This window comes from Apaloderma vittatum, unplaced genomic scaffold (genome assembly GCF_000703405.1).
Source record: "Apaloderma vittatum isolate BGI_N311 unplaced genomic scaffold, ASM70340v1 scaffold4941, whole genome shotgun sequence".
Lineage (NCBI taxonomy): Eukaryota > Metazoa > Chordata > Aves > Trogoniformes > Trogonidae > Apaloderma > Apaloderma vittatum.
Genome location: NW_009698349.1, coordinates 1 through 50,845, shown reverse-complemented (window position 1 = coordinate 50,845; position 50,845 = coordinate 1). Strand labels below are relative to the sequence as shown.

At 41.2% G+C, this 50,845-nt stretch overlaps 2 protein-coding genes across 2 annotated transcripts; one reads left to right on the top strand and one right to left on the bottom strand.

The window, feature by feature from the left end:
* Positions 1-7,588: 7,588 nt before the first annotated feature.
* Positions 7,589-33,052, top strand: PLG (plasminogen). Its single transcript, XM_009877968.1, has 19 exons — positions 7,589-7,687; positions 11,445-11,580; positions 13,819-13,925; positions 18,457-18,571; positions 19,389-19,528; positions 20,105-20,225; positions 20,333-20,451; positions 21,802-21,964; positions 22,545-22,675; positions 23,710-23,875; positions 24,584-24,750; positions 25,773-25,921; positions 27,386-27,479; positions 28,921-29,041; positions 29,717-29,791; positions 30,145-30,285; positions 31,502-31,608; positions 32,475-32,620; positions 32,774-33,052. Exons 1-19 carry the CDS (start codon positions 7,639-7,641, stop codon positions 32,933-32,935), a joined length of 2,409 nt encoding a protein of 802 aa, XP_009876270.1. The 5' UTR covers positions 7,589-7,638; the 3' UTR covers positions 32,936-33,052.
* A 4,776-nt stretch (positions 33,053-37,828) lies between these two features.
* On the bottom strand, positions 37,829-49,659 carry LOC104280348 (solute carrier family 22 member 3-like; the record flags this gene model as incomplete). The annotated part of the gene is made up of 7 exons (XM_009877969.1): positions 37,829-37,886; positions 38,644-38,743; positions 39,981-40,093; positions 40,336-40,444; positions 44,379-44,593; positions 44,730-44,827; positions 49,542-49,659. Coding segments are annotated over 7 exons (811 nt in total), but the record flags the coding sequence as incomplete, so codon positions are not given.
* Between the last annotated feature and the right edge of the window lie 1,186 nt (positions 49,660-50,845).

Sequence of the window (50,845 nt, the reverse complement as noted above, 5' to 3'; positions counted from 1 at the left end):
GCCTTGGCTGTGGTTCCCTGATAGTCTGGGGTGACTGTGAGCTCCTTGCTGCCCCTGAGACAGCGCGTGGAAAACGGGGCAGAGCTGCAGCCCTTGGATGGAGCTGCCCGAGGAGACGTGCTCCCCTCCTTGAGTTCCAGCAGCTCCCAACGCCCTTTGTGCGTCTCTTCCTGGTTATGCTGCGGTAATACAGCTCCACAGGGTTTTCTTTAATTGTATGCTCAGGAAACTTGGATACTTTCAGAACCTGCTGAGTGTTACAGTTCCTGGAGAACATGAAAGGCTTGCTGCCGTCTGGCACTTGTTTTCTATTCCCCATGTACTGCTGTTTTTAGAGGTTCTGCTAGTAGTGCTGTTCCCTCAAAAAACATTGGCACAAATTCTTTGTAATAACTGGACAGAAATTGTTCCTGTTTCTCTTGGTGCCTGTGAGCCATTCTTTGGTTCCTATAGGAATTGCCTAATGGAAATTTCAGGTATTTGATACCCTCGTTTGCTAGCAGATGGTGAACTATGCCTGCTGGGCATCTGATGACCTAGGCAATACCACTGTCTGCAGAGGTTTTGTCCAGTCTGCCTCTAGTTCACAGATCGCAGTAGCACAGACATCTGCAGCTGAGTCTCCCTCATGGACCCCGACAGCCCTTGCACATCTGTCACTGAAACGCTGCTGCTGCTGTTTAACGTAAACCAAGCGCTACTGTACTTGATTTCAAGGTTTGAAAAAGGCCCTTCTCCCCAGATGTTCTCGTCAGAGTCCCTCCCAAAACTATTCAGTTATATTTGGAGTGACTATCAGTGTAGCTCTCCCTGAACACTTTAATAAATATGAAGAATTTCATGTCACTGGGTATTGCATTTGGAAATCAGGTTTCTTTCCCAGAAATCCATGTAATTCATTAGCAGTCCATTCTCTTGCTACACGATGTTTTCAGAGGGTGAAGAGTCTCTTTGGCCCTCACTCTGCAGTACTCTTCTAAGTCTTCTTTGACTTGGTTCTGCAGTTCAGCCTTTTCTCGGTATTATTGTATGACTCAGTGTTGTTTTTTTTAACTTTTGTGAGAATATAGTCTGGAAATCATTTTCTCCAGCTTAGAAAATCACTGTGGTTTTAGCTGTTCTCTTATAGCACGGGAATTCTTGATTTACTATCAGTCAGCTGTCCTGGTTTTGGCACATAATGATACAATGCTTCTGGCAACATTTCCTGCATTTTCCAGTCTTCTGTGTGTCTAAATAATAAATCTATTTTTAGATTCACAGTGCAGCTCATTACTACTAGGGTTGTGTCAATACATTGGCATAGAAGTTAGGAACTTGGACCCTAATTCTGGTAATAACACCGACACTTTGATATCCAGATGACACCCTATATCCATGGCACACAGGTACCATCCTCTTTGTTTCATCCGTGCCTCTTGGGTCTGCTTTGGTGCACTGTATGTTCTTACTCTGTCACACTTGCAAAAGTATGACTGGATTTTTTTGTCTTCCTGTACCTTAATCCTGTGGACAACTGCAGCACTTCAAATCCTTCTGAGTGCTGAAGTGCATTTTCTGCAAGAAGCTCTCTTACACAAGAGGTTAAAGACTAATGGGCAGTTTATAACTAGCGCAGGTGTTGCAGACTTTGAAAATAAGTTTGGAAAAATATTTACGAAGATAACTCCAGTTGCTCACAGCATCTGTGAGCATGTTTATGTTTTCACTTTCACCTGCCTTCCACCTCAATTTTTCTGATGGATCTTGGATTTATGGACTTTCTTTGGCAAAAACAGAACACAATATGCTACGGTCTTTTAGATACGTGGCGCATCTTTCAGAAATTTACTTTGAATTAAAATATAATACCAGCAAACGATAAAGGTCACCAGTAAATTTTCCATGAGTTCTAATGTAATTTTTCCTGATCTTAGCTCAGGAGTTTACATGAGAGTCAGAGGAAAACAAAAACACAAACAAAACCAAACCAAACAACAAACAAAACCAAACCAAGCAACTTTTCCAATGCTGCTTCCAGCAAAAGCAAGCTGTGGAATCTGATGGTGAGGTCATTTTGCAGAGGGACATAAAAATAATTAAAGAATAAAAGATTTTTATACAACATCCATTAAACTGGAACCATCATAAACACTTTTATAAACTGCTTGTGAACAGAGAAGATGCTATTGTATGTTATACTCACACACATAAACTTGCAAATTCACACACACATGTAATCTGCCAAAATATTAAACTAAATCTGAAGGGGATATTCTCACCTTGTTGACATATGGTTGCAAATCTCACTGACTCAAGTGGCTTGAACTGATCCCTTTCCACACACCCTTGAATGGAATATAACAATGTCATCTGCTGCTTTGCCCTTTCAGCATTTAATTTCAACAAGATTAAACAAGCTAGAACATCCTTCCTTTATTTAAGCTAACAAGTCAGGAATCATGGAAATAAACCCGTGAGCAAGTGACAAGTAGGAACTACACTGACAATTTCAATACGTACATTGTGTGGAAAACGAAGGTTACTTGTCCCTTTTTTCTGAAACTGTCACAGAAGCAAGGAGATATAAACATTCACCTGATTTCAATGACATTTCCAGACATCCCGAAGTGGATCCATCACTAGCTGGAACTATCAGTAAACAATACACTGCTGCAGGGATCATTGCATGTAATTCTATAAGTGTCTAGAAACATACCAGAAGAGCAACTTAAAAATAGCAGGAATTTGCTGGGGTCTTTGGAGGCATTTGGGCAATTGTTGGGTACAATGCAAAAATCTCTCCATATATCCTCTCCTCTGCTTTTCTAACCAGAAGGGGCATAGTGGTTATGCTTCTTTTCTTCATTTCATCTTCCACATTCTGCTGCCAGCTAGTCCTCACCCTCATCCAAGTAACTCCAAACATTTTGAACAGTGGCCAAAGGGTTACGCTGCACCATTATATGTGAGAGGAAGGACTGACCAGAGTTCAACAACCCCTCTCTGCATGGCCTCCTGACTGCAGTTACAGCCGAGTCCTGTGATTTGTAACAGCAGAGACAGGACCTACTTGCCTGCAAAATCCAGAAAAGTGTAGCCATGACCTGCCGGGCAGCAGTCTTTGAGAAGCCTGAGCGCAAACAGATACTCACTTTCTTACAGACTCTTCCACAAAGAAAACAGAGTTAAAAAGAAAAATAGACATACAGGTTGAATTTCAGGCCCTATTATATACTGCTCCTCTGTTTCTGTTGTGCAGCCCCAAACATCCACAGTGGTGGAGCTGGCATTGCCAGATTACTAGTTGGACTCAATGATCTTAAGGTCTTTTCCAACATAAACGATTCTATGATACCATGTAAAGAGTGACTAGCACTCACAGGCAGGGTGTTCATTGCAGCACACGGGAGAATAACAAAATCAAGAACAAACAAGGTTGCAAACAGGACATGCTCCCACTAACAGAAACGTGGAGTAGGCTACAGAAGATCACCGCAGTGGTTTTGCTGAACCATTTCCCACAGCAGTGCTAGTGCCAGACATTACATGCTGGGACACTCAAGCAGGACTCAAAGCTGCCCACCAGGTTGCTCTGCTGTACACAATCCTTTAGCTTAGCTATGGCTTCTCCAAAGCTTAGCTATGGTCTCTGTCTATGAAATGGAGAATGCTTTTGCCCTGCTGCCTAGCAATGACATGGTGAAGTTGTCCCTCATGTACAAAGTGTTCTAGCACACGGCATGCTAAATGCTATGGCTGCTGAACTGGGCAATATTTCTAAGTATTTAGAGCTGAATTTACCCTTCAGGTGTGGAAAGGACTGCATTTTCTCTTAATCACCTCCAGTAAAGCCTGATTATACCATTGAATCTCTCCACAGCAATATTAAAGGCAACTGCAAGGTCTTTGTTTTTCCAGATATTCTTTTCAGCAACACAGAAACCCCAGTAGTTAATCTTTTTATCTTTTGCTATAAAGATGACACTCAGTTTTCTCATTTCCTAACCTTTCTGCTTCTCATATGTCTGTCTGACTTTATGCTACTGGTTTCTTGTTATTCGGCAGCAGCCAGAACAAATGAACACCTTCAAGACTAAAACTTCTACTACTGGAAAAGCATTCCTTCTGTCCTTACCATTCTTACTGGCACCATCACTTTCTTTTCCTTGGATGTGTTGTTGGCCAGAAATTGCAGAGATGAGATTTTCTGCCAGGTGTTCTGCTCTCTGTGTTTCTTTATGTGTAAAGCAATATCAGAATTTATTTTTAACTTGGCTACCTTTTTCCTTTCTGAACCCCTTCCCATCTTACCTGCAGCAGCTCCTGTCATTGGAAGCCATCCACGTTATCCCTCTGGTGTCACTGCCTGAAGCTTCCTCTGGCTGTGTGAATCAGGGCTACGTAAGTCTCACTTTTGTCATTTGTTCTGATTGTCTTTGGAAAGAAAGTAAAAATACTTCCCTTATTTCCCAGCTACCTATGGATCTATGCCATAGCAGTACCCTTTAGCAGTACCCATAGCAGTACCCTTTAGTACCTTTAGTACCCTTACACGAGCTCCTTCAGTTCACAATCACTCCAAATTTGCAGCTGTGCCCTTTCTTAGAGGAGGCTTCTGAGATTTTTCCCCTCCAGGAAACTAAATCTTGCCATTAGTCCTTTCTCCTCTTAGCAAATAACTGATATCTAAGTGGCTGTTTTCTGACTTTCTCTGATTCTGAAGTTTAGGGTAATTATATTTATCTGAATTTATTCAGTAAGATGTGACTTGTGCTCTGACATTGTTTACAATTTCTTTTGGAGGGGATTTTTCTGAGTTTACAGTAAACTCGATTTCAAGGGTCAACTTCTATTTAAAAAGCCTCCTACTGTTGTTTATATTTTAACCACTATGCTAACTAACATACCCTGACTCTGAAATAAGATCTGATAAACTTCCACCTACGATAGGCCTCACAGTGGTCAAATAAATGATAATAAACACCACAAGACCAAAATTGGGAAAAGATTTAGACACTTTGTGGATCTATATATGAAAAGAGGAAAGGAGAAAAGGCACAAAATGAGATCGATAAATCAAGAGTTTGCAAGAGATCCTTTCAAACATGATGTCTTGAGAACTCACATCTTCATCACAAGACAGCAGTGAAGAGTGCCAGTCTGGCAGGTGAAAGACACTTCTTCGATTTTGACATTTTCTTATGGAAAACTTACAGAATGAGCATTTCTGTACCAGAATCAGCTGCTGACAGTATTCCCAAGTCCAATTTTTTGGGAACAGATCTATTAAGACAGAGGTGAATAATATTTCTCCAAATCTGCATTTTCATCTTTGAAAGAAATGCCAATACAAGTTTTCTTTTCTGTACTGCAGAATAAATCAGGAGCATCCCTGGTGAACTAGGTGCATTTTAATCAGGTTCAAGACAATGGGATTGGGAGAAGAACCAAACTCAAGCCTCAAAGTGGCAACTGCTATAGACCTGTAGGAGTATGTATGGACCTTTAACATGAGGGAAGCTTGCAAAAGAGTGTTTGCTTACACGATGCAAGCAGATGTTCCTAAACTATCCTCGACATATGTTAACACACTTTTGTCTACCACAATTAACTCCTTTGACTTTCAAAACCGGTAGGAAAAGCTGATCTGACGAAAATCTATAAAACATTGTGTTTATCAAACAGTTTTACAAACTCAATTAAAATTCAAGGTTTTTCATTCCTTTCCCATGCAGGAGACACAATTGCATGTAACACACATACACAACTTTGTTCCTACTCTTTACCCACCAGATGCGTACCATAACGCAGTAACCCAGTAAATACTGTAGTGGAATTTGGGGATACGGAAAGATGGAGAAAGTGAGAGAGGTGCTGGGGAGGGCAGGGCTGCGTAGAAAACAAATTTTGCATTGGAGTAAGACATAAAACACTATCTTTAATATCTGATGGGAAGGAGTCATGGGAATTGGTGAGTAGATGCTGGCTGTGGCTGCAGACAAGGCAGTGGCCAGGGAGTCAGGCTTTGTGGAGCAGAACAGAGGGAATGAGCTCTGGAGTACGAACTAGAAATGAGGCTAGGATTGTTAAAAACATGTGGGGCTAAGCCAGACTTGAGTAACTCTCCAAAGCCTACTTGCTAGTGAAGCCTACTTTGTATTCTGCTCCTTTATTTTATCCTTCTTTCCCAATGAGTAATTGTTCCTGAAACTTGATAATCCCAACCCCACTTATAATTGCACAGTATCCAATGCCTTCTCTCTATCACCCTTCAAATGTTTCCCTGAGCTGAGTCCGGCTTCCATCAGCTTCTCTCTTGGGCCCATCTGCTTTGTTTCTCTGACCTAGCGTTTGTGGTCTCCCAAGCTTCTAGAGATATACCACACTTTGCTGTTGTTCACAAGTTGCATTAAAATAGCTTGAAGCATAGAAGACAACCAGAAAACATGGTATTACAGCACCCTCCAAGAGAAAAATAGCATGGGACTACAAGCAGCATCAGCTCTAGATTTTTCACATCATTTGTAAAATAACAGCTAATCTGGTTCCCATACTAGAATGCCTCTTTCATGTACTTACTCCTGCACCCCTAACTTTATCCCAAGCCATCAGCACCCCAAGTAAGCAAGATAACAGGGAAGCAGATAGGCTTAATAGTTTTCAGAAGGAACTCATGATCCTGTGAGCTTTTTGCCTCCAGTTGCAGAAGACTGAACCACATGACACAGCAGTGCCTGTTCAAGCTTGTTTTCCTCACCCAACATGCAGCCCCTCCCGCCCCTGGTGAGTCACTAGCACATCGGATTCAAGAAACTATTTTGAAGGAGCACAGGTGACGTAACAGGCAAGAGAGGCCATGAAACGGTGCTGCAGTGCAACTTTTCCAAGGCAAAGGCCACTTGAGAAATGCAGAGTGAGCTGATGTTGAAACTGGGATAATGCATGGATGAGCAAAGTCTGACACCCTTCACTGAGTGAGTTTATGCATGCAGTGTGAGGTTAAATGTCTGATAAGGAAGAACATTGAAAAGATGTCTGTGGGGCTTAAACTCAAAGTTAGGCTCTTGAACTAAAATGAACTTGAAGTCTTACTCCCAAATGAAGAAAAAAAAAAGAAAAATCTGGCTCAAGGAAACATAGGAAAGAAAACAATATTTAACAAAAATGTAAGATTAAATTATTTTACTGAGTTAATACTTTCTGTATCTGATAACTGTGCTTAAACTGAGATTAAACAGAAGCTGGTCCTTAAGAATAAATACAGTCATGCATGGCTGAAATTACCATTGGGGCTCTAGTGTCAGAAGAAATTCAATTCTATCTGGACACATGATTTCCCACGCTTTCCAGCAACATTATTCCTGTCTATTGTCTAGCAAAGAAAGACCTAACCACTAGAGAACAAAACAAGTCCCACAAAAAAGAGTGCCTTCGCATTTCCCAGCATCCAGTACAAATGACTGAGTCTGATTTGGCAATCCATCCAACTCAAGGTTGTTTGAATGGCCACACCACAGCAAAGGGGGGCACAGCATGGGAGAATCATTAACTCAACCTACCTGCCTTGTTTGTTTGATGCAGCCTCATTCCAGTGCGAGTCGATAAAACTTTGTGCACTGACAGAGACAGCTTCCAGCACCTGCCAGCTGGGCCAAAATGCGGATTAGCAAAGCTGCCTTTCTCTTTCTTTTCTTGCTCAGCTCAGGTAAGAATCCTTTGCCTTCTGCTTTGCCCAGGTGAGATTGGAGCCAAACACTCGCAAGCTCCATTTAGTGAAGGTAGGTCCCCAAATCTCTGTGTCATGACCTACCTAGATGAAAGTTGCTGCTGGAGAAAGCAAGAGCTGTGGTTGCTCCAGTGTTGTGTTTGTTAGAGACACCAGAAGAGCAACAGCCTTGGGGTCTGTGTGGGGAGCTGGTGGCTCCCTGCAAACATGCCTCATGGGCAGAAATGGGGGCACCCTTGGAAAGCAGCCTAGCGAAGGCTTGCTACAAAGACACCTCTGTCTATGGTTTCAGTAGCCTTTTATCCTATGACTGCTGTTTATTTTCTTCACTATTGTCTCAAATACTGCGATCCTTAATTTTATTGTTTTAAAATTTGTGAATACGTTGTGAAAAACAAAACAACAAAGAAAGGAAAGAATCATTCCATGCACTAGAGCTTCAGTCTTTTTCATAGCCACAATGCTAACAGCAAATTTTTCATTCCATGTGATCGATTTTTTCTGCAGAAATTGTGAGTAAATATTGTCTATCCTGAAAATTTTAAACTTTACAGATGAAGAGATTGACATGGCACATCTTCTTTCAGGCCTTCTGCATAGCTACATAGATGATTGTGATTGCATTTTGTGTGCCAACACACACAAACACACCCCCCCCCATAAAATACATAACTATTTTGTGTATGTGTTTTTAAAATATAAGAAAGGTTATAAAAACGTATGGGTACCTTTTAATAGAAATGTTAGAGACTTATCCCAGCATAAAAAATCTTAGTATTATTAAATGTTAAGAATGAGCATCTTAATTTAAATTCTAGTCTCTAACATTTGTTTTGTAGAACAGCTTCATTCAGATTAAATACACTTCTCAAATAAGTAAGAATTTTATAGGGGGGAGGAGAATATAGGATTTGGCCTTTTTTCTGCAATACTCTGCTTTTGTTTCCAAATCCTTTATCAAATGGCAGTAAATATTTGCATCTCTGAATAAGGTAGTAATACATCTTTCTAACACTGAAAATTCCATAGACAGAGAAAAAGATGGTAGCAAGAAAATTTACTGTGTTTTTATTCAGTTTGCATATATTTTCTTTTTTTTTTTTCTTAAAGTATTTTGTTCTGTCATGGAATTATACCAGAAAAGGGGGAAAATATTTTTATGACCCAAATAAATTATGAACCTGTCAATATTTTAAAATCAAATGCTGTAATTATAATGACAGTATTATTGCAGTGTGAAAATTGAGTAGAATGAAGGTTGCATAGGAGCTGTACCATAATAGGAATTCTTGACTTGTGTTTCTTGTCCTTGTAGATAGCAGGTTGCAGCATCCCTTTGATATAAATGTTAAGCTTTAACCTCACTTAATGTTTCTCTCAAAATTCATTTGTTCTTAATGACATTTTTGTTTTGAAATAACTAGTAGAATCATTGATTCCTGTGGCTGTCACATAAAATTTTATTATTTCCATTTTCACTATTTTTTTAACAGCTATCCTTTTCTTTCATGTATACTGTTAAACTGCCAAACCTCAGGGCCAAACTGTTTCCCAGTCTACATGCAGGGAAAAATCTCCAATAACTTCTCTGTATTTGCAGCAGTAGGAGAGGAAGCATAATTTGGCTTTTGTGACTATTGTAACAGTTCCGACCTGTCGGTGCAAAATGATCTTAAAGAACATATTCAAATGCAGGCTGAGCCAGCACTCAGGTGAAGGAATTTAACTGTACCAGGAGGCATGTGAGCCTGCTCCACACTACAAAAAACTGTTGCTCAGGAAAGGGAGGATCAATTGCCTTTCTCAGCCTGAAAGATATTTCACAGAACACCCTCGCAGAGCCCCCAGGCTGTGGGTCTGGGTGGGACAAGGCTGCTCTCTGTCCCTCCTGCTAGTATCAGGCTGGAGCCAAGAAACAAAATGGTCAGAAAGAGATGAAGAAAGAAGTCCCTCTCTTCAGCACGGCTGTCATGAGCAGGAGGCCAGGGTCTGGCTCATACCCCCTGTGCCTTTTATTTAGCAATTGTGTAAAGCCAGACACAAAAACAAGGAACAGAGCAGGGCTGAGATGTGTTGCGAAGACCATGGGCCAGCTGTCTATTTGGGGTTGAAACCACAGATAACTCCCAGAGCCTGACATTTGTCAATAGAGTCATACACCCATCTGATCCAGAAACTGTAAAAATCACAGGACCTGTGCAACACCATGACTCTGCGGCTGAAAGTCATGAAAGTTGCAAGGCTGTAAACTACAGCTAAGCTTTCAGAGATTGCATTGCAGTCACAGAAAATGAAAATATTAACTGGCAAAGTCCTTTACAAGAGGGATTGTACTTGAACATTTTAGGAGTTTACTACTAAACGTAGCTGTCCCATTTAGTATCCTATACATTTCACGTTCAGCTGTGGCCCAAAGGTTGTTGCTCAGTGAATTTATCTACCAACCAGTTGAATATCTTATGTTAATTCACCACAATGGAGGGCAACAGCTGCTACCTTGATTCAATACAGTTATTCAGTACAGAGTTATTACAAAAATTATAATCTGAACATGAGCACAGCGATAACTGCAGTGACTGAGGATGGCTTGTTTCTTGCAAGAGTAAGATCATTTGAAAAGAGGCAGCTATGAGGTAGCTGATAAAACTGAATTCATTCCACGTGCTTAGGTATCAGCACTGGACAATCACTGTTTCATATTATTCTTGAGTCCCACTTATCTTCTTTCTCCAGAGTACAGGGAACCAATATTTTCTTTCTGAAACACTTCAGAATCACAGAATGTTAGGTGTTGGAAGGGACATCGAGAGATTATCTAGTCCAACCTCATTGCCAGAGCAGGATCACCTACAGTAGGTCACACAGGAATGTGTCCAGATGGGTTTTGAATGTTTCCAGAAAAGGAGACTCCACAACTTCTCTGGGCAGCCTGTGCCAGTGCTCTGTCACCGTCAGAGTGAAAAGCACTCTCTATGCTCTAGCTTGCACCCGTTGCCCCTTGTCCTGTCATTGGACATCACTGTCCTCCTGACACTCCCCCTTGACATATTTATAAATATTAATGAGGTCACCCCTCAGCCTCCTCTTCTCCAAGCTCCTTCAGCCTTTCCTCATAAGGGAGATGTTCCACTCCCTTCATCATCTCTGTGGCTCTGCGCTGGACTCTCTCAAGCAGTTTCCTGTCTCTCTTGAACTGAGGGGCCCAGAACTGGACACAATATTCCAGATGTGGCCTCACCAGGGCAGAGTAGAGGGGCAGGAGGATCTCTCTCAACCTACTAGCTACTTCCCTTCTAATACACCCCAGGATGCCATTGGCCTTCTTGGCCACGAGGGCACATTGCTGGCTCATGGGCATCCTGCTGTCCGCCAGGACACCCAAGTCCCTTTCCCCTGCGCTGCTCTCCAACAGGTCAGTTCCCAACTTCACTTTCTTCCGGTCCTTGGGTCGTCTTCTCTATTCCCATCACTTTATACCCTAGATTTATGTTACTTGTTATGACTTTCAGAATGACACAAAGCTGTTTCTTTGTTCTGCCTTACAGGGGTTTTCAGTGATGCTACCCTTTATCATACTGAGAAGGCAGGATTTACTCAGATTTTGTCACCATTAACGCAATTATTCCAGCAATTAAATGATGATATTACTCAACTAGGTGACAAAGAATTTAACACGAAAGTTTGAAATAGGTCATCTCAGCATTCACATTTTTACCTCTTCTCTTTTTACTTTTAGTGCAAGGAACCATACTAGACAGCTATGTGAGAACAGAGGGAGCTTGGCTGCTCAACCCAAAGAAGCAAACTTATAAGACAAATAGTAAAGAAGAATGTGCAGAACGATGTGAAAATGAAAATACATTTATTTGCAGGTAATTTCCACTAGTTCCCATATATATTTCTTTCATTGCAGATGATGGAGAAGTCTGACATCATCGCTCTGAATATTTGAGGAATTTCTTAGGAGTATGTGTGTCTGAAGTTTGCTGGAAAAACAAAAGATGCATAGAAACAGAATTCTTGGGATGTATGCGTGAAGACAGTAGGAACAGAGAAATTAATAAAAGATATGTTGCATTTTTATTGGAAAACCTTATGATATCTTGATGCACACTTTGGCACACAAGTTGAACACCAACTTGACAGTTTTGTCAGAACTCTTGAACTCTTTTTGCAATAAAAAGTCATAACTAATTGCTTGGAAATTTAGGAGAGCAAAAATGGCATTGCTTATGTTCGGTTTATTACCTTTTATCTTGCAGATACATCTATTATTCTGAATTTTGCTAGAATTTGGACTTACATAACTTCTATTCACTTTGAGAAAGAGACAGTCATCTAAATCTTAACAATCCTAAACCCTTCTTCCAGCCAGCCCTCACTCCATACTTGCATTTAACCAGGCCCAAGGGGCTAGAAAGCACAAAAGATGTTGACCAGTCTGTACCTCTGCCCTTTGCTCAGGCTCCTGCCTTGGGGGAGCCAACTGCTTTGAGCTTAAGGCCTCTGAGCCCCCTGTGCCAAAGCCTCAGAGCCCAGTTTTTTTCAGGCAGCCGGAGGAATGAGGAGAGGTACCTTCTACTGTGGTGGGAGCCACTCCTCCCCTACGAGGCAGGGAGGTTTTCTCTTCATGAATTCTTGACCTGCCACTCCTGCAGCATGCCTTTCTCAACTCAGCAGCCTGACTTTCCAGTACTTCATTCCCCATCAGGCTTTCCTTCAGGGCAAGGATACCCTGGTGCTGCCTTTTAAAATGTGTTTTATAGCTTTGTGTTTTAAATCAAAAGGAGAAATGAGGCTTGTTTTAAAGAGGTTTAGCCCTGAAGGATGACAGGAGCATGTGACGTACCAGTCCTTTGATCCGACTCCCTTCTCTGAAAACCCCAGAGAGAAGGCAGAGCTCCAGTAGTACTTGGCTCAGGAGGGTGGGGAGGAAGGCAGAGAGGGCAGGTCTGTGTATTCAGATCATATATTTACAGTTTCCAGAGAATTACTGTTCCCTTTTGAGGCGTACTCAGAAACAATATCATTCCTTAACCTCTGCCTTGGGTCTGAGACTACCATCACCTGACACTGGAATAACATCAGAGTGTTTTGTCCTTGCCTCCCTAATTAATTTTGTGAGATCGAACATAAAGAACAGATGATATCTGACAAGGAAGGATCTGGGGGAAGAAAGGTAATTACTAGGCAGAGTTTTAAGACCAGGCCACCATTGAAGAACCCTCAAATTAGTGATTCAGACCAATGCGTTCAGATTGGTATTTCAGACCCATTATCCCACTTTAGCAACGTGTTCGTCCATGCTCATTAGCTACATCTGTACTTATAAATTTTACAGTACTGTGAACTAGGCTTGGATTAAGGGAACAGTTCCCACTGTAGTTTTGACCCTGGACAATGAACACTCCCCAGACAGCTCCTGGACATGGTTGCCAGCAGCGAGTCCAGATGTGGCCCCTCTCCTTTGGGAAGAGGTTATGTAAATTTACCAGTACAACCACACTGGGACCATACTAGCTGGTTGCAGAGCTACAGAATGGGCTTTGTCAGTATTTGCTTTCCTGGTGTAGACTTGCCTACCAAATTTCATGTTGCTATTGCTCTTTTTTTTTGGTTCAGAAGAGCCAACTGTAGAAATTACTTACCCTGTCAGGAGTTTTCCTTAGATGCTACTGTAAAGGTTACCCCATCCACTCCAGTTTTGCAGACTTGCAGCCTAGGTACTTGCTGAAAAGATAGTGTTTCCCGAAGTGCTTACACTACTGTGCATACAACAATTCAGAACAGTTATCAAGAAGCTAATTTAAGGTCCTGGCTTGTTATATTTTGCCTGTGCCTTAGTAGATGCCAAATACTCTGGAATGTCTTTCTTCTTTGATATGAAGACTTAGGAGTCACAGTCATCACTGAAAACATGGGCTGCAATACTCAGTGATTTCAGACACATCACTCAAATGTCACTGAAATGCAATGCTTGTTAAAATTCATAGAATCGTAGAATTAATTATAACTGAGTTGTAACTGAACACTAGAAAAACTCTTCAGGAAAATAATGCAGTCATTCAGTTGTTGTTTCTTACATTGCTCTCTCCTCTTAATTTCAACAGGGCCTTCTTATTCACCAGTAAAGACCAACAGTGTTTAACATTGGCTGAGAACACCAAAACTGCAGTGATATTCAGAAGAACAGATGCAGTTCTGTATGAAAAAAGAAGTATGTCTATGTCTTTTTTTCATATTATTTCACTGAGATATGCTTTCCAGTGGGAGTCACATAACCCTGAGGTAAACGGGGGCTAAGCCTTCACTGGATAGGTCAGTCCTAATACCTGTTGTTTTGCCACATTGCTGGTATAGCAGTGGTATCATTTTTTTCCTCACATTAGTGCTCCAGTATCTTTCCTTCTCCCTAAATCCTAGGGTCCAGGGGTAGAAAACCGTACTGTTGCTCAGGGAACACAGAAGGAGCTGAGAATAATGGAGATGCTTAAGAGGCTCTTCTCCTTTCTCCTTTAAAACCAGCCAATAACCTGCATCTTCTCTGTCTCTGCTGAGGGTACCAGGAGGATCTAATTGTGCTAATGATTTCTGAGACAGACTTTTGCCCACAGGAACGCTGGTGGAAACTACAAAATAATTTCAATTATATCACTAAGAAAATTCACAGTTTATTTGGGTGAGACTCAAATCAACTCTCTTTTAGCTGCATACATTGTCGGAAGTATTAAAGCATTAATGATGCTTCAGATGAAAATGTTCTATTTTTATAGTTTTTGTATATCTTTATATGATGATTATACTCCTTAGTTATGGATTTTGGTGGAATTTTTATTCTAATCTGTATTTTTATTGTATAGTTAGTTGACATGAATTTTTGTATGCTCCTTTTGTATGTGTTTTGTTTCTGATAATTTTTGTCATAGATGTGGATTATTTGATTGAAGTGCATTTGATCCCTATTCTTTCTGAAAATAGGAAGTCTGCCTTTAAGAAATGGCAACTATTCAATTCACTTACCTCTTTTTTAAAATCTATAACCTTATGCCAGATATAGAGAAACAGTTGGGGTTTAAGATTATTTTTGAATTACATAATCAAGCACGGAGCTCTTGCCATACACAGGAAAGTAGGAACGTGATTTATTTTTAATGTAACATAAGTTTCATTGTGTTATTTTCTGACTTTAATAATATACAAGAGAGAAAAGATATTCTTACTGATCGTTAATGTGCAAGATAATGTAGTAAACTTTAGAGTTGCTACTGTCCTGTGTTTAATGACTTTGTGAACATTGCCTTTCACCATTTGATGATTTGTAACTTTGTAAATGCATTTGAGATTATTCAGAAATCAGAAACTCTATTATCTACCAAAAAGTTGGTCTCTTTCAACCAAGAAAGGTGCATGTAAAGGAAAAATGGACCAAGTTCTGAGCTTCTGCAAATCATGCAGCTGTTTCAGTAGGCCAGCTTCTAACCAAAAGTCAAGAAACACAATAACTAGACTGTAAATACCAATGAGCTCCAGAAAATGGCATCCTCTGTTGACCTGCAAAGACTTGTACATTAAGAAAATGCCATATGTATAGCACCTGCAAGATTTTAGGTAGTAGCTCAGCAGCGTTAGGTGGATTGCAGCTGAGCATCCAAATGAGATTTTTTTTCTCAGACTTTGTGGATGTAAGGAAAATAATATTTCACAGGGAGGGTGACCACATTGGACCACATTGCCCAGAGAGTCTACGGAACCTTTACACTTGCAGATATTGACTGGACAAAGCTCTGCATGGCTTCCTCCAGCTCAGAAGCTGGTCGTATTTTTCAGAGGGGTTTGAACCAAAGACCATTGAGGGTCCTTTTCAGCCTGATATTTTATGAAGTCTCTGGCCAGCTGCCTTTTTTTTTATATATATCTCAGATAGGTAATTCAGCATTTCGAAAATAAGATATTTTTATTATATCCAGAAGCTGGTGGGAATTTCCCTGAATCATGAATAAGTAACATTAAGAAATCTTCTGCAGTTCCTGTTGTAGAAGAAAAACTGAATGGATCAATTTGCAAGTAACGAAGTTTAAAGACTGAACAAATAACTTACATGTAAATAATCATTACTTATTTTCCTTCAATACTGTGATCAGGAGCTAGACTGTGAATTTGGCTTACCTTTGAGACATCTTTTGGATTTGCTGAAGTTATTACCTGGGTGAGACTCTGTCAATATTCACTGAGGATTCACCACTGCATCCTTTTAAGAGTTTAGAGGTCATAGACATGGATTTTAGTCTCTTGAAAAAGATCCTCATCAGTAAACGTGTGGAAAACTGTAGTTTTACATAATCAAAATGTCCAAAAATTGCACATCTGCCTACAGAAAACAAAAGATGGACCTAGGGATCATAAACGTAACAAAGGCAGCCTGTTGTGTATGTGCCAGATGGTTTCTCTGTTGCTCATCTCTTCATTTGTGGAGTTTCAAATAATTACATGTCTGTTGTAAGGACAACATCTACTGTTACTGAACAGAATGAAAAATGCAGCTTTTGCTAACATTACTGTCTCTAGCAGCTGGTGCTGTCATGATACTTCAGAGAAATTCCTTTCACATGCCCAGATGCTTTTGCAATACTGTTGCTGAAACTAACATCAATTTTTTCAGTTGAAGCAATTACCTGATGAGGTCTAATTGCTCTTTATAGTTGCATTCAAAGAAAAAGATGTCAATCGGTATTAAATTCACATTTGCAAAAAATATTTTTTTCTGCGGTCTGTGCTATAAAAGAGAAAGTTAACCTTCCCTGGCTTATAGTAAAAGTAGTAAGAATTAAACTTAGCATTTGGGAATTGATATCTACATATCTGTTTGTAAATATTTAACCCAAAGGACATGGATCGAGTTTGGGGATCAAAGTTGGTTATTACCATCAGACAGAAAAAACCTAAAGGTTATATAAACGGTCAAAAGTTTACACAAAGAAAAAGAGTCAGCACTTGGCTCATTCAATGTTCAGTTATTCAGGTTTTTAATGTCAATTTATTGCAAAATTGTTTGAAGTGTACAAATGGCTTTCATGTAGAGATTCTAGGGTAAACCTGCCCATATATAAAGGTACATCTATACCTACCTATTGGCCCAAAGAAGAGCAGGATATTATTTCAGAATCAAATATTAGTTCTCTTCACTTTTGACAAGATATATCTGTGTAAAATGGCATTATTTTACCAGATTTATATTAATCTTCTGCTTGTACGTCATCTTCAGTATAACTGATGCTGAGAAAATCTAATGCAAAACTGCATCTCCACAAATACCTATTTTGCTACTTGAAGAAGACATTGAGACAAAACAGGTCACAACCTAAAGGACAGATTGTTTTAGTGCAGCTAGAAAGAAGAAAGTGGCTGATGAATATGCCCTGTGCCTAGAGAAATATTAAATGAGTTTCAAACTTAGTTTTCCAAGCCAGAGGACATGTTGCCTGACAATGACTGTCCCTAACCAGTAGCTACTGGTGCTCTGAGGGAACATGCCAAGATGTGAGTTCCTTCAGCCATGCCTTGGCAGAACTGCCCTTGCAAGCCTGCTCTCACCTCGCAGCCACCAGCTTCTTCCTGCAAAAAGTGAGTGTTCAGTCCTCCCAGGAGAATCTTAAAGGCTGCAATGGGGTTATTATTGCTCCCTCCTCCTGGGAGAAAAAAATACAACATTGAGCTTTCAATTCTCATTCAATTTAATGATTAATACTTTAAAACAATTCAATATTTTTAAGGCTACCCATACAAACCCCAGGTTTATTCAGCACTAAAATTGACTTCTATAATGACTGGATTTCACTGCTAATTCTTTCACTCCTTTTTGTTTTTTTCGTTAAGGTACTACTAAGTTCCAAAATCTAGGAGTACAAAAGCATATGTAGTATGCACCATCGTTCAACTATCCATTTTATTTTGTATGGCAGAGTCAGTGTTTTAGCATCAGGAATTAATTAAATCTCATTTATCATGTGCTGAATTTCAATAAAATTATGTCATCTGCATTTATATGAACTTTAAAAAATTTTCTTATTTAAATTGGCATAATGCTGCATGTATACATCTGCAGTTCTGTCCTGTTACCTTCTTCAGCAGAGATGAGGTGGCTCTGTTTTGGGGTTTAATTTTAATTACTGTACATAACTATTGTAACATCATAGGAGACAATGAAAAGATAATATGTTTCTATTTTGTTATAGTGTATATTTAAATGTTAAACCCATATTTAATTATTTAGACTTACTATAGTATGTTGTCAAAAGAACTGAGTTGTGTTATACTTTTTTCTCTGGAATTCTAGTTTGGAAGTTTTTTGCCTTCACATAAATTTTCAGTGCTAATCAGTTCGACTTAGACCTTGGGGCCAGTTAGCTCAGTGGGTTGAGAGCGGTACTGACAATAATGACAACACTGAGGTCGCGAGTTTGATTTCCGCTCGGTCCCCATGTGTTACCTGGTCTAGTCGAGAGGTGGTGTCCCCTGCCCAAAACAAGGAGGTTGGATTAAATGATCTCTAAGGTCCCTTCCAACCTAGGCCATTCTATGATTCTATGATCACATAACTCACAGGTTTTTACAACATGACTGTCTATTTTTGACAGCATAAGGAAGTCAAAATATGAACAAATGTATTTAAATGTATTAGCTTGAAAATGGATTTTATGTGTGCTGAAATCATGCCATGATACTGATTAATTAAGCACATACCACCTCAGTTTATCTTCTAGAATGCAAGATGAGAAACGGGGTGGATTATAGAGGAACAGAAGCCAAAACTCAAAGAGGTGTGCCGTGTCAGAAGTGGAGTGATAATGTCCCCCATAAACCAAAGTAAGGCCTTTTCCTATAGGTTTATATTATTTCTGAAATTTTGCTAAGCCATTTATATGTGCTAGGTAGTCTTATATGCAAATTTTTTGCTGTTCAAAGTCTTCCTATAAAATATTTTTTCTGTGCTTTTCTAGAATAAGCTGATTCTCTAATCTAGGTTGTAGCTCAGAGACCTGCAATTGGCAATTGATCAATAGGGGTATTGTCCGTCTTGGCAGCTGCACTTAAATTTTGTGGTCCCTACATGAGCAAAAAATTAAATGAGGAAGCACCTGGTTCTGCTGAAGTAAGAATGTTCCATTAATCTCACCAGGGCAAGAACTTCTTCTCTCGTCTAGAAGTATAAAATATGGCAGATGAGGTAAATCATTTTATCAGTGAATCCACAGACAATTATCAGGGCATTATTTTTTGTAAACAATATTTATTGTAAATAATGAAAACCACCCATAGGCATAGTGTTCAGGTTACAGAGAACACTCACATTTCAGCAAATACCTTTTCATTGCATCTCCCAGAAAATGTCCTAGAAAAGAATTGCTACACAGTACCTCAGATGAGCGAAAATTACTGGAAACAGAATATCAGGAATAAATGCAAGTGTTAAAGACATGACTGGCCTTAGAGGCACCATATTTGCTGAAGTCTATAGCTATGACACTTCTAACTTTTTAGCAATGACACACAGTAGCAAATAGATGACTTCTAATGAACATCTATGAAATGGTCCTCAGATAAAGATTTCACTTTTAGAGTCCTCAGCTGAACAATTGGGATAGTTTCCTTATTCTCTAATCCCACTTAAATTCTGTTCCAGTTACACACCTGAAAAATATCCCCAGGCGGGACTGGAGGAAAATTACTGCAGAAATCCCGATAATGATGAAAAGGGACCCTGGTGTTACACAACGGATCCTGCTACCAGATTTGATTATTGTAACATCCCAGAGTGTGAAGGTCAGGATGCATATACTGATTTCTTTCCCTTTTTGGAAGATGTGTTCAAGAATATGCAGTTGTTCACATACTTTTATTTGTTTGTTTCAAACCTGAGTTTAATCCAACCTGAAACTTTTCAAAGATGTTTTCAACACCAACAAGGAAGACTGCAAAATACCCACAAAACTGCTGTACAAAGTCTTTTTTGTTTTCCCTAGATGAAAACATGGTATACAACTGCATTCACATATCATAACCCTAGAACCAAACCAAATGAGAGTTGCTAGCGCAAAGTCAATAAAACAAGCCATGAGCAAGGCACAGATTTGCAATTATAGCTTAGCAGTTTTAATTTAGCTCTTTCAAAACCTATAGTCTATAAAGTTGTTTATTTGTTTGTTTGTTTTTAAATGGAATACTATAAATGTAACCAGCTAGTTGAAGAAAATTAAGCTTTTATTTTGCCAAGAAAAAGACTGTCTTTCAGCCTTGTGCTCTGATCAGGCTCTTGAGCTTCATATGAGATGAGTGTTTATGGACCCGTTCCTCAGGGACTTTCCATTTCTCTTGTGCTCGTTCTGCCTACTCCTACAGTAGAGTGCATGCACTGCAGTGGAGAAAACTACCACGGAGTGGTTGCCACAACAGAGTCTGGGCTCGAGTGCCAGCGCTGGGACTCCCAGAAACCTCACTCTCATGGATACCTCCCAGAAAAGTGAGTCAGATGGGTCGTTTATTGTCAATGGTGACCTGAAGACCACTCTGCCCTAGACATGATAATCGTTACAGCCACATTTTTTAAAAATTACTTTTCCTGTCCAGTTTTCCAGAGAAGGATCTGAAGATGAATTATTGCCGTAATCCTGATGGTGAACCTCGGCCCTGGTGTTTTACTACCAGCCCGACTAAACGCTGGGAATACTGTGATGTTCCTCGCTGCAGTGAGTCTGAATTCTAGGATTCCAGACACAAAGGCATCTAGACACGTTGCATTCAGGGTAGTGCAAGGAGACAACAAATTATAGAATCATAGAACAATTCAGATTGGAAAAGACCCTTGGGATCATCGAGTCCAACCATTGACCCTACACTACAAGTTCACCCATAAACCATATCACCCAACACCACATCTAAGCAACACTTAAACACATCCAGGGATGGTGACTCAACCACCTCCCTAGGCAGTATATTCCAGTGTCTGACCACTCTTTCTGTGAAGAATTTCTTCCTAATGTCCAGCCTAAACTTGCCCTGTTGCAACTTGAAACCATTCCCCCTGGTTCTGTCCCTAATTACCTGTGAGAAGAGACCAGCACCAACCTCTCTACAATGTCCTTTCAAGTAATTGTAGAGCGTGAGGGAGTCCTCCCTCAGCCTTCTCTTTGTCAAACTGAACAGACCCAGCTCCCAAAATCGCTCCTCGTAAGATCTATTCTCCAGGCCCTTCACCAACTTTGTTGTCCTCCTCTGCACTCGCTCCAGCACCTCGATATCTCTCTTATACTGAGGTGCCCAAAACTGAACACAATATTCAAGGTGCAGCCTCACCAGTGCTGAGTACAGAGGGACAATCACCTCCCTTCTTCTGCTGGTCACAAAATTTCTAATACAAGCCAGATGCCGTTGGCCTTCTCGGCCACCTGGGCACACTGCTGGCTCATATTCAGCCGGCTATCAATTAGAACTCCCAGGTCCTTTTCTGCCGTACATCCTTCCAGCCACCCTTCCCCAAGCCTGTAGCGTTGCATGGGGTTGCCATGACCAAAATGCAGGACCCTGCACTTGGTTCCGTTGAATTGCATGCAGTTGGCCTGGGGCATCAAAGATAAAGAACAAAAACTGGCTAACTTTTATCTCAAATTAAAAAAAATAAATAACCTTGGAACAAACATTTGATTGAGACTGGGTATTTCTGTTATAGACATTTCTAATAGTTTTGCCTGGTCCACATTGCCCTTCCTTGGTATATTTTTCCATGACCAAGCATTTCAGTGGTTCTGAGGTTCCTCTTTTGATGTCAAACAGTTTCACTCTTCCTAAAAATCTTTTGGCTTTTCTTTTGCATTTCCACTTCAATTCTCCACCTTTTAAAGTTCCTTTATCCCTTGAAGGCCTGTCCTTACCATGCTACGTTTCCTTGAGGCTTCTCACTAGACCTCATCTTTGCTGTCTTTAACTCTCATCGGTTAGAGCAAGCTAAAAAGCACACATAATTATAAAGCTCAAAGTGTTTTTGTTTTTACTGTGTCTTAGAAGGCACTATGTAATTTCAATTACTTTTCCTGTAATAGCAACACCCCCACCGGTTCCGGCACCAGGGCGTCAATGTCTATCAGGAAGAGGAGAAGACTATCAAGGCACGATATCTGTTACTGAATCGGGAAATACCTGCCAGCACTGGAGTTCTCAGTCTCCTCACAGACATGCTCGCACTCCTGAAAATTATCCCTGCAAGTAAGGGAAACCCCTCCATTATTCAATCCTCATGAGAAGTACCGAAGTGTAGGATTACTTGATTTTTCTTAAACTATCTTGCAAGGTCCTTCGTCGCCTGCTGGATTCCGTCTTTTCAATCTTTTGGCACATTTCTTTTTATTCACTCCTTCATTTTTAGATACTACTGTCTCCTCTTCTGACTTTCGAATTCTACTTGATTGACTTTCCCTCTTCAGTTCATCCTTTTCCTGTGTTGTTGCTCGGGTGAAGAAATGTGGAGTAAGAAAGTTACAATTAAGATATTTGCATGGGACTAGATTCTTTTACCCTATGTTTCTGCTGTGTTGCCTTTGGCCTCAAAGTACTATATGAAATACAATCTCTTGCTTCACCAGTCTAGCAGATGTCTGGTTTAGCACATCCACAACACCAGTGCATTGACATTATTTATCTAGTAAGTGGCATCAGTAAATGACAGCAGCAGTTACCCAACAGTAAATACAGCAGTAAGGTGGGCAGCAAGGTACATTCTCCTGTTGTTCATAACCTTTACTAGGTTTCCATTAGAGGGTTTTCTTAACAAAGTTTTCTGTTTCAGGAACCTAGAGGAAAACTACTGTAGAAATCCTGATGGTGAGAAGATGCCATGGTGTTACACCACCAACAGAACTGCCCGGTGGGAGTATTGCACCATCCCCTTCTGTGATGGGGCAGAGCCAGAGGCCCCTGGTAAGAATAACAGCAGACATCTGGAAGGGAAGGGTCATACTGGTTTATTCTGAAAAATCTTGGGTGACTTTGCTCAGTAGTGGTTTTGCTGTCACTCTCAGTACTGCCACATATCATAGAATCATAGAATGGCCTAGGCTGGAAGGGACCTTAGAGATCATCTAGTCCAACCTCCCGGTTATGGTCAGGGACGCCACCTCTCGACTAGATCAGGCAACACATGGGAACCAAGCAGGAATCGAACCTGCAACCTTGGTGTTGGTTATTATTTTCAGCAGCGCGCTCAAACCACTGAGCTAACAGGCCCCCTAAAACTGAAGCTGAACTAGCAGAGGATGGTTTTGATCCATCGACCTCTGGGTTATGGGCCCAGCACACTCCCGCTGCGCCATTCCTGAGCCTGATGTGGAGCTTAGGCTGTTATGTTCAGGGCGTTGGATAAGTGCAGAAGATTTTAAATCACCCCCTCACCCAGCTCAGGAAGAATTGCAGTAAGAGAGGTCTTTTCCTTTTGCCTAGTGGTGGTTCCTTCCATGTCTAAATTTTTTAATGCTTCATGGAAACATTAATTAGCTTTACGTGGCAGCTCCTGAAAAACTGAATCCAAAGCAAAACCTAAGATAATTTGAGAGCACTCAACCGAGACTCCATAAAAAGCAATCAAAAGACAAATTTCATTACACAAGGCAGTTTTGGTTCACACATGCATCTGTGCCAAAGCCACAGACATTCCCCTGCCCTGGGGAAGTTTTGATCCATATGCGAACTATTTGGATCATTAGCTGAAATAAATCCCCATGCATGACAATAATACTGATGTACAAATGCTTTTAATGTAGCATATTACGAAACTTTTACAAACATTTTTGGAAATCTTCCTTTTGATCTATGGATCGAGAAGGATTCTGTTACAGAGAGCATGTTGTGTGGTCAGGGACCTACTGTAGCTTGTTGTTTTCTGTTGGCTTTCTATGCTCATGTATAAATATCAAAGTATTAAGATGCAAGGGACTGGTTTCTGTTATTCACTACAGCTGTTGATGTGCCTGACCAGGCTCAAATTACTGAGGAGTGCTATGAAGGCAACGGTGTGACTTACCGTGGCACAGCTTCTTTCACTCTCACGGGAAAGAAATGTCAAGCCTGGAGCTCAATGTCACCGCACCGACACAATAAAACTGCTGATCAGTTCCCAAATGCGTATGTTTATTTCCCATTTCTCTGTTCGTTGGACAATAACCATTCATGAACTTGTTTTGATTTGCATCATCTTTACACAACAAGGTTTTTAAAGCTGGGAAGGGAGTGTACTTGGTAAATATCCGTTCCTTTTCTTCTCTTTTTAAAGTGGAAATATTTTCTGTCAACCTCATCTTGAAACAAATCACAGTTGTCACCATTTTACTTTAGACTAATCATGTGTTTCTACACTGCTTCTACAGGAGTTTCCCCTTATACTGAAATGAACTCTTTCTATACATGAGCTTACTCATGAGTTTAAGTCTTCGCTTCCTAGTCTACAATTCATTAGAGCATTGAGGAAGGGATGGGTTGCTTTCTTATTCCTAATACTTACTATTTATTTATTCCAAAATGCAAATAACTATTTCTTCTTAAAAGCTAGGTATTTGAAAAGTTAAAAATAATTATATCTTTAATACACATATGTGTATTTACTTATCTGGATTTGTAAATTGTATTCTACTATAAGCATTAGTCATTGAATAAGTATTTGGCATATTTAAACATTTTGCATATGCTTCTTGATTTCTTTAGGCTGAAAAGGATTTCTGTTGTACACTGCATATGTTAACTCTGTCACAGACCTGCTTTCTAAGTTCTAATGTTCTTTCAAGTCCTCGTCAGAGCAGTGGCATGAGTGGGAATATAGCATGTTTGCATTTGTAGGGACCTGAAGGAGAATTATTGTAGAAACCCAGATGCCGATAGACGCCCATGGTGCTACACCACTGACCCCAGTGTGAGATGGGAGTATTGCAATCTGAAGAAGTGTAGTGATCAAGTACCAGCGACTTTACCAAAACCTCCTCAGACAACACTGGAACCAAATCATGGTGAGAATACTTTCTGCTTTCCCTAGAAATGCTCATAACCTGAATTGTCTTGCAGAATTTTAAAGCAGGGTCTCTGCATTTGATTTTAGAGCAGTATCACATCTTTTTTCTACTGCATTTATCTATACTAGTAGTTTCACATCCTTTTTCTACTGCATTTGTCTATACTAGAAACACAAGAAAACACATGGCTGGTAGTCTCCAGACTCCTGTGGGAGGACTACTAACAATCACAGAATCATAGAATGGCCTAGGTTGGAAGGGACCTTAGAAATCATCTAGTCCAACCTCCCTGTCATGGGCAGGGACGCCACCTCTCGACTAGACCAGGCAACACATGGGGACCGAGCGGGAAACGAACACGTGATCTCGGTGTTGTCATTGTTGTCAGCACTGTGCTCAAACCACTGAGCTAACCGGCCCATGACAGCAAGTATAGACTTCATGGCACTTTGCTCACCACTGTTCTGGAAAAGCCTTTTCCCATGCCATGCATTCAAATTTCCAGGGATCTATTTCCCACCAGAGGACAGCTGGCATTTTAAATTCAGTTCAGATGCAACTTTGTTATGTAGTAGATTGTCCAAGTACTGCAGCTTTCATTGTTCTGCTATGACATATTCTTCTGGTTAGAAGGTTAATAATTTTGGCTGAACATGTATTACTGCTTTTTGCCTACTGTGAAATCTTGGACAGATATCCGTATCTGCAAGGAAAAAACTTTATGACTGAATGGTCTTTCTGATCCTGGCTTCTGGAGTCATGAGGGGTCAACTGAATCTAAGCTTCTTTGATTTCTGACTTTCATGATCATGAAGAAAAAATTTAGAATGCAAGGAAATGAAAATGTGACTGTTAGCCATCACTGACACTATGTTGTCCCTCTTTTGTTGTATACATATTATGTAGGACGTGTCAGGCCTAGTAGCATTTCCTCAAATTTATTTCTACTTCACCACTATCGAGTATAGACACGGCCAAATATCTCACAGCTAACAATTATCTTATTTTCCTCTTCACAGATTGCATTCATGGTAATGGTAAAGACTACCGTGGCACAGTGTCAAAAACTGGAAGGGGCAGGACTTGTCAAGAGTGGAGTTCCCAGATACCTCATAGTCATGATTATTTCACTCCTGTGACTCACCCAGGAGCAGGCCTGGATAAAAATGTGAGCAGCTATTCATTTAATACCTCCTGTCTTTGCGCCTCACCTGTCTTCTTCATGGTCCCTCTGCAAGCATTTCATGCTGGGTCTTTGAAAATTAATTTATTTTCTTCAGTTCAATCCAACAACCTGATTGTGCTAATTCTTGTTGACATGAACTATCTGTACTTCTGTGAGACACGCAAGTGCCCAGAAGCTCTTTTAAATGGTTCTGCAGTGCAGTCAAGGGGCTTCAGATGGGCACTTGCTTCTCCTCACTACTGAGGACTAACTGGAGTTGCTCTGTGGGCAGCATTTCTGCCTTCTCTGCCAGAAAGAGCACCTAGGACCGTAGGTTTCAGTAGTAACAGTGACAGGTGAGGTGGTGAGGGATCCAACGTTCAGTGCAAGTTCCTTGAGACATATAGCTGATGGATTGCAGCCCCCATCCTCTACTAGTTCCGCCCCCACCCCTCCAGCTTCTGCCGCAACCCATCATACAAGGATATACATGCATCCTGTAAGTCACTTTCCATCTCTAACCTTCCTTGTCCCTGGTGCTAACATGCATATTCATCACTAGTTCTACTAGACTTGTGATCACTAGTTCTACTAGACTCGTGACATCCCACATATGGTACTTGCCCAGTTTGTGACAAGGTCTGTATTTGATATAAAGGGCTTGTTTGATGTTACCAGCTTGAACTATTTTTTTCTCCAGGTATGTGATCTATTGCTTGCTTTCATCAAACCTCTTATAGCATCACACTCCCTGTATTGGGGAAACTCCCTCCAAAAAGCTGCTTTTGGTAACTTTTGGTTCTTCCATTTGGCAGGGACTCTTGGGGAAAGGTAGAAAATACTTCCTTCTTTTTCCTAAGACATGGGACTTATCTCAGAGCTGGGAAGGGAACATAAAAAATCAATGGTAGCACGCAGTTGTGCAAGGTGTTTTTACTGAGCAGACATCAGTCAGTATGGCCAGTAAGACCTAGAGAGTGATTCAACTACCCAGACACCCCCATGTCAGGGTGAACACTGCAACCCCATCCCTGGGATTCATAGGCATCACGAAGTTGTGCAAAAGCAGCTTATATGACACCCACTTAACTTAGGTGCAAAAAGGCTTCAGGGATGATCCTACTGCTCTTATTAACTGCAGTGGAAGAAGCAGTAGACAGTTTAGTGCTTTAGAAAAACCCATCCTAGGTAAAGTTTTATGTTTTGAGAGCTCAGAGGTCCAACTTGCACTAGTAAAGCTTACTGACTGAAGATAGTTAAAGAGGTTTCATTTATATTATCTTTCTCTAAACTCACAGAGCAAATAGAAAAATGAAGTAAATCTTGACAAAAGGAATTGGAAATCATTTATCAGTAAGGAATTAAAAAAAATATTTCCCACATTTAATTTGATTTGACTTTGAAACATGCATTGGTAGGCATTTTTGTCCCCTGGTTAATAGCTTGCATCCTTATTCTTTGTTACAGTACTGCAGAAATCCTGATGGAGACGTGAATGGACCTTGGTGCTACACAACAGACCCAAGAAAAGCCTGGGAGTACTGTGACATTCCCAAGTGCCGTAATTATTCCTTTAAAGACTAGTGTTCTCTCTTTCCTGTAATCTTTTATGACAACTGGAAGACATTCAGTTGTTAATCTGAAAGACTGATCTAGAACAGTGCAATAGCTGTGGACTGGAAATTAAGGCTGTGTGGAGGTGCTGCTCAAAATCTGTGTCCCAAGCCTTAGGAATAGTGCTTATTACTTGGAAGCCCCAAATGAAACACAAGAGACGCCTGGAGCCTGCTGAAGTTCACAATGGTTTTTCCCTGTGTTTCAAAATAAGGCTTTTCATGCAGAAATTTCCCCTGTTCCTGCCTAGTCACCTGGCATAAATGTGTGTGTGGCCAGGCTGAACAAGGCATGCTCTTACGCTAGCAGAATTTTTGCACTCCCTGCTCATGTGGCGCTGGTTCTGTCCTGGATGTAAAACAGATTTTCCCTCTTCTGATATTGTATTTTATCAGATGTCTGGAAATTGCATCTGGCCCTAAATATTTAACCAAATGCCCTTGTTTTGTTACTAGTAATCGAGCCCTTTAGTACTCTGAATGAGGTGGTGCAACAAATTGTACGTTTTACGTTTTGTTTACAAGTCCTTTCATGTCCATCAATAACAAAAGGTATGCCAGAAAGAGAGGTAGTTCCTACTCAAAAGATGGGTGACTTTCTTGCTGCTCTACCCTCTCAGCTGTGAGCAGCAGCAAATATGCTCTGATCAAAACACTAAAATGGAGCAAATAAGAACAAGAAGGACATACTATAACATGCACAGTCTGTAACTGTAACAATACTACTGCATTGAAAGCGTTGGGCTTGAGGGAGAGAATGGCATTTTCACGTGGTTATTATGTTCATTCTGAAGATCCAATTTATTTTCAAAATTATTAGGCTTTTTGTTCAGTTGTTCAGCTAAACAACAAAGAAAATGTGATTTTTGCCTTAAATTTCATTAGTTCCTTTCTCTGACAACAAATTCCAAATTCTGTGTTGATGAGTCAGTTTCAGATGGCTAAATAAGAACTACCCTATTTTAATAACTCAGAGACATCTGAATTACCAGAGCATCCTGAGATAAGAGTGAACAAAATTTTGTTCCACCGAGACAGTGATTGAATTTCACCTGCTGTACCAACAAGATTAATTTAAAACCAGCTGTCTAGGCAGCTTATGTGCTACTGGCATCTGTATAGGTGTTGGGACAATTTATTTTTCCTTTCTCTCCATTTTCTTCTTCCACTTTCGTTGGGTTTTTTTGTATCTGACTGTAGATCTATTCATTGCCAACCACTGAGAAATGTTTGTCAAAAAAATTTGACAGGCATTTTTAAGTGTTCCAGATGAAGGCAACCTAACAAAATAAAGGTGATGAATGGTGTATAATTGCTTGCAGAGAATGAAAAGCTGAAATGACAAATGTGTTGCATTCACCTTCTAGTATTTTTCGTCTTATTCTATAGCTCCTGCTCAGTATGAGTGTGGGATATCCAAGTTCAGACCAAAGCTGTGTGCTCAAAGAATTGTTGCAGGATGTATTTCACATCCACATTCTTGGCCCTGGCAAATCAGTCTCCGGACAAGGTATGGCCGTTCTCTGTTGCATTAGACTTTATATGCAAGTAAACTTTGTCTCTAGTATGTGGTTGCAGCATTCTAAACTTGATTTTAATTTAAGAGTAGCTCAAGATTACACATTATGTGTGCTAATCCTAAAGAAGATAATTTAGACAACTAAGAAGTTCTGTTTTATGAAAAATGTCTACAGAATAAATACGACCACTCCTTTCAAATACACTTTCACTAAAACACATAATGACTTTTAATCTGCCACTATATCCTACAGTAGAATGAGTATCCTATGAGTAGAAGCAACAGTTTGAAGTATGTCTAATACAGATCTTGGTCAGTTCTTCAGGGTCAGTGGCAGAACTTTCTGACTGTGATCAGAGCTAAATAAAAACCAAAATCTCTAAAACGGTATGCGTCATAGCCCGTAAGGTTTTCCAGTAACGCACACAGTGGTTAAGAGCAAAGATCTAGGTGTTTTCATACAAAGCCATGTCCACACAACACTACTGTCATTGTAAGAAATATTGTTCAAGGAAAGTAAAATGTTTGTTCTTAATGAAACTATGAGAATAATATCTTTAGTTTGTAAAGGCATGCATGTTAGAAAAATTACCTGGTTAACTGCAGTAGAACTAAGTTCCCCATCTTAAACTGACTCTCTTTTTATGCCTTTCTACTCTATTACAGTTTCGGCCTGCACTTCTGTGGGGGAACTCTGATAGACCCTCAGTGGGTTCTTACTGCTGCTCACTGCTTAGAAAAGTAAGTATCTGTTGTAGCTTGCACCAGCATTTCCTTACACTAGATAGAAATCAGAGAAGAAACGAAATGGACCCAATAACCAACCTGAGCTGTCTCTTGACTCAGCTTGAAAACAGTTGAGAACTGACCCAGGTCTATTCATCATTAGTTAAAGAAGAGTTTTAATGGAAGAAATGAAGAGTGACAATAACTTTTGCCAGCTCAAGTGCCATCATAAGATTTTAAGAAATTAAGTTTGTACCAAAGCTGGCATTTTTGTCTCTTCGAGAGAACAAAGTGCCCAATAACATGATAAGTGCTCTGCATTCTGAGTATATGTTCCTCAGCTCACCATGTCCAATCATTTCCAATAGGTCCTCTCGGCCAGCTGCATATAAAGTATACCTTGGGTTACACAGAGAAAGAGCATTAGAGGCATCAGTGCAAAAACGAGGTGTGGAGAAATTGTTCAAGGAGCCACACAGGGTGGATATTGCTCTGCTAAAACTGAGCAGGTACGCTTTTTACCTGAAGCATCCTTTCTTTCTGATGGGACAAGCTAACTAAATACTGTTTGTTGCTGTGGTGGAAAAGTGTGCTTATGCATACACTGTGTTCATTCAGAGATTTAAGACTCTCTGGTTTTTTCCTTTCTACAGAAACTACACTGGAAAGCAAGTTGATTCAGCTGCAGGGCTTCAGAAAGGGAAAGGGCTGCCTTGAGAGGGGAGGAGGGCTAGGGGCAGTGACCCAGGCTGGCAATGCACTGGGTGCCAGCTGTTAGGAGGTGAGGCAGTGACAGCAGAGTAGGGGCAGGTAGTGCCTAGAGGAGCTTTCTGTCAGTGTTTCCACATATTTCTGCCTTGATAAGGTAACGAGGATCAAAAGCTGCAATATTAACATGATGTCACTCCATACTGTTTCCATGCTTCTTCTGGCAGTTCTGCCCAGTGGGCAGCCACAAAGTATGCACCTTTGGTGCAATACCCAGTATGGCTCTTCTTGCAGCTGTTTCCATTCACCCAAAATTCTCGCTGAGGCACCATGCAACCAGAGGAAATAGAGCTGCAAGCACATGTGAACATACACTGCTTGTGTTTGATTTCCACGGCTGTGATGCAGGTTCAAAACAGATGTAGGAGCAACACCAATTAATGTGCTTTCTTAATTGAGCCTAGCCTTAGCTGCACCCAAAGGCAAGTCAAGCTTCTTGTGTTCTGCTGTGTGCTAAGTGTCCAGTTTGAAAGTGACTTGAAAGTGATTTGAAAGTGATCATAGGCTGGACTTGATGATCTCAGATGTCTCTTCCAGCCTCAACAATTCTGTGATTCTGTGATTTATAAATAGTCACACTGGGTGCATGCAGAGCAAGCTAACACCTGTGTGTTAAATGCCACTAATTCATACCCTTTAAGCAGGTCGGTAATTAGGTTTTGTTGGCTATGCTTTAGCCTAAGTCAAAGCATTCTCTTGGATTTATGTCAGCATTTTAATATCAAAAGCCTCTAACTGTTCTCCATTTCAGATCTTTTTCCTTTTGTGTATTGCATTCTGAGGGATTAGAGCCTAAAACAAAAGCAAGTTTGCACATCAGAAAACCCCTTTACCTGAAGCTCAGGATTTAAAAAAAACGAACCGCAAACCACTAGCTTTTTAGAAACCTGAAGGTGTTATTGGGTATAAATATGTTACTGATTTTTCCTGTACAAATCTCTTGTTTGTTTCTTTCAGCCCAGCAATCATCAATGATTATGTAATCCCAATCTGTTTGCCAAAGGAGAACTCTATGTTAGGAGGAAGAGAGAAGTGCTACGTGACGGGCTGGGGGGAAACAAAAGGTGAGACACTGTTAACACGTCTGAAAATTCAGTGTTTGGAAATTGATATATACTTGTATCTCTGTGCGCCAAAAACATCCACACAATCTTGTATGCGTATCTATTTCATCAAAATTCATCACTTACTTCCATTCTTTCCATTGTGTCCCTCTGATTTAGATTCTCCTGAATCAGAGCCATGTAAACTGAAACTCCCTAACCCAGTACTTCAAAGAGGAGAATCGGACATAATGAGCTGCTAACTCTTATCTCTCAGTCCACTCTGCTTGTACACAAAGTGGGCCTTTATGCAGTTATAAGGAAAGTTTTTCTAGAATAAGGATATTTCTTCATCACATGAAGTGGGTTTGCTCATTCTCTTGAACGATTTTTTTCTCCCAACCAGCTTGATTCAGGAGATCTCATGCAAGTATAAACATATCTCATTTTCAAAACCTCTCATTCTGTCTTCATTGAGGACATCAGTACCTTCTCTGCCTCCTTGTTTCTGCCCATCATGAACATTTTCAACTGTTTATTTCCTACCTCCTTTCTTCCACACAGAGAAGCAAAATGGCTTGGGAATTACTCCCACAAATATCAGTGGGTACTGGATCCAGTTGAGTACTGGATCCACTTGGAGGTGCTGTGGGAGCAGGAAGGTCAATCAGTGCAGCATGGATTTTAATGAGTGGTAGAAAGTGATAAGTACCATGGTACTGATAATGCTTACTGATTTTGATATCACTTTGTATTATGCATGCAAAGTATATGTACAGTGAATAAGCACTATGCATATTTTACTGATTATCCATATCTCAATGTTTGTTTTGTGAAGAAGTTCATTTACCTGTGTCATTGATTGCATTTTGGTTTTACTTGCAAAGGAACTGGTGGTGACGGCTACTTAAAGGAAACTGGTTTCCCTGTAATCGAGAATAAAATATGCAACCGTCCTGAATTTTTGAATGGTAGAGTCGGGAACCATGAGCTCTGCGCTGGGAATATTCATGGTGGCACAGACAGCTGCCAGGTAAGGAAGTCTGTGAACATCAGAGCTGGTTGTAAGCATGTTCCAATCACATAGTGCTTTGCTTTCTGGGCTTTAGAGGCTCAGAATTAGTCTTGGTTACTCTTGCACATGAGGCTGTCTGTGAAGGAATCATCCTATTCTTTCTCTGTTTAGGGGGACAGTGGAGGACCTCTAGTCTGTAAGGACCAAGATAAATTTGTCCAACATGGAGTCACCTCATGGGGTCTTGGCTGTGCCCAACCCATGAAACCTGGTGTTTATGTTCGAGTTTCCAATTATATTACTTGGATTAAGAATGTAATGGAAAACAACTGATCCTGGGTATGGCCTGCCCTCTCCTGGAATGCAGAATGCACATTAGAAATACAAGCTTTCAAGTGCAATATTAAAGCTACAATCATTCATAAGAGAGTAAAATAAATATGATCATCCATTTTAAATTGCTATAAATTAACAGTTATTGCCAAGAAACACAACTGATGGTGTGTTACCCTCCTTCTGTGTGTTCTGTAGTTTCCTTTGACAATAGACTTACCTCTGAAATATGTGTCAAAAATCCCAACCTCAGCTGTAACTGGACATCTGCATTTCAATTATATTAGGCTCTACAATGACTTTTACTTCTAAGGTGGACTTTGCCAAGTTGTTGTGCTTCCAGCAAGTGAAGAAATGAGAATACTTCTCATTTTCTGTAAGTTGTCTGAGCCTCTTATCAATGTAATAATGCAAACCAAAGAAGAATCTCACTGTACATCTTACATGCACATGAACTTTTGTTAGATATATTCAATAACATTAGATACGCAGGATGAAAAAAAGTAACAAACACACCTGGTTTCCTTTTCTCATATTTTTTATTGACATGGAAATCTGTGTGTCAGCAAAAGTACAAACATTGCATCAGAGATATAAAACAGTGACTAAAAATAACTTCACCCTAAAGTTAGTTCACAGTGAAGAAAGAGAATAACTGTCAATTGTTGCACCAAGTAAAGGCAACTTGTTTAATATATTATAAAATTTTGTTGTTCATAGTACCCACCCTATAGCCTATACTTGTTCATAGTACCCACCCATAGTACCCACTATATAGCTTTATCTCACTATATAACAGTTACATGTACATTTTTCTTCTCTAAAAGAAAATTATGTATACAGGCCCGTGGTTATTGGAAGTGAAAACTTAGACCTTTAGAGATGCTTCCCGGGGAAAGCTGGCTCACACTTGCCAAAGTGAATCACTTGCTAACCACGAACCCCTCCTCCCATCAGCCAGGGTCCACAGATGCCTGTGGACCCTCAGCTCTGTATAAATTCCTTCCTGTGTCCCCAGAGTATACTGAGTGAATCCCAAGAAACACAGCTACTTACAGGCCTAGGATTTGCCTTGCCCACTTTCTTCACTGCAGACATCCACTCCCAGGCATGTTAAATTGTACATAATTTACATTGGGTTTTTTTATTTATTTTGAATGCCTACATATACAAAAGGGATGGGTTGCATCCTAGAAGTTTTGCTGGGTATTTTTTTGTTTTGTTTTGTTTTATTTTTTCTCCTATAGACTATAAAGGGAGATGATAGGAGCTATACAGAGTTAAATAGCGGGGCGATTTTTGCAACTTCGATACCTGGGATCTGATCCTGGGAGAAGCAACGATCTCAGGGCATTGCTTTCCTCAGAAGGAACAGTTCTGATAAAGCATTCCTCACCAACTTCTCTGGTTGGAGAAGGGATTCACTGGGCACAAATACCCTCCTGCCCTCATTTGGATCATTAAGTCAACCAAGAAATATGTACAGTACATCAACAGAAGTTCTGTGTTGCAGCGTAGTCTTTGATTTGTAAAGTTCTTCAGATGTGAACTCTTGCACGCATGCTTAATACCTGGCTTGTAGGCAGACAAACTCACTCCTGCTGTTCTTGCCAAATGCACCAGAAACAGCTGGACATGGCTGAGCAGCTACAGAAGTCCCATCTTATAACTTCCTAGAGTGTGTAAATTGTGATCTTCTCCTGCAAGAGTATCAACGGCAGTTAAAATTGCCACTTATCACTAACTACTTGCACAGGCTAGATGAAATAATGAGCTAAATTTGGTGACACCAGCACATTTGGGCCAAGTAGAACAATCTCTCATTTGTTGGTTTGAGGAATCTCTTTGCAGGCAGAAATAATACAGCTCCTGCGTGTCTGAGGTCATGTTGAACGTATGTCTTTGGTGGTGGTAAGGTGATCCTTTGTCTGCTATGCACATCACATCTCTCACTGAGCCTCTGAAGTATAACATGGGCAAGACAACTAAAGCTGGCAGTGTTTGGCCTCTCTGAAGAGGTGCCTCTCACTGAAGTGGGTCATGACAGCCTTTAAGTGACATCCCATACAACTTAGAAGAACGCTACTCTCTCACCTAAGAAGTTTATAGTACTTACCTGTAAGGCTTAATATATTAAGTGTTTTGAGGCACATATGAATTTATAACTCCTCCTTATGAATATATAACAACAGCCTTTCTAGTCGTTTGCATGACTTTGGCTGGTTTGCCCTGGGGACTTCCCTTGCTGAAGTTCTCCCTTTGCTTCCACCACCTCATCGGCTTCCTCTCACCCACAGCTGTATAACCCCACAGAGACCAGACCGCTGGTCGTACCGCAGGTTACTACCCACTTCTCAACCTTCAGGAGACAATCCAAAGTCTCACAGAGATGGGAGGATTTTCCATCTTACAAAATCCTGCTGTTAGGGGTAAGAATTAGCACAGGGGCCATTACCAGAATCAAACTCTGCCTGAAGTTGTTAAGTACTCTCATATCAGAAGTCAGAACATATACACAGGTTTTTTCCTGCTGTCCTTTACATACAAATTTTCAGGAAACAAATACATCCAAACTTCTAAAATTGGTCCTGCATTTTACAGACTGAAATAATTCACTTATATTCTCTTCTGAGCAGCATATGATGCTATGCAAGACAAAGAACAGCCTGAAAGGCCAAAAACAAGTCTTTCTTTCTCTCACTTCTTGACACATTTTAGTTGTCCACAAACAGCAGCATCTGGCAAGTAATAATGACATTTCTCTGGCAAGCTGTAGCTCTAAACAATCCCCACTGTCCTTCTCAAACTGCAGCAACTGATGAAAAAACATCAAAATTCACAAAAACAAACATTAAAAGGAAGAGTGAGGCTCAGCTCACAGAGCATCACATTTGATTGCCTCACACTGGCTCTCTGAGGGCTGGGCCTGCAGTGAAGGCTGGCCGTGTGTGAGGACGTTAGGGCTGAGACATGGCACCAGGCCAGTGCAAACCCACAGCTTCCAGTTCAGGGCTGGTCTCTTCCAGCCAGCTGGGAAGTTTACAGCTGTCTGCAGAAGACTCTGTTGATGTAGGAGGAGGTTTCTTCCTGCAGCAGCAGCTCCAGTTTTCGGTTGTCATCTAAATATTGCCAATTAGCCAGACTGCTATAATATGAGATGCTTATTTAGTTCTATGACTTTCAGTCACTACTGACTTTTGCTAAGCATCCCATTGACCTTCAACTATGCCTCAGAGGAAGTTAGAAATAGCCTTGAAAGACAGCCCTTTATCGCTAACTGCTCAAAGTATGCAAACACTAGACAGAGATTACTAGGAAAAGCCCTGTTTTCTTCCAGCAGAGTTGGCGTTATGGGCAGTTGCTGGGAAAAGGCAGGGAAAGTCCAGAACTGTTGAAATGCATGGTACAATCCTCACCTGCACCCCTGGGCAGGTACCTGCCTATACACGCTCTTAAGATGGGGAGGCTGAAGCAGTAGTCATTCAGATGCACTGACTGTAATGTTAGCACTACTCATCTGTGGTATGAACCTTCAAAACTCAATCGTACATTTGCTTATGCCAAATACATTATTTTCTGAACTTAGAAGGCTCCTTAAAAGAGCTCACTGGCTTTCTTTTGGTTTTTTAAATTCTCTGTTGGTAACCTTTTCAACACCACATCTTTTCAAGGAGTGTATTCTTTACCTGTCCATGGGCAGGACCCAGTGCTTGATGAAGAAGGTCATACAGCTGGAAGGAAAGGCAGGCTGTCCCTCCTGTCTGCTTGCAGAGCCACAGATCCAAGTTATTCTGCAACATGCCAGCTTCAAACAATGAGGACCAGTTAACATTTCCCTCCATAACCAAAGCTCTTGTCTCATCCCTGCCCATCTTCCCAAGACAGCTTAACATCGCTGTCAACAACTCAAATAGTTTATCCCCAGGATAGAAAGATGACAAATAATAATAATAGACAGAAGGCAGAAATTGCAGGTCACCTTGGCAGTTGTCAAGGCAAAGGAATTTGGGTTGTAGAGATGGGCAGAGAGCATGTTTGAGCACAGAAAAAAATTCAGCATGCTCTTGAAAGACAGGACTGGAAAAAGTAGAAGCCCTTCCCTCAGAGACACAGAGGTTCCTGGCCAGGGGACAGGACAATGGGGTGTCACATGAACCCCAGCTGGGTCTGGGGGGAGGCACTAATATGCAGCAGGACAATCTGTCCTGCAGAGCTAATGCCCTGTGTAGGATGTGACACCCACAGAAAGCCCTGGAAAGAGAGGAGGGAGACTGCTGCCCCATTTCAGAAAGCCCTTGAACACAGAGGGAAGCAGGGCTTTTGTGACAGAAGCTCTCTGAGAGAGAGGATCGGACCAGGGTGAGGGTCTCCTGATGCACACCACTGATTCGCATCCCTCCCAACCAGAGAAAGAGTCTCCCTGATCAGCACCCTCCTTCCTGAGCCATGAGATCTTGTCTTTGTCCACATTCTCCAAAGGCAAGGGAGAAGAAGTCAGAATACTCATCCCCTCCTCCTCCTCAAGATCTTAAACAAGCACTACTGTTTCAAATCCTCCCCACCAAAAAGTGTATGCTAACAATAGAAATTAAAAAATGGCTCAAATATATAGTGAAATAAATAAGAGCTCACTGAGCTGAATAGTGCATGTTTTAAAAGCTGTTCTGTTCTTTACCAAGAATCACGGAGTGTTCCCTTCCTGCAAACAGCATAATCAGAAAAAAATTAATTTATTCCATATTTATAGAAAAATACACTGCTTGTTTTAAATGTCCTTATGCTTAGAAGAACACAAAGTTTAATTCATACTCTGCAACAAACTTCGAAGTGTTGGTGGAGAAAAAATTCCCAGTATGGGAAGACAGTTCTTTGCTCAGTGCTGTCCTTCAAATGTCAAATATAAGAGTTGGTATCCCGGTGTTTCCGTTTCTTGCCACATTTACCAAAATGACTGAAGAAAGAGAAAGGGAAAGGGATATAAAGGTGAGTGAAACAGGAAAATATGTACTCCTATTGTAGTACAAGCTGCAGTACCAAAACATTTACTTTCTGCATAGAAAGATTCTTCTTTCTTTAGTTGTACGTTTAAGCAGGCAAAATGTGTCAACATAATATCCAAAGCAACTGCTTGAAACATTGATGTACAGCATTAGCTCCTCAAGAAATTTAGCCAAGGTGTAAGTGTTGCCTGCACGCCTGCAGTGCAGTGAACAGTTTGGCTGGCTGTGTGCCAGCAATGGGAAAGCTGTGCCTACAACTCTTCAGATATAAATTCATCTTGCAGGTGACTTTTTTGGGACTTCACAAATTGTGAAAATGTTCCCATGATCAAGGACCCATCTTCACAGGATGCTTTGTTTGAGGAAATGGCTGGTTTTCCTGAGTACAGAGTTGTAGGCTAAACTTTGCAGTATCTCTCTTGCACACTATTAGGTTCTGCTTCTAGAGGCCCGCAAGACAGCTTTGTGTCTCTATGAGAAAAATACAGATTCTACCCCTATACTTTTTTTCAAAACAACCTTCCTTAGTGGTACTGAAAAGTTTACATTTCTATTGAAGAAAATAACACCTGCACATGACATCAACCTTACTAGGAAATTTACTTTGATACTTGGAAAACATCAACAATTTATGGTGGCCGGTAAGGTTGGAGGAAAACACCCTCAGGAAATCTCACCCAAGTAAAAGTAAGAAAATATATACCATACCTTGAAAGCTGCTCCACATCATCCACTGTCTCCGGTAAAGAGATTCCTTTTGTCTCTGGTAAAAGCATTACTAGGAGCCCACAGACAACTGCGAGAATACCTACAATGGACATTGAAAATCGTTACATTTTTTTTTACAGTAAGTTAATCTTTTACAAAAAGACCTTGTGGGCTAGGGGTTCATTTGCAGCCTGAATTGCCCTAAAAGGAAGATCTTAAAACTCAAAAAGTGCACACAGACAATATATACAAACTGCATGGAAGCCAGGATGGTATTTCTCATGTAAGACAAATCTGCCTTTGTTCAATGGACTCCATCATGTGTTTCTTGAGACCATTGAGATTTTCCTGAAATACTCTTTGTTTATCCATGGCCAAATCAGATTATGTGATTCAAAATAAAATTCATCCTTGGGAAAGAGCCAGTCTGAAATAGTTCATCAGGAATGGTCATTTTGGAATAATTTCTTAAATACAATTTAAATAATGTAATAAATAAAAAATAGAAGGGTTGGATCAAAAAGTAAAATGTTCCCTGAATGTTGTAGACTACTTTCTGATCCTTTCTGATTTTGCAGTTTTTTAATCAAGACAGAGGGAATTCATATGTCCTTCAGCAGCAGCAGCATTTCCAAATTAGATAATGAGAACAACCTAATTCTATATATGTCTATTCTTGGAATAATAGTAATCGTTTAAAATGTCTTTTGTCTTTTCATTTTTATCTTCAGCTAATGTTGTCATTAGTACCTTCTTATTCTATCCTATCCCTTTCACCTTTTTCCCAGCCATATGTGTCTCTTGGAAGTCTGGTTTAGCCACACTCTGATTTCCTTGTTGGGAGTAACTAATTTGGTTTATGTAGAATTATTCCTCAGGGCTCATTTTTTTTTCCAGAATGCAACTAAAGAAAAGAGTTTGACAGTAATACAAAATTATATTTAATACAACATCTCTAGTCAAGTATCTACCAAAAAATCCAAACCAAGTGTTTTTTAAAGGACATCAGTCTTTACTCTTGAGAGATGAGGCTTACTTCTGTGCAATTACAGAACTTAGCTGTAACGTTTCTCAGTCTTAAAGCACCTCACATATTTTCTTTTATGCTCATTCAGCTAAGTTACCTAAGCAGACCTAAGCTCTTCCATGTCATGCCTTGAAATCAGTCACTTTTCACCCTCAGCTCAGTTTCATTTTCAGTTCACCCTCTTGCTCTAGGCATGAAGAAGCCAATCTGAGGGGCACATGAGGCTACACAGTACACTTTTACCCCAAAAGAAAAGCTCTGTTGAGAGGAGGATATTTAAATTAAAAGTACGTTTTAAATCAAATCTTACTGAAAATAATTAGAGGTAGCTCCAACCAAACGGCTGCTAATCGGAAAACCAGGAATGGGGCTATGGTCCCACCCAGGTCACACAAACTTGAGCACAGGGAAACACCAAAGTTTCTGCAAAAGAAAAATAGTGCCAGATATTTAAGAGGTACTACCAAACAGATGAACCAGCAGTTTAAGTAGCAGTGTGTAGACTTAGCCCAGAAATAATCTCATCAGTATATGCCATCCAGGTTGAGCAGTTGCTATTAAGTTAGGAAACTGGAGAAAACCAAGTTTTACTAAACAGCAATGAAATAGGGAATGTGAAAAAGCAGAGTGAAAAGTTGAGAGATTCCTGAGAGCTTTCAACTTACCTCAGTGTTGTTGGGTACAATTCACTGTTCACAAGATAGACAATTTCAAAAGATATTGTGATGCTCAGTCTTCCCAGCGTGGCAACTGTCATTTTGAGCCATGGGATATCTGTTCATTTAAAAAGAAACCCTGGTGAAGTGCACTTTGCTGCACCAGCAGAACACTTCTGAGAGCTCCAGGCCCTGCCAGCAGAAGCTACCTCACAGAAACACTGCATCGTTGCAAATCAGACTGAAAGGCTGCTGTTGTACATATCAATATATAGTGACATTTATCGCTTTCCAGCATCATGTCAGGCTATTTTGGAGAATTAGAAATCACTTCTAGTCATTTGATTCAAGATGCTGATGGAGCATAACAGCATGAATGAGAGAATGAACTTTATAAGCTTCCATGACCACGTCTAACTTGTGCTCTGGAAAGGAACATTTACTCATAAAGGGAAGTTATACTGCAAGAAGCACTAATGAGTCATCTCCCAAGGCCTTCTACCACAAAGAAACTACCTCTAAAGGTACATGGAATCAGAGTCATTTAGATTGGAAAAGATCTTTAGAATCATCAAGCCCAACTGCAAACCTAACACTGTCAGGTCTGCCACTAAACCATGTCCAAAGTGCCACATCTGTATCTTTTAAATGTCTCCAGGGATACTACAGTAAAACAATTCTCTCTAGAGCGGGCTAACTACACTTTGTAATTTGTCTAGCCATTGCACATTAGAAACATAGAACCACAACATCCTTTTGATTGGAAAAGACCTTTAAGATCGTCAAGTCCAAGCGTTAACCTAGCAATGCCAGGTCCACCACTAAACCACGTCTCTGAGCTCCACACTCCTAAAAATGCTACACCTGGACATCTTCCCCCTTCCCTTCCTTGATGCTTGTCTTTGTACCCAACACAATCAGCCCAGGGGCCTTAGATCACACGGGTGGCTCTGCTCAGCTCTCCCAGTTCTACTCCAGCTCTGGTGTGCAGCCACTGCCCTTATACATCAGCCGAAGGTGCAATGGCCACATCTTCACTGCAGGACAGAGCCATTGTGTCTCAGCACATGCAACCCCTCAACATTCTGAGACCCCTCTCTGGAGAGCCGGTGGCCTCTGGAGGAGCATCACAAGGAACAAAATAAGCACTTCTGCAATGCCCGTGGGAGAGGACGGTCTCCTGTATGGTCTAACCATGACCCAGCAGACAGGGCAGTGAGTGAAACAACAAGCCTGAACTTGGCACGAAGGGGAGTTCTGCCACTGAGGAGGGCTATGACAGTGATTGTGTTTAGTCAAAACTTCAGTAGGAAGAAAAAGAAAATATTTCAATTGTTTCTGAACTAAAAAGTAGATGCTTGGGGTTATTTCTCTTCCAAAACAACCAAACAAATCCCCATCAAATTTCATCCCATGTTATGAGACTCTGCCTTTGCCCTGAAAAGTTCTGTTTTCAAAGACTTATGAGAAAAGCAAAAGCTATAAAGAAGAAAACAAACCCACATTGTGTCCCTGGCACCCTTTCAGTCCACCAGACCCCCAAGGTGAAGCTGACGTCTGAATGTCTCCTCACTCTGCCAAGGAACTCAAGCTGTGAGAGCACCCTAGTGTGATGAACCTCTCACAAGCTGCCACTGCAGCATTTCCCCATCTGTATAAACAGACTTTTCTTGAAAGCAACACTTGGACCTTGGGAGTCCCATCTTTGAGTAGGCTGTCCATAGGCTGTCCTCTCCTCACTTGAGCAGCATCACCTCAGCACTTCACCACTACTGAGAAAGAGGAGGCTGGGGCTGGTGGCAGCATCCTGCTGGCCCCAGGCCACCACTTTCTCACATCATGATGCTCCTACTCTAGCCCCAGACCTGCTGCATCATGCCCAGCTTATGGTGTGGCCCAAAGTACATGAAGGTACTGAGGCGAATGTCCTGCAGGATTAATTGCCCAGTATCTCTCTTTGTTTCCTCCTCCCAAAACAGCCCTAGCACCCCAGCAATCAACAGTCTCCAGTCCCTGCTGTCCCAGTTGACAGAGTGAAACGATAATGACACGGTGACCAGGTCCTCTGTGCCTGAACTGCTATGTCCTCTGTCAGGGAAGCTGCCACGGGAGCATGGGGTGGCCAGCATCCACTTGTCATGTGGTGTGTCTTGTGAGAGGCACAAAGCAGAGACCTGGTGAAAATCCACCAGGACAGCAGAGTCAATCTTCACAGACTTCAATGATCAAATCAATGAACGCAAGCAAGTGATGACAATGTGATATTGCAGAGCATTAATTTTAGATACTTTTGGAGGAACTGCTTTAAAGTGAGTTAACTGAGACAGAGGTGAACAGATCTCTGTAAAGGATTTCATTCTGCACTCACCACAAACCTGCCTGTTTTCATGGGCCCCTCCTATTCTTGAAGTGGCTTCTCATGGCTCTTCTCTAGGAAAATGATTGCCCCACGATATAACTTTGAGAACTAAAACTTCTAAGGCTAGCCATGACTGTCCCCTTGTTTGACAGGAACATCTCTGGGAAGCAATAAGCCTCTCTAACGTCTGTTCAGCTACCAGTCCCCAGCTACACTAAAGCTTCCCCAGGAATAAAAATAATACACAGGAGGAAAAACAGTTTAAAGAAAAGATAGGAGTTCTGGGAAGCCTGTGTGCCGGACCAGACCTTTTAGTTGTCCTTGAAACCAGATAGGAATGGCTTGATCAAAAGCTATATTTTTCCTCCAACTCCTTAACATTTCCCAAACCCCTGGGAGGGTGAGGGCAGGGCAACAATTTCCATGCTGTCTGCCACAGCCCCTACGTTTTGTTGTGGTTTGCGTTGTTTTATTCACAAATGAGAAGGACACTAAGCTGCCTCAGCTGAATCACTGATTTCTTACATTAAGTGTTGGGGAATGTATTTCCCCTTTATGTTTGTATACTCTCCCTTTCCATTTTTCTTCAAAAATATTACAGGGCCTTTACACACATGTTTTGTAGGACTACACCCAGCTGTTGCTCATCACCCATCAAAGATATGGCCATTACATATATGGCCATTTCAGTAAAGCATTTGACTTCGTCTCCCACAGCATCCTCGTAGCTAAACTGAGGAAATGTGGTCTGGATGATTGAGTAGTGAAATGAATTGTGAACTGGTTGAAAGGAAGAAGTCAGAGAGTTGTGGTCCATGGGGCAGAGTCCAGTTGGAAGTCTGTATCTAGTGGAGACCTGGATAAGGGAACAGAGTGACACACCAGAAGGCTTTGCTGCCATCCAGTGAGACCTAGACAGGCTGAAGAGTTGAGTGGAGAGAAATTTTACGAAATACAGCAAGGGGAATTGTAGAGTCTTGAAGGAACAACCCCATGTACCAGTGTAGGTTGGGGGCTGACCTGTTGGAGAGCAACGTAAGGGACAGGGACCTGGGGGTTCTGGTGGACGGCAGGATGACCATGAGCCAGCAATGTGCCCGCCTGGCCAAGAAGGCCAATGGCATCCTGGGGTATCTTAGAAGACATGTGGCTAGTAGGTCGAGAGAGGTTCCCCTCCTCCTCTACTCTGCCCTGGTGAGGCCACATCTGGAATATTGTGTGGAATATTGTGTCTCAGCTCAAGAGAGACAGGGAACTGCTGGAGAGAGTCCAGCGCAGAGCCACAAAGATGATGAAGGGAGTGGAACATCTCCCTTATGAGGAAAGGCTGAAGGAGCTGGGTCTCTTCAGCCTGGAGAAGAGGAGGCTGAGGGGTGACCTCATAAATGTTTATAAATATATCAAGGGGGGACGTCAGGAGGACAGAGTCAGGCTCTTTTCAGTGATGTTCGATGACAGGACGAGGGGCAATGGATGCAAGCATAGGAGGTTCCACAAAAATACTAGGAAAATTTTTTTCCCTGTGAGGGTGACAGAGCACTGGAACACGCTGCCCAGAGAGGTTGCAGTACTGCTTGCATCACCAGGAACTTTTTACTTGTATCTACAGCTTTGTGTGACCGGTTGTCCTTTCTTAAGGGGTTTCATAGAGAAGTCATTGAATTAGAGAGACTGATGCTGGGAAAGGCATTACCTTCTGGCAAGAAGGCACTAATGAGGCATGCAATTCCCGCCACGATGTTGCTTATTGCAAAAGGAAGGCGCCGGCCAATGCGATCAATTGTCAATAAAATCAGGAGAGCGGCAGGCAGCTCCACAGCTCCTGAGATGAAGAAGTCTAGGTAGAGGTTTCCTCCAACAATTCCTAGGCGCATGACAAGCCCTTGGTAGATCAGGGCACTTGCGAACCTAAAAAGAAAAGGGAAAAATGTTGAGAGGCAAACAAATGACTGCACGGAGATGGAAAGACTCTAAAATCCACAGGGGAATTTTTCTTTAAAAACCCACTGCCCTGGTAACAAAGTGGACTGACATGGGCACTCACCAGGCATACATGAAGATGAGCGTGTTCCTCCTCATCTGGGGAGTCCTCACAAGGTCAAGAAAAGAGGGGTTTCTGACCTCGTCATTGCTAATAGTGATCTGAGGAGAAAAGCAAGCAGTAGAGTCAGTCATCAGGGGTCAGGCAGGTACTGAGACAGAGTTTTTATGTAAACATGGTGCTCAGCAATATTCCAGTCCAGTGAGCGAAGGTGCTGACGAGCCAGCTCATTGCTTTTAGTGCTCCAGAGAAGTGTGCAGATAAGGGAAATAGCTTATAACAGCACATGGCTGTGGGCTTTCCTTAGTGATGATCATGCAAAAATCAGGGGAAAAAAATTTAAATCCCTAATCTTGACTTGAGAGTGGAAAAACAATTTCCATGTGATAAACTGAGAGAGGTTGACCTGAAATTTCTTGGAAGGAAATAAGTGGTCATTGTTATGTCAGCGTGACCAGGAGCAGAGCTGCCTTTTGCCAGAGGTGACAGAGAGGAGGAGACTGTGGCAGGAAGGGCAAGATGATGGGCTGAAGGAAGCAGGGAGAGAGGGGATGAGCAGCCAGCAACGGGCTTAGGAACATGGCTGGTGGCCCAGCTGGACAGCTGGGAGAAAAGAGGAATGAGAGAAAGAGCAGATCGGCGAAGGCACCTGCATGCTACAAAGCATACAACTACTCGTCGTGTCATCAAATACACAAGCATCGTGCTGAACATGGCTTTTACCCCGGAAGAAAAGAATGTTGCAAAACATGAATTAACGGTCCTCATGTTGCCTGCAGAATGTAGTAAATCTGTTCACAGCTTCCTCCAATACAGTCACAGTGAGGCACTCAGTGAAATCATTAGTTGGAAGGTTTAACAATAACAGAAAAGGGCAGGATTTCTTGTAGTCTGAGTTTACATACTGAAGTTCGTTGCCACAGGATGTTGTTGAGCCAGAATATTAGCAAGGCCAAAAAGAGATTTGGCACATTGATGGGGGCTGGTTTTAACTGTGGCCAGCAGCTTTTTAATCATGATGTCCAAGCCAGATGGCAGCCCTTTTGTTTGAAAGTTCATTTGGCAGATGGGGAAGATGAGGAAGAGAAGACAGAGATGGTCTTAGGCAGGGACAACCATGAGATCACCCAAGAACTGGCAGTAGCATCTAGGATGGCCATGGGCTCTTAAAGCAGCTGTGGGAAACACGGGATTAAACCTGTTGTTCCGTTTTCAGGAGGATTCCAGGCAGCCTGGATGCTTTGAGTCTCAATTATTGCCTCCCCACACTCCTGAAAGGAGGCCTATGACGGTAAAGAGAGGAGTAAACACCTCATAGCACTTACTGCCCACGCAGGTGCAGGAGCCCAAGAAAACTATTCCAGCCAATAGAGAGACACGGATAAAGGATGGAAAAGCAGATGGAAACATTCAGTTCCATGGTGAGAACACGGGTAAAGCAAAAGGCATTTCCCAAGGGGCTTATCAACTCAGCCAGGGCTGCACCCAAAGCTTTTGCCCTCTTTTTTTTTTTTTCACATCATAAGGTAACAAGATGTTTTTCAGTGAGAATCAGCTGGATGCATTTCCCCATGGCTTTTTCACGACCGAGTGAAACAAAACTTTGTAAATGGACAAAAAAAACTCCATGTTTGTTTGAACTTCCTCCGTACTCTCTCTTGCTTTTCTTCTGTAATCAGAGCCATAAGTTTTCTTCAAAGCACTGCCACTCCTGCTGCATGCCAGAGCCCTCTGTGGGGCAGGCAGAGGTTGCTGGGTTTTTGCACTGCTCTTGAACACTCTATAAAGCTGCCATAACTGTGTTTGTAAGAGCAGAATGCCAGCTATCAGTGGTGACTGTGCAAATATGTTTTTATTTTTCCAAAAGACTAAAGATAAACTCAGCATGGCTGATACCATATATTTTTATGTCTTAATAAAGTCATAATATCCCCAGGCATGACTGAGCACTTTTTATGGATGAAGAAAAAAAATCACTGAGGAAAGTCAACTCTTTGTAGGGAAAAAAATCCTCCTTTTGTTCTTTGAAGTCAAGGAGAGCTCTGCTATTCACACTAGTGCAGCCAGAAATTCAATGACAGAGCCCATGTTTCCAAAGATACACTATCTGAAAACTCTGAAGAAAGTTTTATAAACAATTTCCCTCACATTTTTATGTTCCAACAAAATTACATATTTTTTCTGCAATAATTTTTAAAGATTCCTCATAGCAGACCGAGTTCTGAACATGCTTAATTCTGCAAAGAATCATACATCCATGCATGTTTATAATATGTATGTATCTAAGTTAATATATACTAGAAACATGTATGTCTAGATATGTCTATATAGTACAAATCTATATATATTTATATACATAAAGGGAGAAGGAATTCTGATCCAAAACTCTCTCAAGAAAATTCTCTCTTACTCAGCTGATTGCAGTCTATTCTCCTTTTGGACAGAGACCAGGAATTAAAAAAAATAGCTTGACAATAAATCATGCTAGGATAATTATGAACACCTGAAAAAAAAAAAGAGTTTATGATTTAAAACTAATTTAATGAGATCTGGATGGCCCTGAACTCTACAGTGTCGTAACTCACAGGGCAAAAGAAACACTGTTTATCTGTTTTCATACAAAGGTCATTTGTCGTTCCTGCATGCCAGTAAAAATGCAAGGCTGCTAAATCCAGAGCTGCGTAAAGGACTTGGCCTGTGAAATTGTTACAGCTGTACTGGAAAACCTTAGCCAAAATGCACTGGTGGATAATGCCTCTCACTTCTCCCTGTCCCTCCCACCCTGCAGCACTTTGCCGGAAATTCTGGAGTTGCTTCGTGAAAGAGAAGTCTGACGTGAATTAATGTGAGAAATACACTTAATCCGTGACTAACACACTCATGGAGATGCTCTCTTTCCTCTGGGCACAGTACCAAGAATGACAGGCACTGTATGTTAAAAAGGTCCCAGGAAGAGATCCAGCATAAATCTGGATGTGTGGAGGTTAATCTGCTGCAGCTGTGAGTGGCTTAGGGTCATGAGCAGGGAACTTCCGAAAAAAATTAAGTACAACTTCAAACAAAAGCAGGGAAAGAAACATATCTCTGTCCTGACATGATGCTTTGTAAATGCTGATGTGTAAGGAGTCTCCTCAGAGTCTTCTCTTCTCGAGGCTGAACAACTCTGACTCTCTCAGCCTGTCCAACCCCCTGATCATTTTTAAGGCCTCCATGTCTTTCTTATGCTATGGGCCCCAAAGCTGAGCATGGTAGTGCAGGTGGGGTCTCATGAGAGTGGAGGAGAAGGGGAGAATCACCTCCCTCCACCTAGGTAGGATATGAAGCTGTGGGAACCCAGGTTGTCAACTACCTGTTACAAAGAACACACATCATGTTGTTCCTTCCTGGCAGGGCAGGACACATCAGTCTCATCTTCAGACACTGCCATCTCAAAATTTTTGCCTTTACACTCAGTGAAAAAGTTAAAAGTCAGATATGATCATTTTGCATATAAGACATTCTGTGGTTCTGTTACAACAGTGTCCACCAACAGGACAAGGGGAAATCGATTTAAATTGAAGGAGAACAGGTTTAGATTGGATCTTAGAAAGAAATTCTTCAGTACGAGGGTGGCAAGACTTTGGAATGGATTGCCCAGAGAGGCTGTGGATGCCTCCTCCCTGGAGGTGTTCAAGGACAGGTTGGATGAGGTCTTGAGCAACCTGGTCTAGTTAAGGGCATCCTTGCCCATGGCAGCGAGGTTGGATTAGATGATCTCTAAGGTCCCTTCCAGCCTAAGACATTCTGTAATTCTATGATTCTATAAAGAAATCAACGTGCATATGTGTGTATGTAGGCATAAAGGATACTACTGTATACTAATAGATAGACATTTTATGTAGGTCATTTCTTTTCAAGAAGAAAATTACAATTTGTTTCTCACATACTTGTAGTGTATGCAATATGCCACCTCTGGGCTGCTGTGTGCTAACAATTTGCGACTGTATTTCTTAGTTCAAATAATGATTTCTAAGAAAATCATTGCTAGCATTTAGCCTCCAGACCTGTTTTGTTACAGAACAGGAGCCTTATCTACATCTGTTGTCATCGCTGAACCATAAGGCCAGTTCCATGGCAAACATGGTCTGAGAGCCAGGCGTTGCCACCCAGTGCAGAACAAGGCAGATGTTGCAATGATACAACAGTGTCACTTTAAATGCATCAGCTTTTTCAGTTTCACCAAGATCACTTGTAATTCTGTATTTCTGTAATTCTGTAATTCTGTTGTCCTATTTCATAAATAGTAATCCCAGATAGTGCTTCCCATTTCATAAATAGTAATCCCAGATAGTGCTTCCCATTTTGAAATTTGGGGCATATTTTACCCATAGTGAGATGGAAGCAAATTTAAACTTAAATTCTGATTTTCTGCATCATCTTCTCTTTGTAAAAGCAAGTTCTAGCAAAAGAGTCAGGAAAGTGGGTCCTAATGTCTCCACCCTGTCAGCTAAAAGGATATCTGTTGTGGAGATATCATTGGACCTCAAGCTAGTTTCTGATATTTCCCCACAAGTTTTTAAAGCAAGAGTGTTGCAAACGAAAGACCAGATTCACTGTTTTGCAAACTTCTTTTTTCAGCCCATGCCTTTCCAGTCAGTTTAATTTTACCCTCTTGCAATTAACAAAGTAGGTATGTGACTAACAATCTTGTGCTGGTGTGACACTTCAAGAGTGTTGCCCATCACATAAAAAGAACGCATTTTACCACACCTGAACCTTTAAAAGATCAGGAAAATTTGGGAAAAAAAAGTCTCTAGCTCAAACAGATGGCAGTACCTCTGAGTAATGTGGTGAGAGATACTTCCCATTGTGTTTTGCAATGTTGTGCATAATTTTTAATGCCTTCTCTCCCTTTTTCCGTGTCAGGAGCCAACGTGGAGATTCAGGAACCACCCTGTAAGGACACAGAAGTCATAAATAGGGGTTTCATCCTTTAATATCATAAAGAAAACAAAGTCCTTTGCTTTTTGCCTGTGTTAATACACAACACATTGAATTTTCACTCTTTGGGATAGAGAAACATTTGTGGACTGTTTTTGCAGCCACTCTCCTGTAAAATATCTCATCTTGTGGTCAAGAAAGAAGGAAATAGACTATGTCAATACTCTAAAAAGCTGAAAAAACAGGAAATCTGTCTATTAACCGTTGTCTTTGCACAATAGATGTCAAAAGTATGATAATCAGCAAGAAAACAAGGTGCCTGTAGAACAGCAAGGAACAATGAGAGGTGGGTTTCTATGGCTGATGGAAAAGCAGACTTTGGTTAAGTTAACCAGATAAACAGCACTAGACTAAGCAAGACCAGAGCAGGGTTCTGCTGTGGCCAGCTGTGGCTGACAAGAGAGGAAGACCTGGGACAGAAAAAGGGAAGTAATGCACATCTGCAAGTCCCTAAAAAGAACTAAAAATGTCAAAATCAACAATATGCAATTACCTTCTTCCTAACCTACAACATCTTGTGTGCTGGAGACTTGGGACCACAGTAGGAGTCTAAAGGTAACCTGGGATGATTACAAGGAAGTTGCTTGTGTAATCAGAGACCAGGTTAGAAAAGCTAAGGCCCTGACAGAGTCAAATCTGGCCAGTGATACTAGAAATAACAGAAAAAGATTTTACATGTACGTAAGAGAAAAAAGAAAAACGAGAGAATATGCGGCCTCTCTGGAAGGATACAGGTGACCTGGTTACAGAGGATGTGGAGAAGGCTGAAATATTCAACAATTTTTTTTGCCTCAGTCTTCACTGGCAACCACTCAAACCACACCACTCAAATCATAGAGGGTGTTGGCTGGGTCTGGGAGAGTGAAGAACCACCCAGTGTAGGAGCAGATCAGGTCTGGGAACACCTAGAGAACCTGAAGGTGCACAAGTCCATGAGACCTGATGAGATACACCCACGGGTCCTGAAGGAACTGGCGGCTGAAGTTGCTAGGCTATTAGCCATCATATCTGAGAGGTCCTGGCAGTCTGGTGAGGTTCCCACAGATTGGAAAAGGGGGAACATAACTCCATCTTTGAAAAAGGAACTAAAGACAACCCAGGAAACTATAGACCAATCAGCCTCACCTCTGTGCCAGGTA

Bases quoted from the DNA above. Each gene is read 5' to 3' on its own strand.
- PLG (XM_009877968.1), top strand. From the start codon at position 7,639: ATGCGGATTAGCAAAGCTGCCTTTCTCTTTCTTTTCTTGCTCAGCTCA. The intron at 11,581-13,818 runs GTAATTTCCACT...TAATTTCAACAG, and splicing joins GAAAATACATTTATTTGCAG to GGCCTTCTTATTCACCAGTA. The intron at 19,529-20,104 runs GTCAGGATGCAT...CTACTCCTACAG, and splicing joins TAACATCCCAGAGTGTGAAG to TAGAGTGCATGCACTGCAGT.